At 46.8% G+C, this 72089-nt stretch overlaps 1 protein-coding gene across 1 annotated transcript; it reads right to left on the minus strand.

Moving 5' to 3' along the window:
- Window positions 1-12339: 12339 nt before the first annotated feature.
- LOC134984936 (gastrula zinc finger protein XlCGF17.1-like) lies at window positions 12340-44597 on the minus strand. Its single transcript, XM_063950390.1, has 2 exons — window positions 44413-44597; window positions 12340-14658 (listed from the first exon to the last, which is right to left on the minus strand). Exon 2 carries the CDS (start codon window positions 14618-14620, stop codon window positions 13475-13477), a length of 1146 nt encoding a protein of 381 aa, XP_063806460.1. The 5' UTR covers window positions 14621-14658; window positions 44413-44597; the 3' UTR covers window positions 12340-13474.
- Between the last annotated feature and the right edge of the window lie 27492 nt (window positions 44598-72089).

A 72089-nucleotide genomic window follows, 5' to 3' on the forward strand; every position in this document is an offset into this window, starting at 1 on the left:
CAGCACCAACAATTGCGGACCCAAGCTTCTTAATAGGCTGGGAAGGGATTGAGTGTAAAGAAGAAAAAATCTTTCAAAAATAGAAGAGACTTGTGGAGAATCCTCCACGTGTGCCATTCTCTGTGAGGCACAAAAAGCACACTGGTCCTTTGGGAGTATGGAAGGGGTGGAGGGTTACTAATTTAAATATTTAAATGTGCCTGTCCCTACTAACGCCCCATCCATATCCCAAGAGTACTCCAGTGACCCCTAGTGGATGAAAAAGAAATTAAAATTATGGTTTAAACATTAAAAAAGCATGTAAATATTTAATCAACACCAGTAGTGTTTTTCTTGTCTATATATATATATATATATATATATATATTAACAATGTGGTAATGTGTTTGACACTTTTTTTTTGAGTGTTTTTATTTTAAAATGCTACATATATGTTTTTGTTATCATGCATTCATGTGTCTTAAGATATATTTATTTTATAACATAAAAACAAAAACACACTAATACAACAATCCTGCAATGTTTAGATGAAGGAAGAGCAGAGAATTTTGGTAAGTTTGTTTGCAGAAGCTCCACTAGCAGTAGCATAGACTGGCAATTGTGTTCACAACTGAGAACACGTACCAGACTGTTAACTTGCAGTAATAGCAATAAAGTTTATCAATATATGTCAGCATCACAGATGACGGCCAATCAACAGTAGGCAGACAGTATAAATATTAGCATTTGTGATGAATACGCCATTGGCACCATGCCAGCTGCCGCCTTCAGTATGCGGGAACTGCGGCTCCTCACCATGGTCATGGACCGCTGCATAGGCCGCACGGGCACATACGTGTTTAACTCCCGAAAGCGTGTGGCCTACGCGGAGATCCGCACGTGGCACACGGGTGAAGGTCCACATGCGGCGGACCATTGCACAACTCGAGTGGCAGTGGTCTGACCTCCACCGCCGTCAGCCGCATTTGCTGGTGCAGCTGCGCCACCAAATACTTGACGGTGAGTAATGCACACTGTGGCATTTCTGTTTGCATGAGTGTGTTTGTTAGCACGTAAATGTATAGTAATATTTGCAGCCATAATTATGTGTGTTGTTTGGCCTGTAGATAGTGGTAGTGTATGTACAGTACCAGTCAAAAGTTTGGACACACCTTCTTATTCAATGGTTTTTATTTAAGTATTTTCTATATTGTAGATTAATACTGAAGAAATCACAACTATGAAATAGCACATATAGAATTATGTTGTTAATAAAAAACTGTTACTGTGCATCAAAATCTGTTTTATATTTTAGATTTCTCAAAGTAGCCCCCCTTTGCTTTGATGACAGCTTTGTACACTCTTGGCATTCTCTCAATCAGCTTCATGAGGTAGTCTCCTGGAATGGTTTTCCAACAGTCTTGAAGGAGTTCCCAGAGGTGCTGAGCACTTATTGGCTGCTTTTCCTTCATTCTGTGGTCCAACTCATCCCAAACCATCTCAATTAGGTTTAGGTCAGGTGATTGTGGAGGTCAGCACTCCATCACTTTCCTTCTTAGTCAGGTAGCCCTTATTTAGCCTGGAGGCGTGTTTGGGGTCATTGTCTTGTTGAAAAACAAATGATGGTCCCAGTCAGCGCAAACCAGATGGGATGGCATGGCGCTGCAGAATACTGTGGTAGCCATGCTGGTTAAGTGTGCCTTGAATTTTGAATAAATCACCAACAGTGTCACCAGCAAAGCACCCTCACACCATCACACCTCCTCCATGCTTCACAGTGGGAACCACACATGCAGAAACTAGAGATGAGTGGGTTCGGATGTAACGCCAGAATTAACGCCAGTTCAGTTTTATCCGGATTTTTTTTATTGGCTATCCCAAACATGTGATGTCCGTGAGCCAATAAGATGGCGCTTTGAGAACCGAGTAAATACAAGTAAAACCGAACCCGCACATCTCTAGCAGAAACAATCCGCTCACCTTCTCTGCGTCTCACAAAGTCACGGTGGTTGGAACAAAAAAGACTCAAATTTTTACTCATTAGATCAAAGTACAGTTTTGCACTTGTCTAATGTCCATTCCTTGTGTTTCTTGGCCCAAACAATTATCTTCTTGTTGTAAAATGTAGGTGGGAGTCTTCCTGGTGCTTCATTTGGTACAGTGGCTGCCTCTTCATTTCACAAAAAGGACTTATCCCAACAAGTCCAAATTAGAACTATAGAAACAGGGGAATGTGAATAGGATGGCGCGTCTGTGCCTATATAAATGGACGTGTGGTAAATGATACGGAAAATTATATTAAACACCTATCCTAAGTTAATTATGATAACTGGAATTCCTTGATCCAATAGACATCCTCTTTCTGTGCTGTCAGAGTGGACGCACAGGTACATAGAAGACATAATGGTACGGAAATTATGTGTAGAAACTTCCAATGAAATATGTGGATGTATCTACAGTGGGGCAAAAAAAGTATTTGGACAGCCACCGATTGTGCAAGTTGACCCACCTAAAAAGATGAGAGAGGTGTGTAATTTCCATCATAGGTCACTTCAACTGTGAGAGACAGAATCTGGAAAATAAACAGGAAAACATATTGTACATTTTTTAAACAATTTACTTGTATTTTCTTGAGGAAAATAAATATTTGGACACCTACGAAGCAGCAAGATTTCTGGCTCTCACAGACCTGTTACTTCTTCTATAAGAAGCTCTTCTATCCTCCACTCATTACCTGTATTAATGGCTCCTGTTTGAACTGGTTATCTGTATAAAAGACACTTGTCCACACCCTCAGTCAGACTTCTACCTCTCCACCATGGCCAAGACCAGAGAGCTGTCTAAGGACACCAGGGATAAAATTGTAGAGCTGCACAAGGCTGGGATGAGCTACTCGACAATAGGCAATCAGCTTGGTGAGAAGAGATCAACTGCTGGCACAATTATAAAAAAATGGAAGAAATACAAGATCACTGACAATCTCCCTCGACCTGGGGCTCCATGCAAGATCTCACCTCGTGGGGTATCAGTGATCTTGAGAGTGGTAAGGAATCAGCCAAGAACTACACGGGGGGACCTGGTCAATGACCTCAAGAGAGCTGGGACCACAGTCACAAAGGTTACCATTAGTAACACACTACGTCATCGTGGATTGAAATCCTGCAGTGCCCAAAAGGTCCCCCTGCTTAAGCCAGCACATGTCCAGGCCCATCTAAAGTTTACCAGTGACCATCTGGATGATCCAGAGCAGGCCTGGCCAACCTGTGGCTCTCCAGATGTTGTGAAACTACACATCCCAGCATGCCCTTCCACAGTTTTAGCCTCCCCTAATAGCAAAACTGTGGCAAAGCATGATGGGAACTGTAGTTTTACAACAGCTGGAGAGCCACAGGTTGGCCAGGCCTGATCCAGAGGATGACTGGGAGGATGTAATGTGGTCAGATGAGAGAAAAATCAAACTTTTTGGTATAAACTCCACTCGCCGTGTTTGGAGGGAGAATGATCAATAGCATCCCAAGAACACCATACCCACTGTGAAGCATGGGGGTGGAAACATCATGCTTTCGGGCTGCTTTTCTGCAAAGGGGATAGGACGACTGATCCGTATTAAGGAGAGGATGAATGGGGCCATGTATCATGAGATTTTGGGAAAAATCTCCTTCCCTAAGTAAGATCATTGAAGATGGAACGTGGCTGGGTCTTCCAGCATGACAATGACCCCAAACACACTGCCTGGGCAACTGAGTGGCTCCGTAAGAAGCATTTCAAGGTCCTGGAGTGGCCTAGCCAGTCTCCAGACCTCAACCCAGTAGAAAATCTGTGGAGGGAGTTGAAAGTCCGTGTTGCTTGCCCAGTGACAGCCTCAAAACATGACAGATCTAGAGAAGATCAGCATGGAAGAGTAGGCCAAAATACCTGCTACAATGTGTGCATACCTGGTCAAGAACTACAGGAAACGTTTGACCTCTGTAATTGCCAACCGAGGTTATATTACAAAGTATTGAGTTAAACTTTCTGATTGTCCAAATATTTATTTTCCGCAAGAATATACAAATACATTGTTTAATAATCATACAATGTGATTTCCAGATTCTGTCTCTCACAGTTGAAGTGTACCTATGATGGAAATTACAGACCTCGCTCATCGTTTTAAGTGAGTCAACTTGCACAAATGGTGGCTGTCCAAATACTTTTTTGCCCAACTGTATGTTCAAGATTATTCCATACACGAGATTATAATGCGGTACTCCTTATGAAAGTGAATGATCTTTTTTTAGTAGATTAGAGGTGGCGTACCTCACTTACACAATATAATGTGCGATAACCCTTATAATGGTTTCTTTATATCTTAACCCCACAAATAAGATATGCAGGTGATCTTAGAAACAGCATACCTCACTTACATAGTGAGGAACAGTATAACACACATCAAGGTATCGTTATCATAAGGTACGTCTCAAGCGTACCATTACTCACAATGAATACAGCATAACTCCACATATAAAGGTCTCTGCGTCAAATAGACTTGTACAGTGATGCAATAAAGGTACAATTTATTTAATAAATGGTTTAAAATGGTTGAAAAAATAAACATACAAGCCTTAGGGGGAGGGGGGTTGTGCGAGATCCCAGCAAGGAAGAATATATGATTTTGTTGAGCTGAGGTCCGGTAACGAAGCTCCAAATGCCAAATATAGAGAAATAAAATAGGTCTTACCTTACATGGGAGACACACACACATCCACCTCACCTGTGCAAAGACCTCCTTTGGGCAACGCGTTTCGAGTCTGGAGTGACTTTTTCAAGGCATGCCTTGAGTCACCCCAGACCCGAAACGCATACAGAAAGAGTCCCCCTCCCCCAATAATGTCATCCCACTATTCAAATGAGCTGTCAAAATCAGACATAGCCAAAATTGCAAGTACATAGTCACTATTGGTGGTTCTGGGCTCTGGATACTTCAAGGGAAATTGCATAGTCACAATGGCAGCGTGTGTACCCACCTTTATACACCAGACGGGATATTTATACACAGCAACACTGATATTATGTGGACACAAAAGTAACAACACAAGTGACACGTTAACAGGAAATTGTTTCTGTCACCATAGCAACAATTATCTGGAAATAAGATAATACAAAGACAAATAAAAAGACTCAACGGAAATCTTTTGTTTTTAAACAACTTTATTTCATATCTTTAATAGAGATTTTAGTCTATCTATATTTCTCTGACATCCTAGTGGATGCTGGGAACTCCGTAAGGACCATGGGGAATAGCAGGCTCCGAAGGAGGCTGGGCACTCTAGAAAGATCTTAGACTACCTGGTGTGCACTGGCTCCTCCCACTATGACCCTCCTCCAAGCCTCAGTTAGATTTCGTGCCCGGCCGAGGTTGGATGCACACTAGGGGCTCTCCTGAGCTCTTAGAAAGTAATAGTCTTAGATTTTTTTTATTTTCAGTGAGACCTGCTGGCAACAGGCTACTGCAGCGAGGGACTAAGGGGAGAAGAAGCGAACTCGCCTGCTTGCAGCTGGATTGGGCTTCTTAGGCTACTGGACACCATTAGCTCCAGAGGGATCGACCGCAGGCCCAGCCTTGATGTTCGGTCCCGGAGCCGCGCCGCCGTCCCCCTTACCGAGCCAGAAGCAAGAAGATGGTCCGGAAAATCGGCGGCATGAAGACTCAGTCTTCACCAAGGTAGCGCACAGCACTGCAGCTGTGCGCCATTGCTCCTCTCACACACTTCACACTCTGGTCACTGAGGGTGCAGGGCGCTGGGGCGCCCTGAGGCAGCAATAAAAACACCTTGGCTGGCTAAAATACCTCAATATATAGCCCCAGGGGCTATATATGAGGTAAATACCCCTGCCAGAAGTCCATAAAAAGCGGGAGAATAGGCCACAAAAAAGGGGTGGAGCCTATCTCCTCAGCACACTGGCGCCATATTTCCCTCACAACTCCGCTGGAAGGAAGCTCCCTGGCTCTTCCCTGCAATCTACAGTACCAGTAAGAGGGAAAAGAGAGGGGGGGGGCATTAAATTTGGCAGTATATATAATATATTTTATTGAAAAGCAGCTATTAGGGACATAACTCAGTTAGTCCCTGTGTATATATAGCGCTCTGGTGTGCTGGCATACTCTCACTCTGTCCCCCCAAAGGGCTTTTTGTGGGTCCTGTCCTCTGTTTGAGCATTCCCTGTGTGTGTGGAGTGTGTCGGTACGGCTGTGTCGACATGTTTGATGAGGATAATGATGTGGAGGCGGAGCAGATGCCTTTAGAAGGGATGTCACCCCCTGGGGGGCAGACACCTGAGTGGATGAGCTTATGGAAAGAAATGAGTGCACGTATAGACTCTTTACATAAAAAATTTGACGACATGCCAACTGTGGGACAGCCGAGTCTTCAGCTCGTGCCTGTCCAGGTGTCTCAAGGGGCATCAGGGGCTCTAAAACGCCCGCTATCTCAAGTGGCAAATGTAGATGTCGACACGGATACTGACACCAGTGTCGACGAGGATGAGTCGAATCTAATGCCAGTCAGGGCCATTCACTGCATGATTGAAGCAATGAAAGAGGTGCTAAACATTTCTGATTTACATCCAGGTACCACAAAAAAGGGTATTATGATTGGGGAGAAAAAAATACCCGTAGTTTTTCCCCCTTCAGATGAATTAAATGAGGTGTATGAGGAAGCGTGGCTTTCCCCTGATAAAAAATTAGTAATTTCTAAGAAGCTACTAATGGCGTTCCCTTTCCCGCCAGAGGATAGGTTACGCTGGGAAACACCCCCTAGGGTGGATAAAGCGCTCACACGTTTGTCTAAAAAGGTGGCACTACCGTCACAGGATACGGCCGCCCTTAAGGAGCCTGCTGATAGAAAGCAGGAGGCGATCCTGAAGTCTGTTTACACACACTCAGGCATTATACTTAGACCAGCTATTGCGTCAGCATGGATGTGCAGTGCTGCAGCTGCGTGGTCAGATAAACTGTCAGAAAAATATTGACACGTTAGACAGAGACACGATTCTGCTAACAATTGACCATATCAAAGATTCAGTCTTGTATATGAGAGATGCACAGAGGGAAATCTGCCGGCTGGCATCTAAAGTAAGTGCATTGTCCATTTCTGCTAGGAGATGCTTATGGACTCGCCAGTGGACAGGAGATGCAGATTCCAAAAGGCACATGGAAGTTTTGCCTTATAAGGGGGAGGAATTATTTGGGGATGGTCTCTCCGACCTAGTTGCCACAGCAACGTCTGGGAAGTCAGCATTTCTACCCCATGTCCCCTCACAGCCTAAGAAGGCGCCATTTTATCAGGTTCAGTCCTTTCGGACACAGAAAAGCAAGCGGGGAAAAGGAGGCTCTTTTCTGTCTAGGGGCAGAGGTAGGGGAAAAAGGCTGCAACAAACAGCAGGTTCCCAGGAGCAAAAGTCCTCCCCCGCTTCTTCTAAGTCCGCCGCATGACGGTGGGGCTCCACAGGCGGAGCCAGGTACGGTGGGGGCCCGCCTCAAAAATGTCAGCGATCAGTGGGCTCGCTCGCAAGTGGATCCCTGGATCCTTCAAGTAGTATCTCAGGAGTACAAGCTGGAATTCGAGGCGGCTCCACCCCACCGGTTCCTAAAATCTGCCTTGCCGATTGCTCCCTCAGACAGGGAGGCGGTGCTAGCGGCAATTCACAAGCTGTATTCCCAGCAGGTGATAATCAAGGTACCCCTACCTCAACGAGGTCGGGGTTACTATTCCACACTATTTGTGGTACCGAAACCAGATGGTTCGGTGAGACCCATTTTAAATTTGAAATCCTTGAACACATATATAATAAAATTCAAGTTCAAGATGGAATCGCTCAGGGCGGTTATTGCAAGCCTGGACGAGGGGGATTACATGGTATCTCTGGACATCAAGGATGCATACCTGCATGTCCCCATTTACCATCCTCACCAGGAGTACCTCAGATTTGTGGTACAGGACTGCCATTACCAATTCCAGACGTTGCCGTTTGGACTCTCCACGGCACCAAGGGTATTTACCAAGGTTATGGCGGAAATGATGATACTCCTTCGAAGAAAGGGAGTTTTAATTATCCCGTACTTGAACGATCTCCTAATAAAGGCACGGTCCAAGGAGCAGTTGTTGGTGGGAGTAGCACTATCTCAGGTAGTGCTGCGCCAGCACGGCTGGATTCTGAATATCCCAAAGTCACAGCTGGTACCGACGACACGTCTACTGTTCCTGGGGATGATTCTGGACACAGCCCAGAAAAAAGTGTTTCTCCCGGAGGAGAAAGCCAGGGAGCTGTCTTCTCTAGTCAGAGACCTCCTGAAACCAAAACAGGTATCGGTGCATCACTGCACGCGGGTCCTGGGAAAGATGGTAGCTTCGTACGAAGCAATTCCATTCGGCAGGTTCCATGCCAGAATTTTTCAGTGGGATCTGTTGGACAAGTGGTCCGGATCGCATCTTCAGATGCATCGCTTGATAACCCTGTCTCCAAGAACCAGGGTGTCTCTTCTATGGTGGCTGCAGAGTGCTCATCTTCTGGAGGGCCGCAGATTCGGCATACAGCACTGGGTCCTGGTGACCACGGATGCCAGCCTGAGAGGCTGGGGGGCAGTCACAAAGGGAAGAAACTTCCAAGGACTATGGTCAAGTCAGGAGACTTCTCTTCACATAAATATTCTGGACCTAAGGGCCATCTACAATGCCCTAAGTCAAGCAAAATCCCTGCTCCTACATCAGCCGGTGCTGATCCAGTCAGACAACATCACGGCAGTCGCCCATGTGAATCGACAGGGCGGCACAAGAAGCAGGATGGCAATGGCAGAAGCCACAAGAATTCTCCGATGGGCGGAAAATCATGTACTAGCACTGTCAGCAGTGTTCATTCCGGGTGTAGACAACTGGGAAGCAGACTTTCTCAGCAGGCACGACCTCCACCCGGGAGAGTGGGGACTTCATCCAGAAGTCTTCCAAATGATTGCAAATCAGTGGGGTCGTCCACAGGTGGACATGATGGCGTCCCGGCTAAACAAAAAAACTAGAGAGGTATTGCGCCAGGTCAAGAGACCCTCAGGGGATAGCGGTGGACGCTCTGGTAACACCGTGGGTGTACCAGTCAGTTTATGTGTTCCCTCCTCTGCCGCTCATACCAAAGGTATTGAGAATAATAAGAAAGTGAGGAGTAAACACAATTCTCGTGGATCCGGATTGGCCAAGAAGAGCGTGGTACCCAGAACTTCAAGAGATGATCTCAGAGGACCCGTGGCCTCTGCCGCTCAGACAAGACCTGCTCCAGCAGGGGCCCTGTCTGTTCCAAGACTTACTGCGGCTGCGTTTGACGGCATGGCGGTTGAACACCGGATCCTGAAGGAAAAGGGCATTCCGGAGGAAGTCCTTCCTACGCTTATTAAAGCCAGGAAAGAAGTTACAGCAAATCATCACCGCATATGGCGAAAATATGTTGCATGGTGTGAGGCCGCAAAGGCCCCAACAGAGGAATTTCAACTAGGTCGATTACTGCATTTCCTGCAAGCAGGAGTGAATATGGGCCTAAAACTGGGTTCCATTAAGGTACAGATCTCGGCTCTGTCGATTTTCTTTCAGAAAAAACTAGCTTCAGTACCTGAAGTTCAGACATTTGTAAAGGGAGTGCTGCATATTCAGCCCCCGTTTGTGCCTCCTGTGGCACCTTGGGATCTCAACGTGGTGTTGAGTTTCTTAAAATCACATTGGTTTGAACCACTAAAAACCGTGGATCTGAAATATATCACGTGGAAAGTGGTTAGTATCAGAATTGGCGGCTTTGTCTTGTAAAAGCCCTTATCTGATTTTCCATATGGATAGGGCAGAATTGAGGACCCGTCCCCAGTTTCTACCTAAGGTGGTGTCAGCGTTTCACCTGAATCAGCCTATTGTGGTGCCTGCGGCTACTTGGGACTTGGAGGACTCCAAGTTGTTAGACGTGGTCAGGGCCCTGAAAATTTATGTTTCCAGAACGGCTGGAGTCAGAAAATCTGACTCGTTGTTTATCCTATATGTGCCCAACAAGCTGGGTGTTCCTGCTTCTAAGCAGACTATTGCTCGTTGGATTTGTAGTACAATTCAGGCCTGCCACAGCCAAAATCTGTCAATGCCCATTCCACAAGGAAGGTGGGCTCATCTTGGGCGGCTGCCCGAGGGGTCTCGGCTTTACAACTTTGCCGAGCTGCTACTTGGTCAGGGGCAAACACATTTGCAGAATTCTATAAATTTGATACCCTGGCTGAGGAGGACCTGGAGTTCTCTCATTCGGTGTTGCAGAGTCATCCGCACTCTCCCGCCCGTTTGGGAGCTTTGGTATAATCCCCATGGTCCTTACGGAGTTCCCAGCATCCACTAGGACGTCAGAGAAAATAGGAATTTACTCACCGGTAATTCTATTTCTCATAGTCCGTAGTGGATGCTGGGCGCCCATCCCAAGTGCGGTTTATCTGCAATACTTGTAAATAGTTATTGTTAACTAAATCGGGTTATTGTTGAGCCATCTGTTGAGAGGCTCTATTGTTTCATACTGTTAACTGGGTTTCATATCACGAGTTGTACGGTGTGATTGGTGTGGCTGGTATGAGTCTTACCCGGGATTCAAAATCCTTCCTATATTGTGTACGCTCGTCCGGGCACAGTATCGTAACTGAGGCTTGGAGGAGGGTCATAGTGGGAGGAGCCAGTGCACACCAGGTAGTCTAAGATCTTTCTAGAGTGCCCAGCCTCCTTCGGAGCCCGCTATTCCCCATGGTCCTTACTGAGTTACCAGCATCCACTACGGACTACGAGAAATAGAATTACCGGTGAGTAAATTCTTATTTTTAAACTTAAAATATACTTTACTCTGCACATGGATAAAATATCCTTTAAAGCACAGAAACAATTCAAGTTACGTGTTAGTATTGCAGGTAAGTAAACAGATACATATCATTCAGACACAGCCGCAATAGTGGCCCGCAGCAGTTTGCTGGTGTTGGCAAAATGCACATGTGCAGCGACCGTGCGGACACGCACATTGTGGCCACATACCTGAGGGGCGAATGCCGGCGGGCCAGGACCATTTTCCGGAGGGCATCGTGATATTACATATGCGTTCCTCTTTAACCCCCTATAACCTTCCAGAGTGCACCTCATATCTCATCTTTTCCAAGTTACTACAAATGATATGAGATCAGTAGCAGCACTACTTTCAGGATTATTACACAGAACACACATAAAGGCTGACACAGCAAATAACAGTAACACATACAAGGGATTAATTAGAAATAAGGAAGCATAATAATCATTAAGTCTAATTATCAACTGGTTCTGTGCGGGACCCATACACCTCTTTACTGCCTCCAGCAGCCCCTGGTACTGTACTGTGACCATCCGCCCTGTCCCCCCCCCACTACTGCCACCACCCTGGCCCCCCAACCTCTTTCCCCTACTACTGCCACCACCCTGTCTCCCCCCTACTGCCACCACCCTGTCCCCCCAACCTCTTTCCCCCACTACTGCCACCACCCTGTTTCCCTCTCACTACTGCCACCTGCCCTGTCTCCCCCCCACTACTGCCACCCACCCTGTCTCCCCAGACTGCCACTGCCCTGTCTTCCCCCACTACTGCCACCGCCCTGTCTCCCCCCCAACTACTGCCACCCGCCCTGTCTCCCCCCACTAATGCCACCCGCCCTGTCTCCCCCACCACTGCCACCTGCCCTGTCTCCCCCCAACTACTGCCACCTGCTCTGTCTCCCCCCACTAATGCCACCTGACCTGTCTCCCCCCACTACTGCCACCCACCCTGTCTCCCCCCGCTACTGCCACCCCCCCGTCTCCCCCCGCTACTGCCACCCACCCCGCCTACCCCCACTACTGCCACCTGCCCTGTCTCCCCCACTACTGCCACCCACCCTGTCTCCCCCCACTAATGCCACCTGCCCTGTCTCCCCCCAACTACTGCCACCCGCCCTGTCTCCCCCCACTACTGCCACCCCCCCCCCGTCTCCCCCCGCTACTGCCACCCACCCCGCCTACCCCCGCTACTGCCACCCACCCCCACTACTGCCACCTGCCCTGTCTCCCCCACTACTGCCACCCGCCCTGTCTCCCCCCACTAATGCCACCTGCCGTCTCCCCCACTACTGCCACCTGCCCTGTCTCCCCCCAACTACTGCCACCCGCCCTGTCTCCCCCCACCTCCCCCCGTTACTGCCACCCACCCCGCCTACCCCCACTACTGCCACCTGCCCTGTCTCCCCCACTACTGCCACCCGCCCTCTCTCCTCCACTACTGCCACCTGCCCTGTCTCCCCTCACTACTGCCAACCTCCCTGTCTCCCCCTACTGCTCGCCACCCTGTGCCCCCCCTCTTCCACCTCAGCACTGCTTGGGGACAATATTACCTATAGACAGTGCCTCTGGCAGCCCCCGCTACAGCAATAGTGCCACCCACCCTGTGTCCCCCTGACATCTCAGAACTTCTTGTGGATTCTTGGTACTGCTGGTAACAGTCCTTCATCTGCAGGTGGAAGTAACCAGGGCAGAAAGGAGGCAGAAGCTGCTTCTGGTACCATGGACATTGGGACTCTGGTCATGTAGGGCTGGGAGAGTCAGTAAGATTATGTAATAGTCACCATCTTACAGGCAGCCGGTGAAGGGAGCAGAGAATGGGTGTTATGTGGCAGGAACGGGCTGGTTAGGTAACAGCCTGGCTGCTGCATTCTGTACAAGCTACAAGGGGTGCAATTCTTTTGCTGGGAGACCCAGGTAGAGGACATTGCAGTAGTCTTTGTATGATGATACAAGTACATGTATGACTGTAGGTAGATCTTCTGAGGGAAATAAGTGCTGGAGTCTGGCTATGTTCCTCAGATGAGGATCTGTTTGTGGCAGATACTAATGTCTAAGTGTCACTCCACCATCCAGGAGACCAAGATTCCGCACATGATCAGCATTTTGTGACTCTGAACCCCCAAGCGTTTGTATGGTTGGTAACAAAGCTGAGCTGTCACCCTGCCCTTTGTTGGTGAGCTTCTACCATATGGACCTGTTTCACCAGGACTGAGTCACAGCCAACTGGCATCACCCACACCTGGAGCTCACCTAGACAACCATTTAGGATTGGGACTGGGTTCTCAGTACCTGTAGCAAAAGACAGGTCATCTGTACAGCAGTGGTAGATGAGGTCATGACATCTGATTATTTCACCCAGTGGTAACATGTATATTGCAAAAAGCATAGCAAATAGAAGAACCTTGAAGAACAACGCATGGCATTGATGAGAAAACTCCAGAAGATTAAAATGGTTCCTCACCTGAGTGATGTCTATTGTGCTGATTTATTTCTCAGAGTATGGAAATGGCCTCTCACCTGTGACTTCGCTGAAGTGTAACAAGTTGTGATTTCTATGTAAAACATTTTGCACACTCAGAACATGGAAATGGCTTTTCCCGTCTGACTTCTCTGATGTGTAAAAAGATCTAATTTCCGTGTAAAACATTTCCCACATTCTGAGCAAAAAATGGCTTCTCACCTGTGTGACTTCTCTCATGTTTAATAAGATCTGATTTGTGTGCAAAACATTTCCCACACTCAGAACATGGAAATGGCCTCTCACCTGTGTGACTTCGCTGATGTGTAACAAGTTGTGATTTCCAGGTAAAACATTTCCCACACTCATAGCAAGAAAATGGCTTCTCGCCTATGTGACTTCTCTCATGTTTAATAAGATGTGATTTCTGGATAAAACATTTCCCACACTCATAGCAAGAAAATGGCTTCTCGCATGTGTGACTTATCTCATGTTTAATAAGATGTGATTTCTGTATAAAACATTTCCCACACTCAGAACAGGAATACGGCTTCTCACCTGTGTGACTTCTCTGATGTGTAACAAGAGCTGAGTTCTGTGCGAAACATTTCCCACACTCAGAACAGGAATATGGCTTCTCACCTGTGTGACTTCTCTGATGACAAACAAGATCTGGTTTCGATGAAAAACATTTCCCACACTCAGAACAGGAATACGGCTTCTCACCTGTGTGACTTCTCTGATGTCTAATAAGAACTAATTTGTATGCAAAACATTTCCCACACTCAAAACATGGAAATGGCTTCTCACCTGTGTGACTTCTCTGATGTCTAACAAGAACTGATTTCTGTGTGAAACATTTCCCACACTCAGAACATGGAAATGGCTTCTCATCTGTGTGACTTCTGTGATGTATAATAAGATCTGATTTGCGTGCAAAACATTTCCCACACTCAGGACATGGAAATGGCTTCTCACCTGTGTGACTTCTCTGATGTCTAATAAGAACTGAATTGTATGCAAAAGATTTCCCACACTCAGAACACAGAAATGGCCTCTCACCTGCCTTACCGGTCTGTGGGTTAATAGGCTTTGTGTTCTGTGTAAAACATTTGGCATCTATAGAACAGGGAAACACTGTATTTACTGTCAGAGCTGTAACAGATGCACCAATATCAGAGTGATCAGGAGAACATTTCCCAGGATCAGAGGGATCAGCTGATAGAGCTGGATGTATAATTGGGGTAATGGGGTTATCTCCTGGAGAATCTGGTCTACTGTCATTATCTTTTGTTTCACAATCCGAGGATAACATTAGATGTCCTTCTGTGATATTCCTGCTTGTGTGTCCATCTGCTGGAAATAAAATACATTATGGGAATGTGACATTTTCTGTAACAATATTAATCTTGTAAACAATAGGAGAAGACGACTCTCTGGGGCACTTAATTGTAAATGTGTGTGTATAATAAAACATAACTTTTAATGAAGGCTTTATAATATTGTGTCTCAGAGTATCATTGTGTCCACCCTCCTGAGAACACTCACAATAACAAATGTAATATTATAATAAGACTTAGATATATCTCTCTCTTGTACTGGTAACTAACCATGAAGTATAAATGGAGATGTAGTCACTCGCCAAGTCCTATGTCAGCACCAATGTAAAACAATGGATGGGGAATATATTGTATGAACTGGAGATTCTAGATGAACAATAATATCAGTCATATGAGCTGATGGATCAGAGAAATGTCTCCTAACATTACTCCTGGAAGCATTGGTAAGGTAGCATTCCTTTATGTGTGTGCTCATACGCTGGTAAGCCTGTACATGTGTTACTCACCCTTATATAAGGTATATTGCTACAGCAGAGTAGGTGTGGAACAAGGTACTTTACATGCAATACACCATATAATACACTGTAATCATCATCATCTGCTAGGCTAAAATCTACTTTCTCTTACGTCCTAGAGGATGCTGGGGTCCATTTAATACCATGGGGTATAGACGGGTCCTTTGGGAGCCACTGGCACTTTAAGAGTTTAATAGTGTGGGCTGGCCCCTCCCTCTATGCCCCTCCTACCAGACTCAGTTTAGAAAACGTGCCCAGAGGAGTCGGTCACAGCTAGAGGAGCTCCTAGGAGTTTTCTTAGTTTTTTATTTTCTACAGTTAGTTAGGTTACAGGAAGGCTGCTGGCAACAGTCTCCCTGCTTCGTGGGACTTGGGGGTGGGGGGGTCGGAATAGGAACCAACTTCCTAAAGAGTTAATGGTTCTCTACTCCGCTGACAGGACACTGAGCTCCTGAGGGTGCTGATCACAAGCCCATGAGGCGACTGCTCACTCCTGCAACACGGCCGCCACCCCCTAACAAAGCCAGAAGAAAGAAAAGTGGCAAGTATAGCTCCGGCGTCCCGGTTAGCGGCAGGGTATGGCGGCACAAGCGTGGGAGCGCAGCTCTGACAGGCTGCGCTCCAGGAAGGCTCAGCAACACACAGTGTAGGCGCTTTGAGGGGCGTCCTGAGCCAGCACGGATAAACCCTACACTGGTCACGCAGATAACAGGGGCTAATCCCCCTGTTAGCACTAAAATCCTCAGGCCAGTAAAAACAATTAGTGCAGGAAGCCGCTCGACATTACAAGGGGCGGGGCTTCCTCTCAGAGCGGATCCAGCACTCACCAGCGCCATTTTCTCCCTGCAGATCATAGGAACTAGGACGCTGACAGGGAGCGCTGCCCTCCCTATTAAGATCAGTCAGCACCGGGCTTTTATCATAAATTCCTACAGGGGCGCTGTGTGGCTGGCTCCTTATACTCTGTGACTCTCTGAAGGTACTCTGGGGGAAACTGTGTCCGACATTTTCCGGTCTGTGTAAGTGTGTATATCCACATTACCATGTCTAAGGACTCTGTGTCCTGTGCTGCAGAGTGTGTATCTTCTCCTGAGGAGTCTATTCCATATACTCAGGACTGCAATGTGCTGTCTCGGCCTTCTGAATCCGAACCCCCATGGGTGGATTCTTTAAGGGGAATGATATCCCAGATTTCAACATGGATGTCACATAATAAGAGACGCAGTTTTTGAGACAATCTGTGGAGTGTTTGAAATATTCAGCTCCCACTACTTCATCTAAAATCCCACCTACATACCCCAAAAAAGTACACTTGCCCAGATAATGCAAGCTGACACTAATACCGACTCTGATACAGGGGACGGTGAGGGGGATATGCAGGGGGAGGATGCATCCCTTGCTAAAGGGGTGCAGCTAATGATTGAAGCCATTAGGGATGTTTTGCATATTTCTGAGAAGGTCCAGAACAAGTAGAGAAATCTTATTTTACAGTAAATAAGAAGTCCTAACTTACCTTCCCTGCTTCTAAGGAGTTAAACTCCTTGTTTGAAAAATCCTGGGAAAACCCAGAGAAAAAATTACAGATCCCTAAAAATTCTCATTGCTTTCCCTTTCCCTGAAGAGAATAGAAAAGTGGGAAAACCCCCCTATTGTAGACGCTTCTGTATCTAGGCTGTCTACAAAGGTGGTTTTACCTGTCCCTGGTTCAACCGCCTTAAAGGAGCTGGCTGACCGCAAGATTGAGACTACGCTCAAATCACTATACACTGCTACAGGCATGGCTTTAAGGCCCACTATTGCTTGTGCGTGGATTTCTAAAGCCATAGTAAAGTGGTCAGGCACCTTACTAGAGGACTTAGATACTATGGATAGGAGTGACACTGACTTGTTTTTACGTCACATACAGGATTCTGCAGGCTTCATGGTGGAGGCCATGAAGGACATTGGCCTGCTACTTCCATGGCTGTCTCGGCACGCAGAGGACTCTGGCTACGCCAATGGACTGCGGATGCAGAATCCAAGAAAAGTGTGGAGAACCTGCCATTTACAGGTCAGGCACTATTTGGGGACGCATTGGATGCGTGGATTTCCACGGCGACTGCGGGTAAGTCGACATTTCTTCCCTCTGCAGCAGCCCTAGCTAGGAAATCGTATCCTACACTGCAGTCCTTTTGGACTGCAAAATGTAAAAAATTCAAACCCCCTCACACCTTCTTTAGAGGAGGTCAGGGAAGATCCCAAAAACCTGCACCAACAGGTTCCCTGGAACAGAAACCAGGTTCTGCTTCCTCCAAATATTCAGCATGACGATGGACCTATCAGCCTGGACATCAGGCAAGTGGGAGCGAGACTAAAAGATTTCAGTCACGTCTGGGCGTCATCATGCCTAGACCCCTGGGTGAAGGATATTGTTAACCAGGGGTACAGACTGGAGTTTCAGGAACTCCCACCTCACAGATTCTTCAAATCATGCTTACCAGCTTTGCTGACAGAAAGTGCTATCCTTCAGGAAGCCATTCAAAAATTGGTACAAACAAATGTCATTGTTCCAGTTCCACCTCACCTAAAAACCAAGGGTTATTACTCAATCCTGTTTGTAGTACCAAAACTGGGCGGTTCGGTAAGGCCTATATTGAACCTGAAGACGTTGAACCCCTACTTGAGGGTTTTCCAATTCAAGATGGAGTCTCTGAGAGCGGTGATCTCAGGTCTGGAACAGGGGGAATTCCAGGTATCCCTGGATATCAAGGATGCGTACCTTCACATTCTGATCTGGCCACCTCACCAGGCCTATCTACGGTTTGCACTACAGGACTGTCACTACTAGTTCCAGACGTTGTCATTTGGCCTCTCCACAGCACCGAGGGTGTTCACCATGGTCATGGCAGAGATAATGCTCCTCCTACGCAAACAGGGAGTGAACATAATTCCATATCTGGATGAACTGCTGATAGAGGCATCTTCCAAGGAGAAGCTGTTGCAGAGTATTGCGCTCTCAACTCAACTACTCTGGGATCATAGGTGGATCCTGAACCTTCCAACGTCACATTTGGAACAGACAAGGAGACTGCCCTTCCTGGGGATGATACTCGACACGGAAGTGCAGAGGTTGTTTCTACCGGTGGAGAAAGCGTTGGTGGTCCAATCAATGGTCCGGGATGTCTTGAAACCTCCCCGGGTAACGGTTCATCAGCGCATTCGCCTTCTGGGGAAGATGGTAGCCTCCTACAAGGCTCTACAATACGGAAGATTCCATGCACGGTTCTTCCAGCTGGATCTCCTGGACAAGTGGTCGGGATCACATCTTCACATGCACCAGCGGATATGCCTGTCGCCAAAAGCCAGAATTTCAGTACTCTGGTGGCTGAAAACTTCTCACCTGCTCGAGGGCCGCAGGTTTGGGATTCAGAATTGGATTCTTCTAACCATGGATGCAAGCATCAAAAATTGGGGAGTAGTCACCCAGGGGGAAAACTTCCAAGGAAAGTGGTCAGGCCAGGAATCTGTCCTTCCAATAAACATCTGGAACAAAGGGCCATATACAATGGCCTTCTACATGAAGCTCATCTTCTGCAATATCGAGCCATTCAGGTTTAGCCGGACAATGTCACAGCGGTGTCCTACATAAACAGGCAGGGTGGAACGAAGAGCAGGGCTGCAATGTCAGAGGTAACAAGAACCCTCCTCTGGTCAGAAAGACACGTGCTGGCGCTGTCGGCGATCTTCATTACGGGAGTGGACAACTGGGAAGCGGACTTCCTCAGCAGACATGATCTACATACAGGAGAATGGGTCATCCACCCGGAGGTATTAACAGAGGTAACACACCGATGGGGTGTATCTCAGATAGATATGATGGCCTCTCGCCTCAACAAGAAGCTTCGGAGGTACTGTTCCAGGTCACGAGACCGACAGGCAGTGGCGGTAAACGCCCTTTTGACACCCCGGGTGTCTTACAGTCATTGTATGTGTTCCCTCCACTTCCACTCATCCCAAGGATTCTCAAACTAATAAAAAGATCAAGAGTTCCGCCGATGATCATTGCTCTGGCCTGGCCAAGGCGTGCTTGGTACACGAATCTTCTGGCATTACTGCTGGAGGATCCGAGGCCTCTTCCTCTTCGCGAGGACCTTCTACTGCAGAAGCCGTTTGCCTATCAAGACTTACCGCGGCTACGTTTGACGACATGGAGGTTGAACGCCAGATCTTAGCTCGGAAGGGCATTCCAAATAAGGTTATTCCTACTCTGATCCAAGCTAGGAAGGGGGTAATGTCTAAGCATTACCATCGGATTTGGAAAAAGTATGTGTCTTGGTGTGAATCCAAGATGTTTCCTGCAGTGGCGTTTCAACTGGGACATTTCCTCCTCTTTCTGCAAGCAGGTGTGGATGTTGGCCAACGCTTGGGCACCATCAAGGTCCAGATTTCGGCATTGTCTATTTTCTTCCAGAAACAATTGTCTGCTATCCCTGAGGTTCAGACTTTCTTGAAAGGAGTTCTGCACATCCAACCTCCCTTTGTGCCTCCTATGTCACCGTGGGATCTTAATGTGGTGCTGCAGTTCCTGCAATCAGATTGGTTCGAACATTTACAGGAGGTGGATGTAAAGTTTCTTACTTGGAAGGCGTTATGTTGTTGGCCTTGGCTTCTGCCAGAAGTTTGTCAGAATTGGGGGGCATTGTCGCACAAGAGCCCCTACTTGATTTTCCATGAGGATAGAGCTGAGCTCAGAACGCGTCAGAAATTTCTCCCTAAGGTTGTTTCGGCTTTTCATATCAACCAACCTATTGTGGTGCCAGTGGCTACTGACACCTCAATTACCTCAAAGTCCTTGGATGTTGTGCGGGCTTTGAAAATCTATGTGAAGAGAACTACACGTCACAGGAAGTCGGACGCACTATTTGTACTTTATCATCCCAACAAGATTGGGTGTCCTGCTTCTAAGCAGACAATTTCCCGCTGGATCAGGCTTACTATCCAGCATGCTTATTCCACGGCAGGATTGCCAATTCCAAAATCTGTTCAGGCCCACTCTACCCGTAAAGTGAGTTCTTCCTGGGCAGCTGCCCGGGGTGTCTCAGCTATTCAGTTTTGCTGAGCAGCTACTTGGTCAGGGTCGAACACATTTGCTAAGTTTTACAAGTTCTATACTTCGGCCTCTGAAGACTTCAAGTTTGGTCAATCAGTTCTGCAGGAACCTCAGCACTCTCCCTCCTGTACTGGGAGCTTTGGTACATCTCCATGGTACTAAATGGACCCCAGCATCCTCTAGGATGTAAGAGAAAATAGGATTTTAATTACCTACTGGTTAATCCTTTTCTCGTAGTCCGTAGAGGATGTTGGGCGCCCCCGTCCTGTGCTTTGTATTACTGCATTTTGTTACTTGGTTCAGAATTGTTGGTTTAGCCGTTGCTGAAGTGTTCCAAGTTGGTGAGTTTGGCTTTTTTGTTATGTGTGAGCTGGTGTGAATTTCACCACTATCTGTGTATTTCCTTCTCTCGAAGTATATCCGTCTCCTCGGGCACAGTTTCTAGACTGAGTCTGGTAGGAGTGGCATAGAGGGAAACTAGCCCACACTATTAAACTCTTAAAGTGCCAGTGACCCGTCTATACCCCATGATACTAAATGGACCCCAGCATTCTCTACAGACTACGAGAAAATAGGATTTTATTTACCGGTAAATCTATTTCTCGTAGTCCGTAGTGGATGCTGGGAACACAACTAAAGAAAGCTTTAGGACTACCTGGTGTGCACTGGCTCCTCCCACAATGACCCTCCTACAGACCTCAGTTAGGATACTGTGCCCGGAAGAGCTGACACAATTAGGAAGGATTTTTGAATCCCGGGTAAGACTCATACCAGCCACACCAATCACACCGTACAACTCGTGATACTATACCCAGTTAACAGTATGAAATACAATGGAGCCTCTCAACAGATGGCTCTCAACAATAACCCGTTAGTTTAACAATAACTACATACAAGTATTGCAGACAATCCGCACTTGGGATGGGCGCCCAGCATCCACTACGGACTACGAGAAATAGATTTACCGGTGAGTAAAATCTTATTTTCTCTGACGTCCTAAGTGGATGCTGGGACTCCGTAAGGACCATGGGGATTATACCAAAGCTCCCAAACGGGCTGGAGAGTGCGGATGACTCTGCAGCACCGAATGAGAAAACTCAAGGTCCTCCTTAGCCAGGGTATCAAATTTGTAGAATTTTGCAAAAGTGTTAGACCCTGACCAAGTAGCAGCTCGGCAAAGTTGTAAAGCCGAGACCCCTCGGGCAGCCGCCCAAGAAGAGCCCATCTTCCTCGTGGAATGGGCTTTTACAGATTTAGGATGCGGCAGTCCAGCCACAGAATGCGCAAGCTGAATTGTTCTACATATCCAGCGAGCAATAGTCTGCTTCGAAGCAGGAGCACCCAGCTTGTTGGGTGCATACAGGATAAATAGCGAGTCAGTTTTCCTGACTCCAGCCGTCCTGGAAACATATATTTTCAAGGCCCTGGCTACGTCCAGTAACTTGGAGTCCTCCAAGTCCCTAGTACCCGCAGGCACCACAATAGGTTGGTTCACGTGAAAAGCTGATACCACCTTGGGGAGAAACTGGGGACGAGTCCTCAATTCTGCCCTATCCATATGGAAAATCAGATAAGGGCTTTTACATGACAAAGCCGCCAATTCTGACACATGCCTGGCCGAAGCCAAGGCCAACAGCATGACCACTTTCCACGTGAGATATTTCAAATCCACGGTCTTAAGTGGTTCAAACCAATGTGACTTTAGGAAACTCAACACCACGTTGAGATCCCAAGGTGCCACTGGAGGCACAAAGGGGCTGAATATGCAGCACTCCCTTAACAAAAGTCTGAACTTCAGGAAGTGAAGCCAGTTCTTTCTGGAAGAAAATCGACAGAGCCAAAATCTGAACCTTAATGAAACCCAATTTTAGGCCCATAGTCACTCCTGACTGTAGGAAGTGCAGAAATCAACCCAGCTGAAATTCCTCCCTTGGGGCCTTCCTGGCCTCACACCAAGCAACATATTTTCGCCATATGCGGTGATAATGTTTTGCGGTCACCTCTTTTCTAGCCTTAATCAGCATAGGAATGACTTCCCCCGGAATGCCTTTTTCCTTTAGGATCCGGTGTTCAACCGCCATGCCGTCAACGCAAGGTAAGTCTTGGAACAGACAGGGCCCCTGCTGCAGCAGGTCCTGTCTGAGCGGCAGAGGCCATGGGTCCTCTGAAATCATTTCTTGAAGTTCTGGGTGCAAAGCCCTTCTTGGCCAATCCGGAACCACGAGTATGGTTCTTACTCTTCTCCTTCTTATTATTCTCAGTACCTTGGTATGAGAGGCAGAGGAAGGAACACATACACCGACTGGTACACCCTCGGTGTTACCAGAGCCTCCACAGCTATCGCCTGAGGGTCCCTTGACCTGGCGCAATATCTATTTAGCTTTTTGTTGAGGTGGGACACCATCATGTCTACCTGTGGCCTATCCCAATGGTGTACAATCATTTGGAAGACTTCTGGATGAAGTCCCCACTCTCCCGGTTGGAGGTCGCTCCGGGAATGAACACTGCTGACAGTGCTAACACATGATATTCCGCCCATCGGAAAATCCTTGTGGCTTCTGCCATCGCCATCCTGCTTCTTGTGCCACCCTGTTGGTTTACATGGGCGACCGCCATGATGTTATCTGACTGGATCAGCACCAGCTGATGTTGAAGCAGGGGTCTTGCCTGACTTAGGGCCTTGGCCTTCTCCTCCGGGAGAAACACTTTTTCCTGTTCTGTGTCCAGGACCATACCCAGGATCAGTAGACGCGTCGTAGGAACCAGCTGCGACTTCGGAATATTCAGAATCCAGCCGTACTGTTGTAGCCCTTCCCGAGATAGTGCTACTCCGACCAAGAACTGTTCCCTGGACCTCGCCTTTATAAGGAGATCGTCCAAGTACGGGATTACTATAACTCCCTTTTTTCGAAGGAGTATCATCATTTCGGCCATTACCTTGGTAAATACACTCGGTGCCGGGGACAGACCAACGGCAACGTCTGGAATTGGTAATGACAGTCCTGTACCACAATTTTGAGGTACTCCTGGTGAGGAGGGTAAATGGGGACATGCAGGTAAGCATCCTTGATGTCCAGTGATACCATGTAACCCCTTCGTCCAGGCTTGCAATTACTGAGCGATTCCATTTTGAACTTGAACCTTCGTATATAAGTGCTCAAGGATATCAATTTTAGAATGGGTCTCAACGAACCGTCTGGTTTCGGTACCACAAACATTGTGGAACAGTAACCCCGACCTTGTTGAAGGAGGGGTACCTTGATTATCACCTGCTGGAAGTACAGCTTGTGAATTGACATCAGTACTACCTCCCCTTTCTCCAAGGGCAGCAGGCAAGGCTGATTTGAGGTAACGGCGAGAGGGAGTCGCCTCGAACTCCAGCTTGTATCCCTGTGATACTACTTGCAGAACCCAGGAATCCACCTGTGAGCGAGCCCACTGGTCGCTGAAGTTCCCGAGACGCGCCCCCACCGCACCTGGCTCCACCTGTGGAGCCCCAGCGTCATGCGGTGGACTCATAGGAAGCGGGGGAAGATCTTTGATCCTGGGAACTGGCTGTCTGGTGCAGCTTTTTCCCTCTTCCCTTGTCTCTGTGCAGAAAGGAAGCGCCTTCGACCCGCTTGCTTTTCTGAAGCCGAAAGGACTGTACCTGATAATATGGTGCTCTCTTAGGCTGTGAGGAAATCTGAGGTAAAAAAATTTCTTCCCAGCAGTTGCTGTGGATACGAGGTCCCAGAGACCATCCCCAAACAATTCCTCACCCTTATAAGGCAGAATCTCTATGTGCCTTTTAAAGTCAGCATCACCTGTCCACTGCCGGGTCCCTAATACCCTCCTGGCAGAATGGACATTACATTAATTCTGGATGCCAGCCGGAAAATATCCCTCTGTGCATCCCTCATATATAAGACGACGTCTTTAATATGCTCTATGGTTAGCAAAATAGTATCCCTGTCCTGACAGGGTAACAGACCACGCTGCAGCAGCACTATCCATGCTGAGGCAATTGCAGGTCTCAGTATAGTACCTAAGTGTGTATATACAGACTTTAGGATAGCCTCCTGCTTTTTATCAGCAGGCTCCTTCAAAGTGGCCGTATCCTAAGACGGCAGTGCCATCTTTTTTGACAAACGTGCGAGCGCCTTATCCACCCTAGGGGATATCTCCCAACGTGACCTATCCTCTGGCGGGAAAGGGTACGCCATCAGTAACTTTTTAGGAATTACCAGTTTCTTATCGGGGGAACCCACGCTTCTTCACACACTTCATTCACTCATCTGCTGGAAAACAAAACACTGGCTGCTTTTTCTCCCCAAACATAAAAACCCTTTTGTTTTAGTGGTACTTGGGTTAATGTCAGAGTGTAACACATTTTTCATTGCCGAGATCATGCTACGGATGTTCCTAGTGGATTGTGTATATGTCTCAACCTCGTCGACACTGGAGTCAGACTCCGTGTCGACATCTGTGTCTGCCATCTGAGGTAGCCGGCGTTTTTGTGCCCCTGATGACCTTTGAGACACCTGGGCAGGCACGAGCTGAGAAGCCGGCTGTCCCACAGCTGTTACATCATCCACCCTTTTATGTAAGGAGTTGACACTGTCGGTTAATACCTTCCAACTATCCATCTACTCTGGTGTCGGCCCCACAGGGGGCGACATCACATTTATCGGCATCTGCTCCGCCTCCACATAACCTTCCTCCTCAAACATGTTGACACAGCCGTACCGACACACCGCACACACACAGGGAATGCTCTGACTGAGGACAGGACCCCACAAAGTCCTTTGGGGAGACAGAGAGAGAGAGAGTATGCCAGAACACACCAGAGTGCTATATAATGCAGGGATTAACACTATAACTGAGTGATTTTCCCAATAGCTGCTTGTATACACAATATTGCGCCTAGATTTAGTGCCCCCCCTCTCTTTTTAACCCTTTGAGCCTGAAAACTACAGGGGAGAGCCTGGGGAGCTGTCTTCCAGCTGCACTGTGAAGAGAAAATGGCGTCAGTGTGCTGAGGGAGATAGCCCCGCCCCTTTTTCAGCGGACTTCTCCCGCTTTTTTATGGATCTCTGGCAGGGGTATTTTACACATATATAGCCTCTAGGACTATATATTGTGTAGATTTGCCAGCCATGGTGTTTAATATTGCTGCTCATGGTGCCCCCCCCCAGCGCCCTGCACCCATCAGTGACCACAGTGTGAGGTGTGCATGAGGAGCAATGGCGCACAGCTGCAGTGCTGTGCGCTACTTTGGTGAAGACCGAAGTCTTCTGCCGCCGATTTTCCGGACCGTCTTCTTGCATCTGGCTCTGTAAGGGGGGCGGACGATCGAGGTCGGGCCCTGTGTTCGATCCCTCTGGAGCTAACGGTGTCCAGTAGCCTAATAAGCCCAAGCTAGCTGCAAGCAGGTAGGTTCGATTCTTCTCCCCTTAGTCCCTCGTAGCAGTGAGTCTGTTGCCCGCAGATCTCACTGAAAAAAAACCCCTAAATAATACTTTCTTTTCTAGGAGCTCAGGAGAGCCCCTAGTGTGCATCCAGCTCAGCCGGGCACAAGATTCTAACTAAGGTCTGAGGAGGGTCATAGTGGGAGGAGCCAGTGCACTCCAGGTAGTCATAAAGCTTTCTTTAGTTGTGCCCAGTCTCCTGCGGAGCCGCTATTCCCCATGGTCCTCACGGAGTCCCAGCATCCACTTAGGACGTCAGAGAAAAGGATTTACCGGTAGGTAATTAAAATCCTATTTTTACACCCCCATCATCAGTGTCTTACCTCTATTCTCTCAATAGTAATAAGGATGATGTGTGTACGGTAAGTATGATACAGAGAATTACATATCAGAATCTATACAGCTGCCGCCATACTTCTGCTTCTCATACGTGTGCTACTGGCAGCAGTGAACATCTGAGTGAGAGTGCAGGGAAGACAGCAGAGTCTGATGAGAAAGAGATTGGATCTGCCTTTGGAGGGATGTACCACACCTTTCACCCCTTTAAATAAGAGGGGCCTGAGTCCATCCAGACGTGCTTTCTGGAGCTCTCCTCACTAAGTGGCTTCTTATCTACCCTACCTAATAGCTCTCAGCCGCTGCTGGAACCAAGACCCTATTTATTAAGTCCCCCACTCCTACTGCCCTAAAGCAGCTCGCTCTGCTCACTCCGAGCACTGTTCACTGGTGCAGCCTAGTGACGCCGCTGAAGACACGGGCTGAATTTTGGGGATAAGTGCGCCCAGTCTTTCCTGCACGCTCCAAACACCTGACTTGGAGGCAATTTTTCCTCAGGTGGGAGCAAATGCTCTCCCACTCACACGGGTGCGCAGCTCCCACTATTGCTGGGGACAGAACGGTCTGCCCACAGTCACCGAGCCCGGCAATGATATTGGGAAGTGAGGTGGCTGCCATTTTGAATCCTGGTACCCGCCCATTGCATGCTTTGCCTTCAATAAGGTTTAAAATTGATATAAGCTGCTAAATAAGTGTCCTGATGGCTGGACCGGGGTCACTACACTAGAATTTGTTGGCAGATAAGAACCACTTGGCCCATCTAAATTGAAGCATTTGCCTGGAGGTGAAACTACCTTCTATTTATATGGTACCACTATAATCTACTTCCTCTCAGTCTACATGCAGAGCCCAGTATCAAGTATCGTCTGAGTACAGCTCATTACACTCTGATTACAACCTCACAGTATATTATTTTGTGGATTTATTCACTGAATATATTTTGCCATTTGTGTCTCTCTGTGCTGAGTACTTCACGTCTGTGATCACGCTGACCTCTAGTGGAATATCTCGCTCATTACTGTGTTATTTGAGTTGCATTACATCATGTTTACTTGAAATTTTGGCTCAGATACCCCTGTCACCCCGACTAAGAATGTCATTTTGAACTGAGTCATCTTGATGTAACCTCCTGACAGCGTACTACTGCTCCTTTTATTTATAGATCGTTTGTATTTTCCTATCTCTGAGAGGTCAGTCTCTTTGTAGTCAGCTTACCATGCCTCCAAAAAAGGTTAAAAGGTACCAAATCGGCCCCGCCTGTCCATCTCTTTAGTACCTCGAATTCAGGTGGTACTTCTGAGACTGCTACAACATCATCTGCTTCTTCTTGTCAGATGCACAGCCCAGCTGTAATGGCTGAAGACGTCTTAAGACTCTCTAGATGATCCTGTTACTCTACGATCTATACATTCTATGTTATCTACATTTAAGGACTGAAATAACCTCAGAACTTAACTCTAATATTCAAGCTTTGAGGTCAGATATCAGTGAGATTGGCACTCGTACAGACTAAGATGAGATTGTTGCGTCTCACAAAGATCTGATTTCAGCACGACACCCTTCAGGAAGACCCGGTCTCTATTCATGATAAAGTCATTGATTTAGAAGACAGGTCTCAGAGAAATAATATCAATAATGGGCATTCTGGATTCTTTTACAAATGCTGAGCTTTAAGTTTATGCCATGGTCCTCTTTTCAGAAACTTCCACCGAAGGCTTCTGCCGCGGACCTTCTTATTACTGACAGGATCTATAGACTCCCAAAGTCCAAACAGACCCCTATCCAAGCACCAAGGGACACTCTGCTCAGGGTGCACTTTTTCATCTTAAAGAAAGCATTCTATGAGCCACTGTCTTCCTGATCCACAGCTGAGTGCCTGGATAATCTGCGCTATTTCCAAAAACTTCTCCTGCGACGCTGGGCAAAAGGCATCTGTTCCACCCAAGGAAATGTGCAATACAAATACAAATGGGGCTTTCCTGCTAAGGTTATAGTAATGAGAAATGGTGCCTTCACAGAGATACCTTCACCTGAGGATGGTCCTGCTATTCTGAAAAAGTGGGACATTCCTGTTGACAGTACTTCATGACACTTTACCTAAACCAATCCCGGAGGCGTTGTTTTCTGTCTTCAAGTAATATGCTAAAGGAGTAAGACTGTTAGAGACACTCAGAGTTTGTTTCCTACTGTAACATGTGCCAACTGGGACTAAGTTACTGGGCATGGATCTATTTTTGGGCCAGATTTATTTGTTCTTGTTATGTGCTATTTAATTGCTATATGGTATATGGTCTGATATTCTTTCCACTGTTACGTTTCATAATACCTTTCTAGAATGTTTGGGTGTTCAGGTAAAGCATGACTGATTCATGTAACATCCTGTTGCCCTTATAACTGTGTTGGTGGAACCTACATTGGATATCAGGCCATGTTCTTGGCCTTTACCTCCTTTGGATACATTGGTTACATTGAGATTTGATATATCTTTGTACAGTTGTTACTATGATGACTAGATTTTGCCTCTCGTATGGCTACTTGGAGTAGTCGGTGAGTTTCCCTCTTAGGCCCGACCACCACCTTTTTCTATCTTTCTGTCACGGTTCCCTAGTGACGGAATCTCTAGCTTCTTTATGGACGCTATTTCTGTTTGTCTCCCATTTTTGTTCCCTATTTTATTTTTTCTGTTATTTGATAGTTTGAAGTATGCACACGCCCTACAGACTCTATTGGACTTTACACAGATGATCCTAGATGTTTCATACCATGATCTGATCTCTCTCTATCACGGTGACGTTTTTAAGTCTTAATGTAAAAGGTCTTAATTCTCCCCGTAAGAGACGTCTTGCAATAAAATATTTTGCTGACCAGAAGGCGGCGGTGGTAGCCATTCAGGAATCACATGATCCATTGCACTCTCCCCCTCAGTTTACCAATAACTACCCAGCATGCTCTATCTCCTGTGGTGTAGCCATCCTTTCTAATAGATCCTGCCCCTTTCACCTGGAAAGCAAGTGGGTGGATTGCAATGGTAGATATTGGATTCTAGTTGGGAAATTCATTATAAATATGTCCCCCTTACTTCTCTCTATACCCCTAATGCCAGACAGCCCCAATTTCATAAATCTTTTTTATTCAATAGCTACAAGAAATTGCACTTCTCCTTATGGGAGATGTTACTCTTGCTCCAGACCCTCATCTTGATAGATCCTCCACTACTGATGAACAGACCAGTAATGCCGCCCGTTCCTCAGCTTCCTCATGCTCCCTTTATTAGCTGAATTTGACCTTTGACCGAGTGTGAAGGACATAGTGAGTGGGAAGAATATACACAGATTTTAGGCTGGCTGATTATAATAGATATATGTTCCTGTTATCAGTATCTCAGATGGAAACGGTCTGGTAAGATGTTTGGCGTATTGTATTCATAAGTAGGTGAAAGGGGACAGTTGTCCAGGATAAGATAAATTATGTTATACTGAATGACTACTGCACCCAGCATCACAGACCCTGAATGTAATATCTGGTAAGACAATGTCAGCGTATATCCTTGCAGGGTATAAAGCCTAGAGACTTACACATAGCAGCTTCGTTCTGATTGAAGCTAGGTCTGTCTGCAGCAGATATAGACTTCATAACCCACCTCAGTTTAATACATTCAGACAGAGTTATTAAAGAAGGACCCTGAGGGTGCCTGAACTATATTATTTAAACTACGTAATCGATGACCATCATCTGGGACAGATCATGAAACATTTAGATAAGAGTGGAGTATTCTAATTTGTTCTTCCTATTACTGTAGCTGAGTATAACTTGTTATTTGCAGGTTCTCATTGTTGTAACTTAGAGAAATAAATGCTTATCCTTTATAATATGTCCTGTGTCAGTCTCCATATTTATCACAGTGTGTCCCAGAACCTGGTCGCTTGAATTTTTCTACCGACAACAATTTCATGGCCTGATCACACCCCTCTGATAGGGTCCTGGTCGCCTTTTCCCGCTACTCCTCCTTTACCACCTTGGAGATTGTAGAATTATATATTAATGGATGCTGAAGGCACCAGAAGTTTGCAAGAGGCCTTGTCCTCCTACTTAGACGTGAACGCTCCTGAAGATACTTCCATTACGAACCACTGGTGTGCCCTTAAGGCCATGGATCAGAAGCCAGAGAAGGCCATCATCCAAGTGCCAGGGGACAGGTAATCAGCAGGGAATGTGCAGGACTCTGAATGCTGGTTCCCGTACACAAGCTCAATAAATGTATTATATACCTAAGGCGACGGTAGCAAGACTCAGGTGCTGCCAACTCAGTAACAGGAGCCGTTCATTAGCCAATTCCCTGAGGCCGGCTGTTACAGGAGCATGTGGATACATGACAGGACCTGCGCCATATATTTCCTAAGCATTGTGTCACGTGGCATGAGGAGCCCCGAGCCTGTGCCCCAGCAAGCAGCCGCACCATGCAATAATACACATCCATAGTGTATATAATATAGCATGTAATATACGTAGTTATAGTAGACTTACCATCAATAACTCTATTTCTCTTAAGTCCACAGTAACCACAGGATATACATTGGGATATGAGGTAGCATCAGAGGATTGGCACCAACGATCAAAAGCTTTCGACCTCCGAGAATGCAATGAGCCAGTCTTCTATATCCCCACCTCCTGGTTCAGGCAATTCAGTTATTTTCCAAAGCTCAAGGCAAGAGCATCATAGAGAGCCCTAACGAGGCGAGAAGAAGAACACACATGCACACCCTTCCGTACAAGAAGGAAGAGGTTAGTAGGTGTAAGAATCATTAAATCAGGTGCGTCAGGTTGGAATCCATGTGGATAATGTGGACTTAGGAGAAATAGTTATCGATGGTAACTCTACCATAGTTACGTATTTCTCCAGCAGGGTCCACAGTAGTATCCACAGGATATACATTGGAATGTCCCAAAGCAAATTTAGTGGAGGGGACGCTCCTGATTGGACAGGAAAATCCTTCGCCCCAAATGAGAGGCAAAGGTATCAAAGGCATAATGCCTAATGAATATGTCGATGGAAGACCATGTGGCTGCCTTACATATCAGTTCAGCTGAGGCACCATGGCATGCTGCCGAAGATGGACCTACTATACAAGTAGAATGAGACATTAGCTGGAATATAGGGAGATCAGCACGAGAGTAACCTTCCGAGATAGTATTTTGAAGCCACCTCGCCAGCGTTTGCTTGTCTGCAGACAATCCCCTCTTGTGGAATCCATAGAGTACAAAGAGAGTTGGATATATTCTTGCCACACACAGTAATAAATAGAAGCAGAAGATGGTTTCCTTGTTCTAAGCATTGTTTAAATTACCTATTGAGAAAATCCTCTAGCTTTAAGGATGGACGTCTCAAGAACCACACTGTCAAAGACAGAAAATCCCAATGCCTGTGACAACAAGGACCCTGCAACAGTAGATCTGGACATTGATGCAGTAGCCACGGAGTGTCCACTGATAGCCTCTGTATATCTGTGTTCCAGTGTCTTCTGGGCCATGCCGGAGCTATTCAAATCCTGGTGCCCTTTCCTTGTTTGGCCTTCCGAATCACCCCGGGTAGCAGGGCGATTGGTGGAAACACATAGCTAGCTGAAAGTCCCATCTTACAGAGCATCCATGAAGATCACTTTGGGATCCTTTGTTCTTGACCCATATGCGGGTACTTTGAAATTCTGCCGAGAGGCCTTGAGGCAGCCCCCACTTGTCTACCAGACTCTGGAAGACCTCGGGGTGTAAAGCCTATTCACTTGCATGAATGGCGTGTCGACTAAGAAAATCCGCTTCCCAGTTTATGACGCCTGGAACAAATACTGCGTACAACGCTGGATGATGAAGTTCTGCCCTTCTTAATGTGTGGCTTAATGCCTTCATTGCCTTTTGACTGCGCGTTCCTCCTGGATGATTGAGGTACGCTACTGCTGACGCATTATCCGAACAAATTAGAACCGGTTTCCCCTGAAGGAAGTCCTTTGCCTGAGTGAGTGCCTTATATACGGCCCAAAGTTCCAATATATTTATCGGCAGGCAACTTTCTTCCTTGATCCACAGCCCCTGGAAGCTACCTTTTTACGACACTGCTCCCCAGCCCTGAAAACTTGCATCCGTAATCAGCACCTCCCAATCTGAGATCCAATAGGGTCTCCCTTTGGTCAGATGGGACACCAGGCTAATAACTTCCGTACTTCCAGAGGAAGGATCATAGTTTGAGTTATTATTGTCTGATGTAACCCATTTCATTTGGAAAGGATCAGACATTTAGGAGGACTTGAATGGAATTGAGCATACTCCACCATGTTGAATGTCGACACCATTGATCCCTTCACACACATAGCTGCATAAATGAATACCCTTTGACTTTGTAGCAGATCCTGAATCCTCAACTGTATTGTAGATATTTTGTTCAGAGGTAAAAACACTCTCTGAAGACTGGAATCCAATACAGCCCCCTAAGTGCATCATCTGTTGTGACGGACCCAGGGACGACTTTCCCCAATTTTTGAGCCGTGTCTCTGTAAACAAGCTATTGTCTGTTGCAGATGACACTGAAGCAATTCCTGAGATTGTGCAAGAATTAATAAGTCGTCGAGGTATGGAAAAATCCTTATCCCCTGTCAACGGAGATAAGCCGCCATTACCACCATATTTTTGGTGAACACTTTTGGAGCTGTGGCCATTCCACATGGTAGGGCCTGAAACTGAAAGTGTTACTCGAGGATGGTAAACCTGAGATAGCACTGATGGGACAGTGCTATAGGAACATGCAGGAAAGCATCCTGGATATCCAAGGATACCATAAAAGCCTCCAGCTCCTTGGCCAAAATAATGGAACGTAAAGTCTCCATATGAAATTGAGGCACCCAAATGTACTTGTTCAGCACCTTGAGACTGAGTATAGACCGAAACGACCCATTTGGCTTCTGAACTAGAAACAGGTTGGAATAGAAACCTTGTCCTTGTTGCGCAGGAGGAACTGGAATTATCACTCCTGATTGAAGCAACCTCTGAACTTCCTCTTGTAAGGCCCTGGCCTTTGTTTCTACTGCAGATAGGCTGGTACAAAAAAACCTTTGTGGAGGGTGCTTCTTGAAGGCAAACGCATAACTGTGAGATAATGCTTCTTGTTCCCAGGCATCTGTGGTGGACTGCTGCTAGATCTGTGCAAAATGAAGAAGTTGGCCTCCCACCCTGGGGTCCTCCAGGTGGAGGCCTGCACCATCAGCCTGATGGCTTATCTTCTGGTTTGGAGGCAGGCCTTCTGGTAAGCCCAGTGCTTTTTAGTCTTTCCAGACTTGTCTGATTGGGACTGTTTGCCATAAACTTTTCCTTTCGCTTTTCCTTGGGTCCGAAAGAACCGAAAAGCTGAAAAATTAGGTTTAGACTTGTAAGTAGAAGGAAACTTCGCTTTCTTAGAGTCTGCTTCTGACTCCAATATACTGTAATTCTTTACCAAAAAGAATATCTCCAGTAAAGGGCAAAGACTCTAGAAACTCCTTGGACTCTGAGTCAGACTTCCATGTATGTAGCCAAACCGACATGTGAGCGGCTACTGCTGAGGCTTATGCTTGAGAGGCAATAGTACCCATGTCCAAGGCTGCTTCTTCCATAAACATAGCCGCCTGTTTAATATGTGCAAAATGGGATTTTTGCTCTCTAGATGCCAATGCCCAGCGGCCATTGCTTTTGCCATCCAGGCTGAAGCCATGGCTGGTCTCACAATTGCCCCAGACAAGGAGAAAATGGTTTTTAAAAAAACATCTATTTTTCTATCCGTAACATCATTTAATGATGTTGAAGGCAGAAGTAATGTATATTTTCACACTAATCGAATGACGTGCGTATCTATTTTGGGAGCCACCTCCCTTTTTAAACAGTCCCCAGCTGGAAGAGGATAATGGGAATTCCATTTCTTTGGAATTCTAAACTTCTTAGTGGGTGTTACCCAAGCCTCTTGCATAATCTCCGTCAGCTGTTCTGACCCCAGAAATTCAGTTCTGACTGTTTTGGGATGTTTAAACACAGGAGCATTGGATTTTAACAAAGGCTCTGCTGCCTCCTATAAGGATAGAATGGCTTTCATAGAACTAATTAGCTCAGGTATAACCACTGAGCTGGGACCTTCATCCTCGTCTCTGTATGCAGACCCAGAATGTGAGGAATCCTCATCCTCCCAAGTGTCTCCTTCTGAAACATGTGTAGACTGTGAGGATGTTGTTTCATGTCTGTGTGATTTATTTTCCACAGGCCTTTCAGCCTGTTTTTCTTGTAAGGGTTAACAGGGTAACCTATCCCTAGTATAGGAGCTGGCATTATCCACTCAGCTATATTGTATAATGTCTGTGCAAAAGAAGCCCACGGGGGTTCAACTTGAACCTGTGCCTGCCTTGGATTATTCAGGAGGCTTTGGTGAAAGCTAAAACAATTGGTTAAAAAGACTCAGGGTGGGACTACCCCCTGTTGAACTGTATGTTGGTTTGAGATAAAAAGATGAGGCCTATGAGCTTCAGAGGTGGATTAGACCATTTTCACTCTGCTGTAAACAACTTGCTGTATTGCAGTTGCCGGTAGCAATAGGGAACAGTCTTTTTTAAGACTGGGTAAATAAAACATCTTCTGCTTCAAGACGACTGCTTCATCTTGTGACTTGCAGGGCTAAGCGAAACTTAGCTCCGTTTTTCGGCTCTCCAGGGTACACCCAGCATCTCCAAGCTCCGCCTTCCACCTGCTACCGTGCCGTGCTTGGTCAAGCAACTATTGGAGATTCGTCAATACCACACAGGGGTGGTAAGACAGCGTGTTGACGCATACAGAGCAGAGCAGTGGTTCCAGACCCAACTAAATAGGAGTCTGGTGGTGGCTGCATAGAATCCGCCCACTGCGTAGTGGGTGGAATCAGTAACAGGCGGTTACTGACGGTAAGCGGGAATCCCCTATTTGGCCAGGTCCCGTGTGACCTAAACTCCATTCTGTGACTGGGGCCGGGACGCAAGGCGGTGAGGGCTTTCGTAAGCACCGTCCGATCACAATGGTAAACAAATCACACACCTGTACGGTGTTAACTACACAATTTGTGACTGAAATCACTTTAACAAGCTATAAAGTGACATACGATCTGATACTTCCCTGCTTTGCACCAGCATTGAGGATTGAAATATACCCAAAAACTGACAGAAATAGTAAAGTCAGCAATCACACTAGCAATTAGTCACAGGTTATTAATTAGTATTATATGCAATATGATCACATAATCAACTACAGATACATTTCAAGTATGTAGGAGAAACATATTACTGCATTTCCTTGTATAGGATATTTAACGTATTCAGTCGCAAAGTGAATGAAACAGCAGTAATAGTTTACAGACTCATATGCATCAGGCACTTATCTAACTCCTCGTACCCAATGGTACGCTGAGGGGATCCAGACGCAAATAGTGTACACCAATGCTCAGTGAACGCAACAGTGAACACATATGCTCCAGTCACACAGCCGCCTATACTGCGACCGGGTCCTTTTAGATACACAGCGTCTCAGACGGAAGCGGGAAATCAGTTCATGAGGGGAAACTCAGAGGAAACTGGTCATGAAGCGGGGGGATGGGTGACCAGGGGAGCGTCTTACTCCCCACTGCTGACATCAACCCCAGGGAACGGCCTCACACTAATCCCTGGAGCCTATGATCCCTGGGGCCTAGTGCTGGTGCACCCGAGGTGGCAGCCGCATCAGCGACTGTTCAGTAGTCCCCACCCCGAGAACAGTGCGGCTGTGTCTCGCATCTCCCCCACTAAGCAGAACTGACGCCTGACCTTCTTCCCATTCTCCGGCCGCAGCCTGGTAACGTCAGCTGGACTTGCTAGTACATCCTACACAGGTGCCCGCTGAAACAGCACTGAACACGTGCGTAAGCGTTGTCGTGACCGGGCGGGAAGTTGTTGGAGCGACTCATTCTAAGGTGGCGTGTAAGACGCTTTTTAGAAAACTCGCTCAAAAAAGTTAAGACTACAAAAATAAATTTAATAACGAGCTTAGGGATTCCAAAATCAGCAGTCCAAAGATTGTGGTCCAGCTCCTGCCGCACCAACAAAAAAATAAGAATTTACTTACCGATAATTCTATTTCTCGTAGTCCGTAGTGGATGCTGGGACTTCCGTAAGGACCATGGGGAATAGCGGCTCCGCAGGAGACTGGGCACAAAGTAAAAGCTTTAGGACTAGCTGGTGTGCACTGGCTCCTCCCCCTATGACCCTCCTCCAAGCCTCAGTTAGGATACTGTGCCCGGACGAGCGTACATAATAAGGAAGGATTTTGAATCCCGGGTAAGACTCATACCAGCCACACCAATCACACCGTACAACCTGTGATCTGAACCCAGTTAACAGTATGTTAACTTTAGGAGCCTCTAAAAAGATGGCTCACAACAATAAACAACCCGATTTTTTGTAACAATAACTATATACAAGTATTGCAGACAATCCGCACTTGGGATGGGCGCCCAGCATCCACTACGGACTACGAGAAATAGAATTATCGGTAAGTAAATTCTTATTTTCTCTGACGTCCTAGTGGATGCTGGGACTTCCGTAAGGACCATGGGGATTATACCAAAGCTCCCAAACGGGCGGGAGAGTGCGGATGACTCTGCAGCACCGAATGAGAGAACTCCAGGTCCTCCTCAGCCAGGGTATCGAATTTGTAAAATTTTGCAAACATGTTTGCCCCTGACCAAGTAGCTGCTCGGCAAAGTTGTAAAGCCGAGACCCCTCGGGCAGCCGCCCAAGATGAGCCCACCTTCCTTGTGGAATGGGCTTTAACAGATTTTGGCTGTGGCAGGCCTGCCACAGAATGTGCAAGCTGAATTGTATTACAAATCCAACGAGCAATCGTCTGCTTCGAAGCAGGAGCACCCAACTTATTGGATGCATACAGGATAAACAGCGAGTCAGATTTTCTGACTCCAGCCGTCCTGGAAACATATATTTTCAGGGCCCTGACTACGTCTAGTAACTTGGAGTCCTCCAAGTCTCTAGTAGCCGCAGGTACCACAATAGGCTGGTTCATGTGAAACTCTGAAACCACCTTAGGGAGAAATTGAGGACGAGTCCTCAATTCTGCCCTGTCTGAATGAAAAATTAGGTAAGGGCTTTTATAGGATAAAGCCGCCAATTCTGAGACACGCCTGGCTGAAGCCAGGGCTAACAGCATTACCACTTTCCATGTGAGAAATTTAAAGTCCACAGTGGTGAGTGGCTCAAACCAATGTGATTTTAGGAACCCCAAAACTACATTTAGATCCCAAGGTGCCACTGGAGGCACAAAAGGAGGCTGTATATGCAGTACCCCCTTGACAAACGTCTGAACTTCAGGCACTGAAGCCAGTTCTTTCTGGAAGAAGATCGACAGGGCCGAAATCTGAACCTTAATGGACCCCAATTTTAGGCCCATAGACAGTCCTGCTTGCAGGAAATGTAGGAACCGACCCAGTTGAAATTCCTCCGTAAGGGCCTTCTTGGCCTCACACCACGCAACATACTTCCGCCAAATGCGGTGATAATGTTTCGCAGTTACATCCTTCCTGGCTTTGATCAGGGTAGGGATGACTTCATCTGGAATGCCTTTTTCCTTCAGAATCCGGCGTTCAACCGCCATGCCGTCAAACGCAGCCGCGGTAAGTCTTGGAACAGACAAGGTCCCTGCTGAAGCAGGTCCTTTCTTAGAGGTAGAGGCCACGGTTCCTCCGTGAGCATCTCTTGCAGTTCCGGGTACCAAGTTCTTCTTGGCCAATCCGGAGCCACGAGTATAGTTCTTACTCCTCTCCTTCTTATGATTCTCAGTACTTTGGGTATGAGAGGCAGAGGAGGGAACACGTACACCGACTGGTACACCCACGGTGTTACCAGAGCGTCCACCGCTATTGCCTGAGGGTCCCTTGACCTGGCGCAATATCTGTCCAGTTTTTTGTTGAGACGGGACGCCATCATGTCTACCTTTGGTTCTTCCCAACGGTTTACAATCACTTGGAAGACTTCTGGATGAAGTCCCCACTCCCCCGGGTGGAGGTCGTGTCTGCTGAGGAAGTCTGCTTCCCAGTTGTCCACTCCCGGAATGAACACTGCTGACAGTGCTATCACATGATTTTCCGCCCAGCGGAGAATCCTTGCAGCTTCTGCCATTGCCCTCCTGCTTCTTGTGCCGCCTTGTCTGTTTACGTGGGCGACAGCCGTGATGTTGTCCGACTGGATCAATACCGGTTGACCCTGAAGCAGAGGCCTTGCTTGACTCAGGGCATTGTAAATGGCCCTTAGTTCCAGGATATTTATGTGAAGAGACGTTTCCATGCTTGACCACAAGCCCTGGAAATTTCTTCCTTGTGTAACTGCTCCCCAGCCTCTCAGGCTGGCATCTGTGGTCACCAGCATCCAATCCTGAATGCCGAATCTGCGGCCCTCTAGAAGATGAGCACTCTGTAACCACCACAGGAGAGACACCCTTGTCCTTGGAGATAGGGTTATCCGCTGATGCATCTGAAGATGCGATCCGGACCATTTGTCCAGCAGATCCCACTGAAAAGTTCTTGCATGGAATCTTCCGAATGGAATCGCTTCGTACGAAGCCACCATTTTTCCCAGGACTCTCGTGCATTGATGCACTGACACTTGGCCTGGTTTTAGGAGGTTCCGGACTAGCTCGGATAACTCCCTGGCCTTCTCCTCCGGGAGAAACACCTTTTTCTGGACTGTGTCAAGAATCATCCCTAGGAACAGTAGACGTGTTGTTGGAATCAGCTGTGATTTTGGGATATTTAGAATCCACCCGTGCTGACGTAGCACTACCTGAGATAGTGCTACTCCGACCTCTAACTGTTCCCTTGACCTTGCCCTTATCAGGAGATCGTCCAAGTAAGGGATAATTAAGACGCCTTCTCTTCGAAGGAGAATCATCATTTCGGCCATTACCTTGGTAAAGACCCGGGCTGCCGTGGACAATCCAAACGGCAGCGTCTGAAACTGATAATGACAGTTCTGTACCACAAACCTGAGGTACCCTTGGTGAGAAGGGAAGATTGGGACATGGAGATAAGCATCTTTGATGTCCAGAGACACCATATAGTCCCCTTCTTCCAAGTTCGCTATCACTGCTCTGAGTGACTCCATCTTGAATTTGAACCTTTTTATGTAAGTGTTCAAGGATTTTAGATTTAAAATTGGTCTCACCGAGCCGTCCGGCTTCGGTACCACAAACAGTGTGGAATAATACCCCTTTCCCTGTTGTAGGAGGGGTACCTTGATTATCACCTGCTGAGAATACAGCTTGTGAATAGCTTCCAAAACAGCCTCCCTGTCGGAGGGAGACGTTGGTAGAGCAGACTTCAGGAACCGGCGAGGGGGAGATGTCTCGAATTCCAATTTGTACCCCTGAGATACTACCTGCAGGATCCAGGGGTCCACTTGTGAGTGAGCCCACTGCGCGTTGAAATTTTTGAGACGGGCCCCCACCGTGCCTGAGTCCGCTTGTAAAGCCCCAGCGTCATGCTGAAGCTTTGGCAGAAGCGGGGGAGGGCTTCTGCTCCTGGGAAGGGGCTGCCTGGTGCAGTCTTTTCCCTCTTCCTCTGCCCCGGGGCAAAAAAGAGTGGCCTTTTGCCCGCTTGCCCTTATGGGAACGAAAGGACTGAGTTTGAAAAGACGGTGTCTTCTTCTGCTGAGAAGTGACCTGGGGTAAGAAGGTGGATTTCCCAGCAGTTGCCGTGGCCACCAGGTCCGATAGACCGACCCCAAATAACTCCTCCCCTTTATACGGCAATACTTCCATATGTCGTTTGGAATCCGCATCCCCTGACCACTGTCGCGTCCATAAGGCTCTTCTGGCAGAAATGGACATCGCACTTACTCTTGATGCCAGGGTGCAAATATCCCTCTGTGCATCTCGCATATATAGTAATGCATCCTTTAAATGCTCTATAGTTAATAATATACTGTCCCTATCCAGGGTATCAATATTTTCAGTCAGGGAATCTGACCAAGCCACCCCAGCACTGCACATCCAGGCTGAGGCAATCGCTGGTCGCAGTATAACACCAGTATGTGTGTATATACCTTTTAGGATATTTTCCAGCCTTCTATCAGCTGGTTCCTTGAGGGCGGCCGTATCTGGAGACGGTAACGCCACTTGTTTTGATAAGCGTGTGAGCGCCTTATCTACCCTAGGGGGTGTTTCCCAACGCGCCCTAACCTCTGGCGGGAAAGGATATAGTGCCAATAATTTATTAGAAATCAGCAGTTTTTTATCGGGGGAAACCCACGCCTTATCACACACCTCATTTAATTCATCTGACTCAGGAAAAACCACAGGCAGTTTTTTCACACCCCACATAATACCCTTTTTTGTGGTACTTGTAGTGTCAGAAATGTTCAACGCCTCCTTCATAGCCGTGATCATGTAACGTGTGGCCCTACTGGACATTACGTTTGTCTCCTCACCGTCGACACTGGATTCAGTATCCGTGTCTGGGTCTGTGTCGACCACCTGAGGTAGCGGGCGTTTTAGCGCCCCTGACGGTGTCTGAGACGCCTGGACTGGCACTAATTGATTTGCCGGCTGTCTCATGTCGTCAACAGTTTTTTGCAAAGTGCTGACACTGTCACGTAACTCTTTAAATACGACCATCCAGTCAGGTGTCGACTCCCTAGGGGGTGACATCACTAACACAGGCAATTGCTCTGCTTCCACATCATTTTCCTCCTCATACATGTCGACACAATCGTACCGACACCCAGCACACACACAGGGAATGCTCTGATAGAGGACCCCACTAGCCCTTTGGGGAGACAGAGGGAGAGTTTGCCAGCACACACCAGAGCGCTATATATGTATAGGGATAACCTTATATAAGTGTTACTCCCTTAAATAGCTGCTTATATTATTATTTTGCCAAATAGTGCCCCCCCTCTCTTGTTTTACCCTGTTACCATAGTGTAGGACTGCAGGGGAGAGTCAGGGAGCCGTCCTTCCAGCGGAGCTGTGAGGGAAAATGGCGCTTGTGTGCTGAGGAGATAGGCTCCGCCCCCTTCTCGGCGGCCTTTTCTCCCGCTTTTTTCTGGAAAACTGGCAGGGGTTAAATGCATCCATATAGCCCAAGAGCTATATGTGATGCATTTCTTTAGCCACATAAGGTTTTTATCATGTTTTATTGCGTCTCAGGGTGCTCCCCCCCCAGCGCCCTGCACCCTCAGTGACCGGAGTGTGAAGTGTGCTGAGAGCAATGGCGCACAGCTGCAGTGCTGTGCGCTACCTTATCTGAAGACAGGAACGTCTTCTGCCGCCGCTTTCTCCGGACCTCTTCGCTCTTCTGGCTCTGTAAGGGGGCCGGCGGCGCGGCTCCGGGACCCATCCAGGCTGAACCTGTGATCGTCCCTCTGGAGCTAATGTCCAGTAGCCAAGAAGCCCAATCCACTCTGCACGCAGGTGAGTTCGCTTCTTCTCCCCTTAGTCCCGCGCTGCAGTGAGCCTGTTGCCAGCAGGACTCACTGAAAATAAAAAACCTAATTATACTTTTACTTAAAAGCAGCTCAGGAGAGCCACCTAGATTGCACCCTTCTCGGCCGGGCACAAAATCTTAACTGAGGCTTGGAGGGTCATAGGGGGAGGAGCCAGTGCACACCAGCTAGTACTAAAGCTTTTACTTTGTGCCCAGTCTCCTGCGGAGCCGCTATTCCCCATGGTCCTTACGGAAGTCCCAGCATCCACTAGGACGTCAGAGAAAACTGAATTCCCTGAGCCAGGAGGCGGGATATAGGAGACTGGCCTGTTGCATTCTGGGAGGCCGAAACCTTTTGATCATTACTGCCAATCCGCTGACGATACCTCATATCCCAATGTATATCCTGTGGATACTACTGTGAACCGTGCAGGTGAAAACATAGGTACCACACAGTGACATGATGTGAGGGGGAGAGAAGGAGTATAATAGGGGCTGATGGCTCCTGATGTACGAGATACACCAGAGAGTGTGGGGAGGAGACTGGTCAGATCTCTGGGCTGGTAACACACAGTGACATGATGTGAGGAGGAGAGCAGGAGTATAATAGGGGCTGATGGCTCCTGATGTATGAGATACACCAGAGAGTGTGGGGAGGAGACTGGTCAGATCTCTGGGCTGGTAACACACAGTGACATGATGTGAGGGGAGAGCAGGAGTGTAATAGGGGATGATGGCTCCTGATGTATGAGATACACCAGAGAGTGTGGGGAGGAGACTGGTCAGATCTCTGGGCTGGTAACACACAGTGACATGATGTGAGGGGGAGAGCAGGAGAATAATAGGGGCTGATGGATCCTGATGTATGATATACACCAGAAAGTGTGGGGAGGAGACTGGTCAGATCTCTGGGCTGGTGACACACAGTGACATGATGTGAGGGGGAGAGCAGGATTATAATAGGGGCTGATGGCTCCTGATGTATAAGATACACCAGAGAGTGTGGGGAGGAGACTGGTCAGATCTCTGGGCTGGTAACACACAGTGACATGATGTGTGGGAGAGAGCAGGAGTATAATAGGGGCTGATGGCTCCTGATGTATGAGATACACCAGAGAGTGTGGGGAGGAGACTGGTCAGATCTCTGGGCTGGTAACACACAGTGACATGATGTGAGGGGGAGAGCAGGTGCATAATAAGGGCTTATGGCTCCTGATGTATGAGATACACCAGAGAGTGTGGAGAGGAGACTGGTCAGATCTCTGGGCTGGTAACACACAGTGACATGATGTGAGGGGGAGAGCAGGAGAATAATAGGGACTGATGGGTCCTGATGTATGAGATACACCAGAGAGTGTGGGGAGGAGACTGGCTAGATCTCTGGGCTGGTAACACAGTGACATGATGTGAGGGGGAGAGCAGGAGTATAATAGGGGCTGATGGCTCCTGATGTATGAGATACAGCAGAGAGTGTGGGGAGGAGACTGGTCAGATCTCTGGGCTGGTAACACACAGTGACATGATGTGAGGGGGAGAGCAGGAGTATAATAGGGGCTGATGTCTCCTGATGTATGAGATACACCAGAGAGTGTGGGGAGGAGACTGGTCAGATCTCTGGGCTGGTAACACACAGTGACATGATGTGAGGGGGAGAGCAGGAGAATAATAGGGGCTGATGGCTCCTGATGTATGAGATACACCAGAGAGTGTGGGGAGGAGACTGGTCAGGTCTCTGGGCTGGTAGCACACAGTGACATGATGTGAGGGGGAGAGCAGGAGTATAATAGGGGCTGATGGCTCCTGATGTATGAGATACACCAGAGAGACTGGAGAGAAGACTGGTCAGATCTCTGGGCTGGTAACACACAGTGACATGATGTGAGGGGGACAGCAGGAGTATAATAGGGGCTGATGGCTCCTGATGTATGAGATACACCAGAGAGTGTGGGGAGGAGACTGGTCAGATCTCTGGGCTGGTAACACACAGTGACATGATGTGAGGGGGAGAGCAGGAGTATAATAGGGGCTGATGGCTCCTGATGTATGAGATACACCAGAGAGTGTGGGGAGGAGACTGGTCAGATCTCTGGGCTGGTAACACACAGTGACATGATGTGAGGGGAGAGCAGGAGTATAATAGGGGCTGATGGCTCCTGATGTATGAGATACACCAGAGAGTGTGGGGAGGAGACTGGTCAGATCTCTGGGCTGGTACCACACAGTGACATGATGTGAGGGGGAGAGAAGGAGAATAATAGAGGCTGATGGCTCCTGATGTATGAGATACACCAGAGAGTGTGGGGAGGAAACTGGTCAGATCTCTAAGCTGGTAACACACAGTGACATGATGTGAGGAGGAGAGCAGAAGTATAATAGGGGCTGATGGCTCCTGATGTATGAGATACACCAGAGAGTGTGAGGAGGAGACTGGTCAGATCTCTGGGCTGGTAACACACAGTGACATGATGTGAGGGAGGAGCAGGAGTATAATAGGGGCTGATGGCTGCTGATGTACGAGATACACCAGAGAGTGTGGGGAGGAGAGTGGTCAGATCTCTGGGCTGGTAACACACAGTGACATGATGTGAGGAGGAGAGCAGGAGTATAAAAGGTGCTGATGGCTCCTGATGTATGAGATACACCAGAGAGTGTGGGGAGGAGACTGGTCAGATCTCTGGGCTGGTAACACACAGTGACATGATGTGAGGGGGCGAGCAGGAGTATAATAGGGGCTGATGGCTCCTGACTCCCCCACTGGGAAAATACATATTCCTCATTAGTTTGTACTGACAGAGGAGGGTGTAGTATAAGAGATTGCTGTAGTGACTGAGCAAGGAGAATATGTGACTCTTATCTGTAATAAGTGTTTATTACTCACCTGTGCTGATATCTGTAGGGATCTCCTCCTCCTTACACTGCTGATCACCCCTCACATACGTTTCTTCTTCTCCCTCTATACTTTCTGCCTTTATATCAGTCACATACGTCTCTTCTTCTCCCTCTATATCTTCTGCCTTTATATCAGTCACATACGTCTCTTCTTCTCCCTCTATATCTTCTGCCTTTATATCAGTCACATACGTCTCTTCTTCTCCCTCTATATCTTCTGCCTTTATATCAGTCACATACGTCTCTTCTTCTCCCTCTATATCTTCTGTCTTCATATAAGTCACATACGTCTCTTCTTCTCCCTCTGTATCTTCTACCTTAATATCAGTCACATACGTTTCTTCTTCTTCCTCTATATCTTCTGCCTTTATACGAGAAAGACGTTCTACCTAAATAACCCAAAAAATACAATGACATTTGCATACTGTTTGATTAAACTGAGGTGAAACAGTATAATATCAGTGTATAAGACACACAAATCCTCTACAGATCATATAGTGACAGTCACTTAGGTTTATTGGGGAGAACCTATAGCCCACCTACCTGATCCTCCTGTGGGATCCTGTGATTCTCCTCTGTACAATCCTGGGAATACAGAGGACGGGGACATCTCTCTGGGGTATCTCTGTTACTGGGCCCATCTGTAGGAGACACACAGTGACTGAGTACAATGTATATATGTGATTATCAGATGATTTGTGTATATAGGGGCCCCCATACCTGCTCTTCCCTGTACAATACATGACAGTCTTCTCTTACCCAGTGATGTGAGGGGCCGGTGATTCTCCATCATCACGTCCTCATACAGACCCCTGTGTTCCTCTATATACTCCTCCTCCTGCATGGAGACATAGACAGTGACATCCTGACACCTTATAGCAGGGCTGGCCAAACCGGTCCTCGAGATCTACCAACAGTTCATGTTTTCCAGGCCTCCTGGAGATCTGTAGAATTGTCAGTTAGGAATGAATTCAGCACATCTTAATTAGTAATGACTACACCTGTGCACCAGCTAGGTGGTCTGGAAAATGTGAACTGTTGGTAGATCTCGAGGACTAGTTTGGCCAGCTCTGTCTTATAGGAACCTGACACACACAGTGATACAGTCATCACCCAGACACATCCCCTGGTGTTACTGTATTATGTCCCATTCCCAGCAGTCACCTCTCCAGTCATCACCCAGACACATATCCTGGTGTTACTGTACTCCCAAGTCTCCTCAGACCCCAGTCATGTCCCTGTATTATTACTATAGATAGAAGTGACGTTATTGTGACGCTCCCAGATCCCCTCACCTCCCGAGTCATGTCCCTGTATTATTACTATAGATATAAGTGATGTCACTGTGATGCTCCCAGAGCCCTCACCTCCCCAGTTATGTCCCTGCATTATTACTATAGATAGAAGTGACGTTATTGTGATGCTCCCAGATCCCCTCACCTCCCCAGTCATGTCCCTGTATTATTACTGTAGTACTCTAGTCATTTGAAGGCCTTGGGACACTATGAGGGGGCAAATCAATTAATGAATGTGTAGATCTATAAGGTAATAGAGATGCTGCCAACTGATGTATACCATATATGTGATAATAACTTGGATCTTTCTAGTGATCCAATAATGTATAGTGTTTATGCATGTTATTATTCTGTGCCTGCTGAAGGTGAGGGGACTCTGGTAAGCGCGCAGTGCGGGGGAGATCACGGAGAAGCTTCCAGAGGTCCCGTGTGCTGAGAGAGGTGGCTGGGCGCGTGTAGTGGCGGTTTTGTTGGTGGGCTGACTAAGGGGAGAGAAAAAGGCTGGCGGCTGAGACAAGGGAGCTTACAGGAAGGCGGTTCCCTGCGAGTGAGAGAGCCCCTGTGAGGGAAAGGAATTGGATGTCTTCCGCTGTGGGTGAGAAGCGCTGTGTTAATTTCCCCTGGTGGACGCCGAGCAGGGACGTCCCGTTGCCTGGTTGTCACCGAGAGTGCTGGGAGGCGGAGCGCTGGCGGGGCAGGCTAGTACATGGAAGGAGATCGCAGTTCGGGCAGCAGCTACCAGGAGTCCAGCAGTAGCAGACAGTTCCCCCCCTCCCCCCGAGGCAGAGCTGTGCACCTCATCCCATCCAACCCGCAGGAAGACAGGAAGAGCCCGGTTGTTGGTGGAGGCGGAGTCGGGGGGAGGTCCAGACCGGGCACACTATCACTGTAAGTGCAGGATGCCCCCATATAAATCCTGCTAATCTGCATACTTCCCTATCATCCTTTAACTATTAAAGTACCACACCTAGCACAGGGACCAGCAGCATCGGTGGATCTGAGGAGTATAAATAGCACCTCTAGAGACTCCATATCCATTAGATAATGACCAGCAGGGTAGCAGTCATAGAGTGCGGGGTGTATAATGATGAAAGCAGCTCGGAGAGGGCGCAGGGTCACCTAAACTTGGAAATTATACATTACAGAGACTAAGCACCCCTTACCTATCAGAGACAGGTCCCAATAACCGGGACTTCTGTATGTTCTGGAGCCACACCCATGGATCTACAGTGGGGCTATGCTTATACTGGGACAGGTAACACAGATCATCACCCCACTATATGTAACGAGTAGACCACGGGTGTCAGGGATTCCAGGGTGGAGAGCTCCACGTACTACCTTCCTGTTTCAGGTTGTCTAGGAGCGCTACAATTAGAACTTCCATGGAAACCATGCTATTCATTGCCGTAAAGTAGGCATTGCTCAACAATCATGAGGACAATTGCTCCAAGTGTATACCCATATAACCCACAGTACTTCTTATACACAGACACGAAAGGGCCCCAACCGTGCACGATTATAGTAAGAGAACCCGGGTGGTTTTTCAAACGCAGCCCCACAACTTTCTTATGGAATCGTATGCTCTGTATTGCATGCATTACCTTATGTATAGGTGGGGTATATTATTATGTATAGGTGGGGTATATTATTATGTATAGGTGGGGTATATTATTATGTATAGGTGGAGTATATTATTATGTATAGGTGGGGTATATTATTATGTATAGGTGGGGTATATTATTATGTATAGGTGGGGTATATTAGAAGAACGGTTCATGGTTTGAGTATTATATGATATAACTGTATAAGGTGGCCTATAACTTCTTACATATTAAAACTAGTATACTTAAGGGTGGAACTGTCTCCGTATCTGTGGAAGAGCCTGAAATCACAAAGGAAAGGTACGATAGGTAAATGTGCATAGTCCTATCTGCTTACATCACATACTAATGTTATAGGCAGGGGTAGGTTATTTCCTAAGCGATTAGAGTATTGGGCTCTACATAGCTTGGGTGGAGGCACATTGCACATATACACTGTACACCCAGGTAAGGAGGAGTTACATTACTAAAGATATGTGATGTCACTGTGACGCTCCGAGATCCCCTCACCTCGTCAGTCATGTCCCTATATTATTACTATAGATATAAGTGATCTCACTGTGACAACCGCAGATCCTCTCACCTCCCCAGTCTTGTCTCTGTATTATTACTACAGATATAAGTAATGCCACTGTGACGCTCCCAGATCCCCTCACCTCCCCAGTCATGTCTCTGTATTATTACTATAGATATAAGTGATGCCACTGTGACGCTCCCAGATCCCCCTCACCTCCCCAGTCATGTACCTGTATTATAACTATAGATATAAGTGATGTCACTGTGACACTCCCAGGTGTGTGATATACATTTGCTTCATACTGAGCAATATTTTCAATCCCCACAATTACATTTAATACATTTTATAATAATGACACTAAAGGCTGCACCCCAGTATAAAAATAATAATAATAACAGATGTCTTTAAAAGCAGGACACCTCAGGCCATTCATCCAGTACTGTAGGACATCACCACCACTCACAATGTATAATAATAACACCAGGACACCACAAGCTGCTGTTCCTGTATAATAATAACCGTACACAAACATCTGCTCCCTCTGTATAACAGTAATAACAACAGGGCACCACAGGCCACTCCCCATGTATAAAAATAATAACAACAGGACACCACAGGCTGCTCCCCCTGTATAATAACAATAACAGGACACCACAGGCTGCTCCCTCTGTATAATAATAATAATAATAACAACAACAGGACACCTTAGGCCGCTCCCCCTGTATTATAATAATAATAATAATAATAATAATAATAACAGGACACCACAGGCTGCTCCCTCTGTATAATAATAACAACAGGACACCACAGGCCGCTCCCTCTGTATAATAATAACAGGGCACCACATGCTGCTCCCCCTGTATAATAATAACAACAACAACAACAGGACACCTTAGGCCGCTCCCCCTGTATAATAATAATAATAATAATAACAACAGGACACCACAGGCTGCTCCCCCTGTATAGTAATAATAACAGGACACCACAGACTGCTCCCCCTGTATAGGGTTGGTTCTATATCTACGTCGCCAGGGGAGGAGCTACGGGCGAACAGGGTACCCGAAATTACTAAAGGTAATAGTTGGTGGCGTGGACAGTAGAGGAACTATCCCGCTGTCGTAGCTCCTCCCCCAAATGGAAAAGGTCCCTTAGCCCACTTGTATACCCCCTGTATAGTAATAATAACAGGACACCACAGGCTGCTTCCCTGTATAATATTAATAACAGGACACCACAGGCTACTCCCCCTGTATAATAATAACAGGACACCACAGGCTGCTCCCCCTGTATAGTAAGACGCCATTACCTGATCTCCACGGACACTGGGTGGCTGCAACAGTCGATGAAAACTCACTTCCTGTATGTGGACCGCACAATACGGAAGTAAGCTGGAACGCACAGTCCGGAAGTAGGGCATGATTGGCACAGGCTGCTTATTGGTTACTGGCCTCTCCCCTCCTTCAACCCGCCCACAGCCCCGCTCTCTGCTAATGAATATTAACATACATGTCCTCAGTGCAGGAGGCCGGCGGCCATTTTCTTGTAGACCAGTCCGGCAGCAGCAATAGGTTTCCTGGCCGTGTAGTGACGTCAGGAGCGGCGGCCATTTTCCCCTGGTCTGAGCTCCGCCTTCCTTCTATCATTCCCACAAGGCAGCAGGAGCAGAGAGCAGCCATTGCTGTGTCTGGCAGCAGGTAATGATATTATTATTATTATTCTATAGGCTGAGCAGCTCTGGTGTCAGGTTCTGTACTACAGGGGGAGCAGCCTCTGGTGCCTTGTTATAGTGCAGCTGGAGCAGCCTCTGGTGCTGCATTATCCCTGTACAGATGGCTGACACTCTAGTGTCCTGTTACTGTAATACAGGTGGCGCAGACCCCGCCGTTACCGTAATACAGGTGGCGCAGACCCCGCCGTTACCGTAATACAGGTGGCGCAGACCCCGCCGTTACCGTAATACAGGTGGCGCAGACCCTGCTGTTACCGTAATACAGGTGGCGCAGACCCCGCCGTTACCGTGATACAGGTGGAGCAGACCCCGCCGTTACCGTAATACAGGTGGCGCAGACCCTGCTGTTACCGTAATACAGGGGGCGCAGACCCCGCCGTTACCGTAATACAGGTGACGCAGACCCCGCCGTTACCGTAATACAGGTCGCGCAGACCCCGCCGTTACCGTAATACAGGTGTCGCAGATCCCGCCATTACCGTAATACATGTCGCGCAGATCCCGCCGTTACCGTAATACAGGTGGCGCATACCCACCGTTACCGTAATAGAGTTGGCGCAGACACAGCCGTTACCGTAATACAGGTGGCGCAGACCCCGCCATTACTGTAATACAGGTTGCGCAGACCCCGCCGTTACCGTAATACAGGTGGTGCAGACCCCGCCGTTACCGTAATGCAGGTGACGCAGACCCCGCCGTTACCGTAATACAGGTGGCGCAGACCCCGCCATTACAGTAATACATGTGGCGCAGACCCCGCTGTTACCGTAATACAGGTGACGCAGACCCCGCCGTTACCGTAATACAGGTGGCGCAGACCCCGCCATTACAGTAATACATGTGGCGCAGACCCCGCTGTTACCGTAATACAGGTGGCGCAGAACCCACCCTTACCGTAATTCTATACCCGGGACATTACAGGTGTTGTGTCCTGTGGCATTGTGCTGTACAGGGGGAGCGACCTGTGTTGTCATATTATACAGGAGGAGCAACCTGTGTTGTCATAATATACAGGAGGAGCATCCTGTGTTGTCATAATATACAGGGATAGCATCCTGTGCTGTCATAGTATACAGGGGGAGCGGCCTGTGTTGTCATAATATACAGGGGTAGCATCCTGTGTTGTCATAGTATACAGGAGGAGTGGCCTGTGTTGTCATAGTATACAGAGGTAGCATCCTCTGCTGTCATAGTATACAGGAGAGTGGCCTGTGTTGTCATAGTATACAGGGGGAGTGGCCTGTGTTGTCATAGTATACAGGGGGAGTGGCCTGTGTTGTCATAATATACAGGGGGAGCAGCCTGTGTTGTCATAATATACAGGGGTAACATCTTGTGCTGTCATAGTATACAGGGGGAGTGGCCTGTGTTGTCATAATATACAGGGGGAGCAGCCTGTGTTGCAATAATATACAGGGGTAGCATCATGTGTTGTCATAATAGACAGGAGGAGCAGCCTATGGCATCCTGCTCTACAGGTGGAGCAGCCTGTGGTGTCCTGATGTTATTATAATTATACAGGAGGAGCAGCCTGTCGTGTCCTGTTGTTATACAGAGGGAGCAGCCTGTGGTGTCCTGATATTATTATTATACAGGAGGAGCAGCCTGTCGTGTCCTGTTATTGTTATACAGAGGGAGCAGCCTGTGGTGTCCTGTTATTATTATTATTATACAGGAGGAGCAGCCTGTCGTGTCCTGTTATTGTTATACAGAGGGAGCAGCCTGTGGTGTTCAGTTATTATTATTATACAGTAGGAGCAGCCTGTGGTGCCCTGTTAATATTATACAGAGGAAGAATTATTATTATTTCAATAGGGGGAGTAGCCTGTGGTGTCCTGTTGTTGTTGTTGTTATTATTATTATTATTATTATTATTATTATACAGGAGGAGCAGCCTTTGTTGTCCTATTATTAATATTATAAAGGAGTAGCTATTGGTGTCCACTTATTATTATTATTATACAGGGGCAGCAGGCTGTGGTGTCCTGTTATTATTAGTATACAGAAGGGAGCGGCCTGTGGTGTCCTGTTGTTGTTATTATTATTATTATTATTATACAGGAGAAGCAGCCTGTGGTTTCCTTTTATTTTTATTATTATTATTATACATTGGGAAAAGCCTGTTGTGTCCTATTATTATTATTATTATTATTATTATTATTTTGCAGAGGGAGCAGCCTGTGGTGTCATTTTATTATTACTGTAAAGGGAGAGCAGAATGGGGTGTCCTGTTGTAATTAGTATAATACGGGGGGAGCAGGTTTTTGTGTATGGTTATTATTATACAGGGACAGCAGCTTGTGGTGTCCTGGTATTATTATTATTATTATTATTATTATTATTATTATTATTATACATTGGGAGTGGTAATGATGTCACAGTGACATCACTCATATCTATAAGTAATTTTTCCTTAAAGTTCAGGGGAAATTTAAGGAAAAATTACTTCACAGAAAGGGTAGTGGATAAGTGGAATAGTCTCCCATCAGAGGTGGTAGAGACTAAGACTGTAGAGCAATTTAAACATGCATGAGATAGACATAAGGATATCCTTACAAAGAATTAAGGTTCAAAAAGGGTTGAGATTACCTAAAGGATTAAAAAAAAGGGGCAGACTAGATGGGCCAAGTGGTTCTTATCTGCCGTCAAATTCTATGTTTCTATAGTAATAATACAGGGGCATGACTGGGGAGGTGAGGTGGTCTGGGAGCGTCACAGTTACATCACTTATCTATAGCAATAATAAAGGGACATGACTGGGGAAGTGAGGGGGATGGGGAAGCGTCAGATTTACATTACTTATATCTATACTAATAATACAGGGACATGACTGGGGAGGTGAGGGGATCTGGGAGCATCATAGTGACATTACTTATATTTATAATTGTAATAATAATTCAGGGACATGACTGGGGGGTGAAGGGGTCTGGGAACATCACAGTGATATCACTTATAGCTATAGTAATTATACAAGGTCATGAATGGGGAGGTGAGGAGGTCTGGGAAAGTCACAGTGACATCACTTATATCTATAGTAATAATACAGGGACATGATTGGGGGGGTGAGGGGATATGAGAACATCACAGTGACATCATTTATATGTTTAATAATAATAATAATACAGGGACATGACTGGGGGGTGATGGGGTCTGGGAGTGTTACAGTTACATTACATATCTATAGTAATATTACAGGGACATGACTGGGGAAGTGAGGGGATCTGGTAGTGTCACAGTGACATCACTAATATCTATAGTAATAATACAGGGACATGACTGGGAAGGTGAGGACATCAGTGACATCACTTACATCTATAGTAATAATAAAGGGACATGACTGGGAAATGAGGGGATCTTGGAATGTCACAGTGATTTCACATATCTATAAAAATAATACAGGGACATGACTGGAGAGGTGAGGGTATATGAGAGCATAACAATGACGTCACTTATATCTATAGTAATAATAATGGGACATGACTGGGGAGGTATGGGAATCTGGAAATGTCACAGTGACATCACTTATATCTATAGTATTAATATAGGGACATGACTGGGGAGGTGAGGGGATCTGGGAGCATCAGAGTGACATCACATATCTCTACTAATAATACAGGGACGTGACTGGAGAGGTAAGGGGATCTGGGAGCGTCACATTGACACCACGTATGTCTCTAGTAAGAATATAGGGACATGACTGGGAAGGTGAGGGGATCTGAGAGCATCACAGTGACATCACTTATATCTCCACTAATAAAACAGGGACATGACTGTAGAGGTAAGGGGATCTGGGAGCATCATAGTGACATCACTTATTTCTTAAATAATAATTATAATAATAATAATACAGGGACATGACTGGGGGGTGAGGGGGTCTGGGAGTGTTACAGTGACATCAAATATCTATAGTAATAAATACAGGGACATGACTGGGGAAGTGAGGGGATCTGGGAGTTTCACAGTGACATCACTAATAGCTATAGTAATAATACAGGGACATGACTGGGGAGGTGAGGGGATCTGGGGGTGTCATAGTGACGTCACTTATATCTGTAGTAATAATACAGGGACATGACTGGGGAGGTGAGTGATCTGGGAGCATCACAGTAACATCACATATCTATAGTAATAATACAGGGACGTGAGGGCGAGGTGAGGAGATCTGGGAGCTTCACAGTGAAATCACTTGTATCTATAGTAATAATACAGGGACATGACTGGGGAGGTGAGGGTGATCTGGGAGCATCACAGTAACATCACATATCTATAGTAATAATACAGGGACGTGAGGGCGAGGTGAGGAGATCTGGGAGCTTCACAGTGAAATCACTTGTATCTATAGTAATAATACAGGGACATGACTGGGGAGGTTAGGGGATCTGGGAGTGTCACAGTGACATCACTTATTTATTTTTCATCCACTAGGGGGCACTGTAGTACTCTTGGGATATGGACAGTGCGATAGCAGGGATAGGCACATTTAAATATTTAAATGTGTAACCCTCTTCCCCCCTCCATACTCCCAAGATGCCTCAGTGTTTTTTGTGCCTTCACCAGGGAAGGTCGCATCCTGGAGTCATTCCAGGGTTTACTTTTAATTTTTCTAAATATTTTTTTTTTGTATCAATCACACTCCCTTCCCAGCTTATTAAGAAGCGTGGGTCCGTGAGTGTGTGCTGCTGTTGTGCAGCGAAGGCTTGTTGGTGCTTAGACAGAGAAGACCCGCTATAGACCTTCATCAGCGTTAGCTGATTCAGACATGGCTGCAGGAGCTGGACGGAGCTTAGAGAGAAGCCACGTCGGAGCCTCCCCATTACACTGAGGTAAGGAGCGGGTGGTCAGCTTATGCCGCCACCCCATTGGGCCTGTTTGTTGCTGTGATAGTGGGGCAGTCAGCTCCTGCTGCCGCCCCTCCATGTGCGGGAAACGTGTTTTCCACAAGCTGCTTACTAAGGTATAGCTTTACTGGATCAGACTCCCCCTCTTCCCGGCTCCCACCAGCGGTCAGACACATACTGCCACTGGGCGCCTGTGTCGCTCCACACCTGCCCGCTCCCCGGCAGCGCAGCTCCAAACAGCGCTGCTGCTGGCCTCTACAATCTGCCCCTCTAGACAAGTGGGAAGCGGCTTCCAGCAGTGGCCAAATAATGCTGCCGCTGGGCACCTGTCAGGCTACACCTCACTGCTCCAGAGAAGCGGCTCCCGGCAGCGCGGCTCGCAGCAGCAGACAGATCACACTGCCGCCGCTGGACGCCCGTCACATTACACATCTACCCGCTCTCCGGCTTCCACCAGCGCAAAGACCACGGTGGGTAGCTGAGGCTGCTGCAGGGTGCCGTCACTCATAGCTGGCGCACGGTATACAATGCGGGGTGGGGGGGATGGGGTGGAAGAAGCTAGGCGCGGCTCACTGCTTTAAGCATTGGGGGAGGTCATGGCGGTCCCTAGTTCAGCGGTTCCCCCTAAATATAAGGGATGGTGGCCAGGGATATAAGGGACATAACAGGCTATTAGGCCTAGGTTATAAGTGCTTTTGGGGGTACATAGGTTATAGTCAGATGCACATGCTGGGACGCCATTTTCACACAAAGGTTACACACCTACTTCCCGCTTCTTCCTACAGCAATATGTCAGTCCTACAACACACGGCCACTGGAGGGGGCAGGGGTGTTTAGTAGGTGGCACAGTGACCATCATAGATTTCCTCTATAAGACAGTGCGGTGCACGCGGTATTATAGACACTACAGTTATTATCACTGAGTTGTGCGGACGTTGTCTCACTGTATTATTGTCTGTCTGCATGACAATATGAGAAACAGCAGCTTGTCTGTGATAACTGTGAGAATGCCTGATTTGCAGTCAGAGTTGTCCACTGCACGAAAAGACAGGGAGGCGGCTAAGTCTGATTCGCGGATAAAACCGTGTGAGCAGCCAATGTGGGCTCAGGATGTTTCTAGAACTTTGCTGGGTTACAAAGTCCATGTATAGTTCAATTTCTAAGAATGGTCATCGTTTGTCTCATAATTACATTCTGACGATTCAATCAGTCTGATATCTCAGCATTGGGTCAGGGGTCAGATAGTGAGGTCACTAATAGCCCGAGCTATGATGATCTCATTAGAGCGGTACGCCAGCTGCTAGGTTGTACTGAAACATATGAGGTTTTATTGCTAGCAGACTATGGGCGACTGTGTGTTTTTCCTATCTCTTAATAAGCAGTTAATAGAAGCATGGCTAAATCCAGTTAAACACTTTTCTGGGACAACACGATTTCTGTCTAAATATCTTTTCCCACAGGCTATGACAACTAAATCACCATCGGTGGAGTCTTCAGTTTCTAAACTTTCACTAAAATTTACTATTCCAGTCCCAGGTGCAGCTACGCTTAAAGACCCCTCGGAGAGTAAGCTGGAGGCCATGCTAAAGTCCATGTATACAGCAACAGGGGTGATGCTTACACCTGTTTGAGTTGGAGTTTGGGTTAACAAGGCTGTAGTTGCATGGCGAAACAGCTCAGGTTAGGCCTACAACAAGGTTTTTCCTCAGATCAGCTTATATTTCTTACCGATCGCATTTGTGAATTGGTTGAGTATTTAGGTACGGCTTCATTGGATGTCGGACAAGTTTGTTCTCGGCTTGCGTCCCGACAGACGCTGTGGTTTAATTCTTGACAGGCCGAGGCAGAGTCAAAATGAGGAATAGAGGCGTTGCCTTCCACTGATGTTATCTGGTCCTGAATTGGACAAATGGAATTCTCAGTCAACGGGGGAGGGGAAGAATCTGTTTTCCTGCCATTGCCTGCACCAGTTCCTAAAAGGAAATGCGCTGGACCAGCGTTCAAATCTTTTAGACCTCAGTCCTTTCGATGCTGGGCTGGAGGAACAACCATGCAGAGGGACGTGGTTTTCAACAAACCACTAACCGTCGTCAGGACACAAAGGCCGCTGACGAGCCAGTGGCATGACGTTCTTCCAGCCCATCTCGGCTCTTCAGTTGTGGGAGCACACCTTCAGAAGTTTTACTTTGCGTGGTTTCAGACATCACAGACAGATGGATCCGCAATTTTGTTTTCAAAGGTTTCAAAATAGAGATTGATTGTCTACCACCGATGCGGTTTTTTGAGCAGGTCTGCAGGCCGCTAATCAGTCTCTCATACATTCAGCAGTTTTGGTTCAGGTTCCAGTACACCAGCAAGGTCAAGGGTTTTATTCCAATTTTTTTTGTAGTACCAAAGCCGGATGGCTCAGTCACACAGATATGGAACCTAAAGGGGTTCAATCGGTACATTACTTACTACACATTCAAGAACCACAGCAATTCATGATTTTGCGGGATCTCAAGGATGCATACTTACACATTCCAATTTGGCCACCGCATCAGGCGTACTTAAGTTTGCAGTACAACAAGCGCCTCGGGTATTCACAAAGGTGATGTCTGTGATGATAGTTCATCTCAGATCCCTGGGAGTGATAATCATTCCGTACTTAGATGACCTTCTCATCAAGGCTTCGTCTCAACAAATACTTCATAAACATGCCTTACTGTTGTACAGTCTACTAGTTCAGTACGGATGGATTGTCAACTTTAAAAAAAAAATCAAGTCATGTCCCGTGTCAAAGAACTCAATTTTAGGAATGATTCTGATTACGGTGGATCAACGCATTTACCTGCCATAACAGAAAGTACATGCTATTCATCATCTAGTACTGCTAGTGCTCAAACTACGGACAGTCTCGGTGCATTTATGCATTCGACTGTTGAGACAGATGGGGGCATCTTTCAAAACACTCCAGTTCGGAAGATTTCACTCACGTCCCGTTCAACTGGATCTTCTCGCATAGTGATCCGGCTCTCGTCTACAAATTCATCAGATGGTGCGCTTGTATCCAGGGCCAGAGTATCACTACTCTTGTGGCTCCACATACACAATCTCACTGCGGGAAAAAGGTTTGTAGCCTGGAATTGGATAATTCTGATGATGGACGCAAGTCTCAAAGGTTGGGGAGCAGTGGTCCAACATTGTCAGTTTCAGGGTCTATGTTTAGACCGAGAAAGATTACTGTCAATCAGTGTCCTGGAACTCAGGGCAATTTACAACGCTCTGCGTCAGGCAGTTCACTTGCTCTTGTTTCAGACTGTTCAGGTTCAGTCGGACAACGCGACAGAAGTCGCATACATCAACAAACAAGGAGGGACTCGAAGTCGCATGGCCATGCGAGAAGTTGCTCGAATCCTCAATTGGGCCGAACATCTCCACGTGATATTGTTGATGGTCTTCATACCAGGACTGCACAACTGGAAAGAAGATTATCTCAGTAGTCAGGATTTTCCTCCAGGAGAATGGGCCTTACATCCAGAAGTGTACCAGATGTTAGTCCAGCGGTAGAGTTACCCAAAGGTGGATCTAATGGCTTCTCGCCATAATCATCAGACAGTTATGTGTCCAGAACAAGAGATCCAAAGACAGTGGCAGTGAATGCTCTCACCATAGCGTGGCCGTACAGCCTCGTGTATCTATTTCCATTTCCGCTGCTTCCTCAGTTGCTAAAGTGGATCAAACGAGAGTCCACGACCGTCATACTAGTGGCGCCTCGTTGGCCTCGGAGAGTGTGGTTCTCGGATCTTCATGGTCTACTCGCAGATGATCCCTGGCTGATTCTGCTACGTCTAGACCTACTACAGCAGGGGTCGTTCCTTTACCCCGATTTAGCGTGGCTGCGTTTTACAGGGTGGCTGTTGAGACCACTCTCAACACGAGAGGGCATTCCACAGTTGGTTATACCAACCATGTTACGTGCTAGGAAGCCAGTTTCAGCAGCTCATTATCACAGGATTTGGCGAGCTTATATAGGTTGGTGTGAAGCTAGGATATTTCCGACATCTTCTTTCACGTTATCCCATCTTTTGCTCTTTTTACAGACGGGGTTAGATGGAGGATTACGTTTCGCGACACTAACGGTGCAGGTCTCTGCCTTGTCAGTTTTCTTTCAAAGGCATTTGGCTCTTTTGCCAACAGTTCACAATTTCCTGCAAGGTGTCCTTAGAGTTCAGCCTCCATTCATTCCACCTACAGCTCCATGGGTCTTGAATCTGGTTTTGCATGTTTATTCAGTCAAGTTTTGAACCCTTGCAACACGTGGATGTTAAGTTTATAACTTGGAAAACTGTGTTTCTCCTAGCCTTAGCTTCAGCAAGGTGTGTTGCACAATTTGGTGCCTTGTCATGCAAGCCACCGTATCTGCTATTTCATACTGACAGATTGATAATTCTGCGGCACCAGCTTCTAGCTTTGGCCGTCTACTGTTACAGGTGCCAAACAGCTCTCCCGCCCCAGAGGGAAGCTTTGGTACGTCCCAAAAGTACTCCAGTGACCCCTAGTGGATGAAAAAGAAAATATGATTTTGGTACTTACCAGATAGATCCTTTTCATTGCACCCACAGGGGGCACTGGACACCCACCCAGAGCAGTTTCTCCTGGCTGGTGGTAAGTTCAGTAGTTCTTATGGTAACACATTTTCACCGACTTGTTCAAATGTTAATGTGATTGTTATCTATTGTCATGTCAATTTTTTAGTTGTCCGTTATGTTATAATGTTATATGTAATTCTCCGTTGTTCATCCTCTCTGTCGCTCCTATTTAGCTCAACAAAAAAACACTAAGGCGTCTTGGGAGTATGGAGAGGGAAGGAGAGTTACACATTTACATTTTTAAATGTGCCTATCCCTGCTATCGCACCGTCCATATCCCAAGAGTACTCTAGTGCCCCCTGTGGATTCAAAGAAAAGGATTTATCTGGTAAGTACCAAAAGCCTATTATCTGTAGTAATAATACAGGGACATGACTGTGGAGGTGAGGGGATCTGGGCGTATTTACAGTGATATTTATGTCTCCCCCATTTCACAGAGGTGTGAAGAAGACATCTGGTGAGCGTGAGACACCCAGCAGCCATCCTCGTGTGACAGGAGGACTGAGCAGGTCCCAGAGCCCCATCACGGTGCCTCCACCTCACTCACTGGTACATGAGAGACACAGTGACCAGAAGATCCAGGAACTCACCAACAAGATCATTCAGCTGCTGAATGGAGAGGTGACTGCTGGGAATGGGACATTATACAGTAACACCAGGGGATGTGTCTGGATGATGACTGGAGAGGTGACTGCTGGGAATGGGACATTATACAGTAACACCAGGGGATGTGTCTGGGTGATGACTGGAGAGGTGACTGCTGGGAATGGGGCATTATACAGTAACACCAGGGGACGTGTCTGGATGGTGACTGGAGAGGTGACTGCTGGGAATGGGGCATTTTACAGTAACACCAGGGGGTGTGTCTGGGTGATGACTGGAGAGGTGACTGCTGGGAATGGAACATTGGCCCTCATTCCGAGTTGTTCGCTCTTTTTTTCCCATCGCATCGCAGTGAAATTCCGCTTAGTACGCATGCGCAATGTTCGCACTGCGCCTGCGCCAAGGTATTTTGCTATGAAGAAAGTATTTTTACTCACGGCTTTTTCTTCGCTTCGGCGATCGTAGTGTGATTGACAGGAAATGGGTGTTACTGGGCGGAAACACTGCGTTTTAGGGGCGTGTGGCTGAAAACGCTACCGTTTCCGGAAAAAACGCAGCAGTGGCCGGAGAAACGGTGGGAGTGCCTGGGCGAACGCTGGGTGTGTTTGTGACGTCAACCAGGAACGACAAGCACTGTACTGATCGCACAGGCAGAGTAAGTCTGAAGCTACTCTAAAACTGCTACGAGGTTTGTGATCGCAATATTGCGATTACTTCGGTCGCACTTTTAAGATGCTAAGATACACTCCCAGTAGGCGGCGGCTTAGCGTGTGTAACTCTGCTACATTCGCATTGCGACCGATCAACTCGGAATGAGGGCCATTATACAGTAACACCAGGGGATGTGACTGGGTGATGACTGGAGAGGTGACTGCTGGGAATGGGGCATTATACAGTAACACCAGGGGATGTGTCTGGGTGATGACTGGAGAGGTGACTGCTGGGAATGAGACATTATACAGTAACACCAGGGGATGTGTCTGGGTGATGACTGGAGAGGTGACTGCTGGGAATGGGGCATTATACAGTAACACCAGGGGATGTGACTGGGTGATGACTGGAGAGGTGACTGCTGGGAATGGGATATTATACAGTAACACCAGGGGATGTGTCTGGGTGATGACTGGAGAGGTGACTGCTGGGAATGGGACATTATACAGTAACACCAGGGGACGTGTCTGGGTGATGACTGGAGAGGTGACTGCTGGGAATGGGGCATTATACAGTAACACCAGGGGATGTGTGTGGGTGATGACTGGAGAGGTGACTGCTGGGAATGGGACATTATACAGTAACACCAGTGAACGTGTCTGGGTGATGACTGGAGAGGTGACGAATGGGACATTATACAGTAACACCGGGGGATGTGTCTGGGTGATGACTGTATCACTGTGTGTGTCAGGTTCCTATAAGGTGTCAGGATGTCACTGTCTATGTCTCCATGCAGGAGGGGGAGTATATAGAGGAACACAGGGGTCTGTACAAGTACGTGATGATGGAGAATCACCGGCCCCTCACATCACTGGGTAAGAGTAGACTGTCATGTATTGTACAGGGGAGAGCAGGTATGGGGACCCCTATATACACACATCATCTGATAATCACATATATACACTGTACTCAGTCACTGTGTGTCTCCTACAGATGGACCCAGTAACAGAGATACCCCAGAGAGATGTCCCCGTCCTCTGTATTCCCAGGATTGTACAGAGGAGAATCACAGGACCCCACAAGAGAATCAGGTAGGTGGGATTTAGGGTCTCACCAATATAACAAAGTGACTGTCACTATATAATGTGCAGAGGAGTTGTGTGTGTCTTATACACTGTTATACTATTAATATACTATTATTAATGTATATTGTTTTATGGGCTATTTAGGATGAATGTCTCACTGACATTAAGATAGAAGATACAGAGGGAAAAGAAGAGACGTATGTGACTGATATAAAGGCAGAAGATATAAAGGGAGAAGAAGAGACGTATGTGACTGATCTGAAGGCAGAAGATACAGAGGGAGAAGAAGAGACGTATGTGAGGGGTGATCAGCAGTGTAAGGAGGAGGAGATCCCTACAGATATCAGCACAGGTGAGTAATAAACACTTATTACAGAAAAGAGTCACATATTCTCCTTGCTCAGTCACTACAGCAATCTCTTATCCTACACCCTCCTCTGTCGGTACAAACTAATGAGGAATATATATTTTCCCAGTGAGGGAGTCAGGAGCCATGAGCCCCTATTATACTCCTGCTCTCCCCCCTCACATCATGTCACTGTGTGTTACCAGCCCAGAGATCTGACCAGTCTCCTCACCACACTCTCTGGTGTATCTCATACATCAGGAGCCATCAGCCCCTATTATACTCCTGCTCTCCCCCTCACAACATGTCACTGTGTGTTACCAGCCCAGAGATCTGACAAGTCTCCTTCCCACACTCTCTGGTGTATATCATACATCAGGAGCCATCAGCACCTATTATACTCCTGCTCTCCCCCTCACATCATGTCACTGTGTGTTACCAGCCCAGAGATCTGACCAGTCTCCTCCAAACATCTCATACATCAGGAGCCATCAGCCCCTATTATACTCCTGCTCTCCCCCTCACATTATGTCATGTGTGTTACCAGCACCACAAGAGATATAGCATGTTGGGTAGTTATTGGTAAACTGAGGGGGAGAGTGCAATGGAACATGTGATTCCAGAATGGCTACCACCGCCACTTTCTGGTTAGTGAAATATTTTAATGTAAGGTGTCTCTTACAGGGAGAATTGAGACCTTTTACATTAAGACTTAGAAACGTCACCGTGATAGAGAGAGATCAGATCATGGTATGAAACATCTAGGATCATCTGTGTAAAGTTCAATAGAGTCTGTAGGGCGTGTGCATACTTCAAACTATCAAATCGCAGGAAAAATAAAATAGGGAACAAATATGGGAGACAAACAGAAATAGCGTCCATAAAGGAGCTAGAGATTCCGTCACTAGGGAACCGTGACAGAAAAGTAGAAAAGGGTGGCAGTCTGGCCTAAAAGGAAAACCCACCGACTACCCCAAGTAGCCATACGAGAGGGCAAAATCTAATCATCATAGTAACAACTGTACAAAGAAATATCATATCTCAATGTAACCAATGTATCCAAAGAAGGTAAAGGCCAGGAACATGGCCTGATATCCAATTTAGGTTCTACCAACACCTTTATAAGGGCAACAGGATGTTAGACGATCAGTCATGCTTTGCCTGAACACCCAAACATTCTAGAAAGGTATTATGAAACGTAACAGTGGAAAGAATGTCAGACCATATACCATATAGCAATTAAATAGCACAGCAAGTAAAGATAAAAATATATGTTTTATACCCATAACAAGAGCAAATAAATCTGGCCCAAAAATAGATCCATGTCCAGTAACTTAGTCCCGGTTGGCACATGTTATAGTAGGAAACAAACTCTGAGTGTCTGCAACAGTCTTACTCCTTTAGCATATTACTTAAAGACGGAAGACAACTCCTCCGGGATTGGTTTAGGTAAAGTGTCATGAAGGACTGTCAACAGGAGTTTCCCACTTTTTCAGAATAGCAGGGCCATCCTCGGGTGAAGGTATCACTGTGAAGGCGCCGTTTCGCATCACAATATTCTTAGTAGGAAAGCCCCATTTGTATTGCACATTTCCTTGGGTGGAATAGACGCCTTTTGTCCAGCGTCACAGTAGAAATATCCAGAAATAGCTGCAGATTATCCAGGCACTAAGTTATGGACGAGGAATACAAAGCAACCCGTAGAATGAATTCTTTAATGTGAAAAAGTGGACCCTGAGCAGAGTGTCCCTCAGTGCTTGGATAGGGGCCTGTTTGGACTTTGGGAGTCTATGGATCCTATCAATAAGAAGGTCTGCGGCAGAAGCCTTCAGTGAAAGTTTCTGAAAAGAGAACCGTGGCATAATCATAAAGCTCAGCATTTGTAACATAATCCATAACGCCCATTATTCTGATATTATTTCTCCGAGACCTGTCTTCTAAATCAATGACTTTATCACAAATAGAGACCATGTCTTCCTGAAGGGAGCGTAGAGTAGCAGGACCATCTAGAGTGTCTTAAGAAGTCTTCAGCCATTACAGCTGGGCTGTGCATCTGGCAAGAAGTAGCAGATGATGATGTAGCAGTCTCAGAAGGACCACCTGAATTCGAGGTACCAAAGAGATGGACAGGTGGGGCCGATTTGGTACCTTTTTAACCTTTTTTGGAGGTATTGTAAGCTGGCTACAAAGAGACGGACCTCTCAGAGATAGGAAAATACAAACAATCTATAAATAAATGGAGCAGTAGTACACTGTCAGGAAGTTACATCAAGATTACTTAGTTCAAAATTAAATTCTTAGTCGGGCTGATGGGGTAATCCGAGCCAAAATTTCAAGTAAACATGATGTAATGCAACTCAAATAACACAGTAATGACCAAAAAATTCCACTAGAGGTCAGCGTGATCAGAGACGTGAAGTACTCAGCACAGAGAGACACAAATGGCTAAATATATTCAGTGAATAAATCCACAAAATAATATACTGTGAGGTTGTAATCAGAGTGTAATGAGCTGTGCTCAGACGATACTTGATACTGGGCTCTGCATGTAGACTGAAAGGAAGTAGATTATAGTGGTACCATATAAATAGAAGGTAGTTTCACCTCCAGGCAAATGCTTCAATTTAGTGTAATGACCCCGGTCCAGCCATCAGTACACTTATTTAGCGGCTTATATCAATTTTACACCTTATTGAAGGCAGAAGGCAAAGCATGCGATGGCCAGGCACCAGGATCCAAACTGGCAGCCATCTCACTTCCCAATACCACCGCCGGGCTCCAGTGACTGTGGGCAGCCCGTTCTGTCCCCAGCAGTAGTGGGAGCTGTGCACCCGTCTGAGACAAAAGCGCCTCCAAGTCAGGAGTCCGGAGCGTGCAGGAAAGACTGAGTGCACTTAGCCCCAGAATACAGCCTGTGGCTTCAGCGGTGTCACTAGGCTGCGGCAGTGAACGGTGCCCGGAGTGAGCGGCGCAAACGGATTTTGGACAGAAGGAGTGGGGGACTTAATAGATTGGGTCTTGGTCCCAGTGGCGGCTGAGAGCTATCAGGTAGGGTAGATAAGAAGCCACTTAGTGAGGAGTGCTCCAGAAAGCACGTCTGGATAGATCACGCCCCTTTTATTTATTATTTTATATACTAACAGGGGTGCCAGGTGTGGTACATCCCTGCAAAGGCAGATCCAATCTCTTTCTCAGACTCTGCTGTTTTCCCCGGACTCTCACTCAGATGTTCACTGCTGCCAGTAGCACACATATGAGAAGCAGAAGTATGGCGGCAGCTGTATAGATCCTGATATGTAATTCTCTGTATCATACTTACCGTACACACATCATCCTTATTACTATTGAGAGTATAGAGGTAAGACACTGATGATGGGGGGGGGGGTGTTTGTAAAAATGAATTATAACCTAGCAGATGATGATTACAGGGTATTATGTGGTGTATTGCATGTAAAGTACCTTGTTCCACACCTACTCTGCTGTAGCAATATACGTTATATAAGGGTGAGTAAATGTACAGGCTTACCAGCGTATGAGCACACACATAAAGGAATGCTACCTTACCAATGCTTCCAGGAGTAACAGTAGGATACATTTCTCTGATCCATCAGCTCATATGACTGATGTTATTGTTCATCTAGAATCTCCAATTCATACAATATGTTCCCCATCCATTGTTTTACATTGGTGCTGACATAGGACTTGGCGAGTGACTCCATCTCCATTATACTTCATGGTTAGTTACCAGTACAAGAGAGAGATATATATAAGTCTTATTATAATATTACATTTGTTATTGTGAGTGTTCTCAGGAGGGTGGACACAATGATAGTCTGAGACACAATATTATAAAGCCTTCATTAAAAGTTATGTTTTATTATACACACACATTTACAATTAAGTGTCCCAGAGAGTCGTCTTCTCCTATTGTTTACAAGATTAATATTGTTACAGAAAATGTCACATTTCCATAATGTATTTTATTTCCAGCAGATGGACACACAACCAGGAATATCTCAGAAGGACATCTAATGTTATCCCTGGATTGTGACATAAAAGATAATGACAGTAGACAGGATTCTCCAGGACATAACCCCATTACCCCAATTATACATCCAGCTCTATCAGCTGGTCCCTCTGATCCTGGGAAATGTTCTCCTGATCACTCTGATATTGGTGCATCTGTTACAGCTCTGACAGTAGATACAGTGTTTCCCTGTTCTATAGATGCCAACTATTTTACACAGAACACAAAGCTTATAACCCATCAGCCAGTTAAAGCAGGCGAGAGGCCATTTCCATGTTCTGAGTGTGGGAAATGTTTTACATACAAATCAGCTTTTGTTACACATCAGAGATATCACACAGGTGAGAAACCATTTCCATGTTCTGAGTGTGGGAAATGTTTTGCACGGAAATCAAATCTTGTTAAACATCAGAGTAGTCACACAGGTGAGAGGCCATTTTCTTGCTCTGAGTGCGAGAAATGTTTTACACGGAAATCAAATCTTGTTAAACATCAGAGTAGTCACACGGGTGAGAGACCATTTCCATGTTCTGAGTGTGGGCAATGTTTTGCACAGAAATCACATCTTGTTACACATCAGAGAAGCCACACAGGTGAGAAGCCTTTTCCATGTTCTGAGTGTGGAAAATGTTTTGCACAGAAATCAAATCTTGTTACACATCAGAGAAGTCACACAGGTGAGAAGCGATTTTCTTGCTCTGAGTGTGGGAAATGTTTTGGACGCAAATCAGATCTTGTTACACATCAGAGAAGTCACACAGATAAGAATCCATTTCTATGTTCTGAGTGTGGGGAATGTTTTGCACACAAATCAGATCTTGTTATACATCAGAGAAGTCACAGAGGTGAGAATCCATATCTATGTTCTGAGTGTGGGAAATGTTTTGCACACAAATCACATCTTGTTACACATCAGAGAAGTCACACAGGTGAGAAGCCATTTTATTGCTCTGAGTGTGGGAAATGTTTTACCCAGAAATCATGTCTTGTTATACATCAGAGAAGTCACACAGGTGAGAAGCCATTTCCATGTTCTGAGTGTGGGAAATGTTTTGCACACAAATCAGATCTTGTTATACATCACAGAAGTCACACAGGTGAGAAGCCATTTTCTTGCTCTGAGTGCGGGAAATGTTTTGCACAGAAATCACATCTTGTTACACATCAGAGAAGTCACACAGGTGAAAAGCCATTTTATTGCTCTGAGTGTGGGAAATGTTTTACCCAGAAATCAAGTCTTGTTACACATCAGAGAAGTCACACAGGTGAGAAGCCATTTTATTGCTCTGTGTGTGGGAAATGTTTTACCCAGAAATCAAGTCTTATTATACATCAGAGAAGTCACACAGGTGAGAAGCCATTTCCATACTCTGAGAAATAAATCAGCTCTTGTTTCACACAACAGACATCACTTAGGTGAGGAACCATTTTAATCTTCTGGAGTATACTCATCATTGCCATGCGTTTTTCTTCAAGGTTCTTATCCTATCTCCTATGCTTTTTGCAATATACATGCTACCACTGGGTGAAATAATCAGATGTCATGCCCTCATCTACCACTGCTATGCAGATGACCTGTCTTTTGCTCCAGGTACCCAGTACCAATCCTAAATGGTTGTCTAGCTGAGCTCCAGGTGTGGGTGATGCCAGTTGGCTGTGACTCAGTCCTGGTGAAACAGGTCTTTATGATAGAAGCTCACCACCAAAGGACAGGGCTACAGCTCAGCTTTGCAAACCAACCAGACTTACGCTTGGGGGTTCAGAGTTACAAAATGCTGATCATGTGCGGAATCTTGGTGTCCTGGGTGGTGAAGTGACACTTAGACATCAGGTATCTGCCACAATCAGATTGTCATCTGAGGAACATAGCCAGACTCCACCATTTATTTCCCTCAGAAGATCTACCTACAGTCATACATACACTTGTATAATCACACATAGACTACTTCAATGTCCTCTAACTGGGTCTCCCAGCAAAAGAATTGCACCGCTTGTAGCTTGTACAGAATGCAGCAGCCAGGCTGTTACCTAACCAGCCCGTTCCTGCCACATCACACCCATTCTCTACTCCCTTCACCGGCTGCCAGTAAGATGGGGACTATTAATCTTACTGACCGGGGTCCAAGGTACCAGAAGCAGCGTCTTCCTCCTTACTGCCCAGCTTGCTTCCATCTGCAGATGGACTGTTACCAGCAGTTCCAAGTATCCTCTAGAAGTTCTGAGATGTCAGAGTGGAGACATGTTGGATGGCACTATTGCTGTGGTGGGGACTGCCGGAGGCACTATCTGTGGCTAGTATCCCCAAGCGGTGCTGAGGTGTCAGAGGGGAGAGACAGGGTGGGTGGCACTAGTGCTGTAGTGGGGCTGCCGTAGGCACTATGGGTAATTTATTTTTCATCCACTTGGGGTCACTGGAGTACTCTTGAGATATGAACGGAGAGTTAGCAGGAACAGGCACATTTAAATTAGTAACCCTCCTTTCCCTCCATACTCCCAAAGGTACCTCACGTGGAGAGTTCTCCACAGTTTTTCTATTTTTCACAGATTTTTTCTTTTTTACACTCAATCCCTTCCCAGATTATTAAGAAGCTTTGGTCCGGGATTGTTTGTGCTGCTGCTGCAGCAATTGGCTTGTCGTGCTCAGGAGAGGAGTACGGCGGCTGCCGCGACTCTGTCTTCAGAAGGAGGAGAGGGGGGAGGCTGAGCGCAATATATATTGGCTAATATGGTAATAAGTCTCATCTTGCATGCTTTACTATACTTGAGTATAGGCATGCACATGGCAGGACGCCATTTTAACCTTACTTCCTGGTTCTTCTTGCAGGAAGTTTGCTGCTGTCCTACGACACTCGCCCACTGGAGGAGTTGGGGTGTTAGTAGGAATTCGGTACAGCACAGGTTTCACTGATTGCAGTGTGTCCCACGTACACTGCACTTCTGGGTTATTCACACTTTAGTTACATTTTTACTGAGTCGTGGGACTTGTCTGTTTTTTGTCTACTTGTCTGTGTACATAATGAGTAAGGCAAATGCAAAATCAAAAAAGCAGCTTAGCTGCAAGGTCTGTGAGAGTGTGTTACCTGACTGAACTGCTGCATACAGTATGTCTTGCAAATACGAACCCATACCCTGATCCTCCTTGGGTAATGTCTGGGTTACAATCGGAATTGGCCGCTGCGCGAAAGGAGCGTGAGACGGCTAGATCTGAGGCTAGGGTAATACCAGAAGGGGCTCAGGAGATGTCTAGGACTTTGCAAGGGTTACAAAAGTCCAAGTCTAGCTCAGTTCTGAAAGATAGTTAGCATTTGTTTTATAACTTACCAGTTTCAGCGATGTTGCATTCTGACGATTCAATGCCAGACCTGATAGCTGAAGAGGAACATGAGGAAGGTGAATTGGGCCAGAAGTCAGATAATGAGGTTACCGATAGTCTAGCCATTGATAATCTCATCAGGGCAGTACATCAGGTTCTAAATTTTACAGAGGTTGAAGAACCTCTTTCAAATGATGAAGTGTTATTTGCTAAAAGACGGAGAACACCGGTGTGTTTTCCTTATTCAGATTCTCTGAATAAGCAGTTAACAGAAGCATGGAAGAATCCGGATAAACGGTTTTCTATGACTCAGCGGTTTCTGTCTAGTTACCCGTTCCCAGAGTCTATGACGTCTAAATGGTGAAATTGGCCGGCTGTGGATTCCTTGGTGTCAAAACTTTCTAAGAAGTTAACCATTCCAGTTCCAGCTGCTACAATTCTTAAAGGCCCATCAGAGTGTAAGCTAGAAGCTGTGCTAAAGTCAGTGTATACAGCAGTAGGGGTGTTGCTTAGACCTGCTTTGGTTGGAGTTTGGATTAACAAGGCTTTAGTTGCATGGGCAACACAGCTTAAGTTGGGCCTACAAGAAGAACATCTGTGAATCTGCTGAGTATCTAGGTATGGCTTCTATGGTCGTCGGCCTGGTTAGTTCTCACCTTTCAGCTTCATAAGTTGCAGCACAACGTGCACTTTGGCTGCATTCTTGGCAGGCGGAGGCAGAGTCCAAATGAGGAATAGATGCATTGCCTTATGCTGGCAAGATGTTGTTTGGTCCTGAATTGGACAAATGGATTTCTCAGGCCACGGGGAGAAAGTCTGTTTTCCTACCATTGCCTTTACAGGTTCCTAAATGGAAATTCTCTGGATCAGCATTCAAATCCTATAGACCTCAGTCCTTTCGAGGCCATACTAGAGGAACAACCATACACAGTAGACATGGTAGATGACGTGGTTTTCAACAAACCACTAACCATCATGACACTAAGACGACCGACAAGCCAGTGGCATGACGGGCTTCCAGCTCATCTTGGATCTTCAGTTGTGGGTGTCACAACTGAGGGCTGAGGCTGACTTAGGGAACCCTCAGATGTAGGGGCTGGCGTGTAGGTGAACCGTGCAGGTAAGTTTAGGTTCCTAGAAATGCAGGATGTTTGAACACCATCAACCCAAAGGCGTGACCACAACAATGGCGTAAAATATAAAAGTCAATTTATTGAACACACAGTATATATCTTGGCAATGAGATATCTTCAACAGTGAGTGCAGAATGAAATGCAGTACAGTTCCTGGGAATGCAGCTGGTATTTGTGACTGTGGCTATGCAGAACAAGATGGTAAAGTCCTTGCCAAAATCCGGAGTTGAAAAGTATGTGGCCACAGCTAACCGCTGTAATGAGGAACCAGCAAGTACCGCCCAGTAGGTGGCAGACAGGAGACTGGGATAGGCGCTGATACACTGAGGTTGAAGTGAAGTAGATAGAATTGCCAGAGACTACCGAACGGAACCGGTGAGAGGAAAGATGTGCTGAACTCACCACTGGAGCAACAGTTCGATGGTGAGCATCGATGGATATTGTGGTTCGATGTTGTGTGGGATACTATGCAGAGCGTTATATGAATACCACTGGAGATGACGTGAAGCACTGCTGTAGGCAGATGGTAACACCAAGCACTGCTGGAAGCCAGTGACACTTTACCACAGAGGCTAGTGAGCGATGCTGTAGATAATGGAAGTAGCAACAATACCAAGACACCACTGGAAGCAGAGCAGGTCCATAGCTGGAAGCCGATGTGAGGATCGCAGTAGAAGCAGAGCTGGAACACTGCTGGAGTCAGGCGGCACCGCAGGGTGGTAATTGGTGCCGGTCTCTTGGAGAAGCAGAATTCACCAAACAGGAGAGACATGTATGCAAGGATTGACAACCAAAGCACTGACCCTTACCCAGCCCTGGAGCAGGATATTTATACCAGCTGGTGAGCCTGGATTGGCTGGATAATATAGGCAGAGTCCAGACTGCTGCGGATAGGCTGAAAACAACGTGATAAAAAACAAACATGGCGGCGCCTATGTTTGAAACTGGAAGGAAAGTCTGTCTGTACTTTACATGTGGGAATCGGCAGTAATGGCGGCGGAGGCCGCGGAGGGCAGGAGATGCAATAATTTAAACAAATGGATGTTTTGTGTAATGTTGCCATGCCAGCGCTGCTGCAATCAGAGAGGAGAACCTTGAGACACAGATATGCAGTGCGCTGCCCGCAGACAGCGCAGGTGGAATCCAGGCCTGGAACGCCGGGCCAGTCTCAGAAGGCACTTAGCAGGTAAATAATGGGGGTAATAACCCGGATCGTGACAGTGGGAGCACGCCTTCAGACGTTTCACTTGGCGTGGTTTCAGACATCCATAGATGGGTGGATCCGCAATTTAGTGTTCAAAGGTTACAAAATAGAGTTCGATTGTCTTCCACCAATGCGATTTTTCAAGACATGTCTGCCTGTGTCAGGAGACAAGAAGGCGGTTCTGCAGACCATGATTCAGTCTCTCGTAGACTCAGAAGGTTTGATTCCGGTTCCAGATCACCAACAGGGTCAAGGTTACTATTCCAGTCTTTTTGTGGTACCAAAGCTGGATGGTCCTGTCAGACCAATATTGGACCTAAAGGGGCTCAATCAGTACATGACCTACTACAGATTCAAGATGGAATCCCTGCGGTCAGTGACTGCAGGTTTAGAGCCACATAAATTCATGATTTCTCTGGATCTCAAGGATGCGTACTTACACATTCCAATTTGACCACCACATCAGGTGTACTTCAGGTTTGCAGTACAACAAAACCATTATCAATTTCAGGCACTACCATTTGGCCTCTCGTCAGCTCCTCGGGTGTTCACGAAGGAGATGTCTGTGATGATTGCTCACCTCAGATCCCTGGGAGTGATAATAGTTCTGTACTTAGACGATCTGCTCATCAAAGCTCCATCTCAACAGATACTCCTTCAACATAGAAATTGGTGTTGAATCGGCGCTCCACA

This window comes from Pseudophryne corroboree (assembly GCF_028390025.1).
Source record: "Pseudophryne corroboree isolate aPseCor3 chromosome 3 unlocalized genomic scaffold, aPseCor3.hap2 SUPER_3_unloc_98, whole genome shotgun sequence".
Lineage (NCBI taxonomy): Eukaryota > Metazoa > Chordata > Amphibia > Anura > Myobatrachidae > Pseudophryne > Pseudophryne corroboree.

Bases quoted from the DNA above. Each gene is read 5' to 3' on its own strand.
- LOC134984936 (XM_063950390.1), bottom strand. From the start codon at position 14,620: ATGTTATCCTCGGATTGTGAAACAAAAGATAATGACAGTAGACCAGAT.